Source organism: Cryptomeria japonica, chromosome 4 (assembly GCF_030272615.1).
Source record: "Cryptomeria japonica chromosome 4, Sugi_1.0, whole genome shotgun sequence".
Classification (NCBI taxonomy): Eukaryota; Viridiplantae; Streptophyta; class Pinopsida; order Cupressales; family Cupressaceae; genus Cryptomeria; species Cryptomeria japonica.
In genome coordinates, this window is record NC_081408.1 from 267,867,082 (window position 1) to 267,939,170 (window position 72,089).

General features: G+C 35.2%; 1 pseudogene; it reads left to right on the forward strand.

Annotated features, from left to right (window-relative positions):
- The first annotated feature begins 29,613 nt into the window (after positions 1-29,613).
- Positions 29,614-58,901, forward strand: LOC131074027 (enoyl-[acyl-carrier-protein] reductase [NADH], chloroplastic-like; annotated as a pseudogene).
- Positions 58,902-72,089: the final 13,188 nt, after the last annotated feature.

A 72,089-nucleotide genomic window follows, 5' to 3' on the forward strand; every position in this document is an offset into this window, starting at 1 on the left:
CTAAACTATTTTCAAAACCTTTATGTTTCACTTTTTAAAATTTCTTTTCATTATTTGATAAACTTGATCAATCTGTTCCAATGGTGCCAAATGATGACAGTAGATATTATTATTATTATTATTATTATTATTATTATTATTATTTACATTTTTATATGAAGTTTCCTCAAACTAGATATTATTGGTGTCATAGTTTAATCTACTAGATATTATTGGTGTCATAGTTTAATATAGAAGAATCATGCACTTCATTCCAAAGATTTTATGAAGCTACATCTATTATGAATTGACCAAACATGTTCTTTATATAGAAAATCAAGGTGTGGATAAGTAAATTCTTACACTAATCTTGAAGAGAGCCATGCATTAAAAAATTAACTTTTTATCCAAATTTATTATAAAATTAGAGAAACACATCTATATACAAGTAACATAAATATTTATGTGGGGATAGCTTTTTTTAGGAGAAAAAAATGCAAATATTAAAACCTACATAATGTATTATGAAATCATAAAGAAATTAAATAACACTTGCAATGTAACTCCTTATAGGAGTACTTCATGAGCATTTAAACTTCGAAGAATTTGATTAGCATTAGATTAACACCTTGTGTACCTGCAAACTGTCATATAAAATCTACTTCATCAACACCAATTATAAAATATTCAAATACATGAAACCCTCAAATGAAACCCAGAACCATGAGATAAAACCACTCTCAAATGTGACACATAACTATTAATGTAGAAACGCACTTGTATGGTAGTTATAATTACGTAAATTCCAACTCAACCAAAATATCTTCAAACTTAATAAAAATATATACATATAATAATATACAATTTTTCACTTTTATATTATCTCAATTATTTCAAATAATTTAAATTTGAATTCCTTATATAAACTAATTTAGTTTTGACCTAACCTTTCTTACATTTTTTTTATTATATTAAAAAATATAATAAAAATGCTTGCAATAACTCCTGAACTTGGACTAAAAACAAATATATTATTCACTAGCATCATTATAACTTAATATTAATCTAGGGTAGAATAGAGATATCCTCGTAAGAGACGGTAGAATTTAAAAAGTTGGAACATTAAAATTACACTTCTCTCTTATAAGAAAGCCCATTTTCTTGCAAGCCCGAAACATAGAAGCGTGATCGCAAATCTTAAACTAGGTTAAAGATGGAGATCTCAAGAGGAAGGAAAAATGGCGCTTTGTTAGGGGAGCTGCCAGAAAACTGTATTTCATCCGTCCTTTCCTTCACAACTGCGAAGGATGTGTAGGCTGGCCGCTGTCTGTCGGTGTTGGAGATCTGCTGCGGATGCAGATTTAGTTTGGGAGAAGATGATCATTCAACGCTTCGGCGAAAAGATTTCCAAGGGATTCTCTTCTCTTCTTTTCCTTCCAAGAAACACCTTTACATCTGTCTTGTCAAAGACAATGGGACCAAGGTAGGGAGAATCTGCCGCTTCTTCTTCTATTAACCAGGCTTTATTATTCAATTCTAAAAAATGTTGAATAGTTATAGGTATAGCTCAAAAAAAACGTTTTTTCTTTGTTTTAAGATTGGATGGCAGTTTAAGAAAAGTATTTTTTTATTTATCATGTAGTAATTGTTGCATAATGCAGACTATTTGGTTGGACGAATTTACTGGGAAGATTGGCTGTATGATACCTCCAAGAGATTTATGCATACATTGGGCTGATTGCTATTCATATTTTGAATGGGTGAGGCGGAATGATTCAAGGTTAGCATATAGTATATAAACAGTCATATAATAAATTGATTTTTTATATTTTGATGTTGATTCTGGGTTTCTAGAATTTGTACTCTTGAATAGAAAAAGGTTGACATACTATTTTCAAGTTCAAAGCATTTGCTCTGTGGTGGCATTTTGTGAGGATTCATAGCTTGCTTTGATTAGAGGGTTAACAGTTATTGGCTGTGATTATTGCAAGAGGCTTCATCACCATCTGCGAGTAGATCCTTTTATAACCCGTGTAAAGTCAATCGCCAAACAGCCATTTTAGGGTTCTCACCATTCGTTAGAAGAGTGCCACTGCTGAATTCACTGGTTGGGTCATTTCTTAGAGTGCCACTGCTTACATTAGATCTGTTGGTGGTTGGACGACATCTGCACAGAAGAAAGTTTTTTATTCTTATTTGTGCGATCTGGTTGAGGATCGTCATTTTGTGTGTGACAGTGCTTCCATTAATTTTCACTGTTGGCCTTTCACATCTGTGGTTTGTGGAAGGGCTATGTCGTTTCCCTGGCTGACGCATGGTCTTGAGTTTTCAAGTCTGTTGGCATTTTTAGCATAAGTGCAATTTGTTGTTACCATGGACGGATCGTGGCTTCCTTTATTCGATTGGACACCTTTGTTCTATAATAAGATTTTGTGACCTAAACCGTGGTAAGATTGTTCGTGGTCTTCCGATTGACGTCGGTGCGTTTTTCCGTCATGGGGGGGAGGGGCATTTTTTTTAATAAGAGCTTGACCTAATTGCTAATGGAGGGGTGGCCATTTTTTATCACCTTTGAATTCTAATCGGCATTTTTCTTCAAATGGTCCTAACATGGGCATCTGTCGTCTGTTTTTGGGAAATGAGATATTGTTGGAAATATAATTTTGGGCATTATTCATTGGTGAAGGTATTTTCTTTAGCTTTTTTGTCCTTTTGGAACAATTTTGAGAATCTTTTGTAAGCACTTTCTTTTGTAGACACATTGAGATCTCGTATCACATACATGTTTTTTTTATGATCACAGCTTTGTCAAGGTGAGCATCCCTCTACAAAAACTATAGAATCTTCGAGATTCTTGCCTCATGTGTGTTTAGTCTTGGTGCACACACTTTTTTCAATCATAGGTACTATCATTTGGTCACTTCAGATGTTGTATTTTCTCTTTCATGCATTGCTTGTTGACACACAATTTCAGTGATCTTGTCAATCTTCTCCCTAGTCAACATTATGGGGGTATTATACTATTCGTGCTGATGCTTCCTTGGTTTCGCTTTGAGTGAGTTGGGATACCCTTGCATTCCTATTTTGTTGTGGAGGCAAACTTCTAAGTTGGTCAAGGTTCTTTCGACCATTGCACCTATATTTTCAACATGAATTGGCTGAGTAGTGATGATGAGATCACTCATGTAACTTCATTTGTTGAGTAGTGCTTTTGGGATCACTCATGCAGATTCATGTGCCATATGTATTTTTGATTGACATATGTTATTGCAATTATATCCATCTGATCATTGTTTGAGTAGTGTCATATGGGGCACTTATGCAGATTGTTGTTTTCTTGATCCTAATCATCATCTTGTTTCACATGAGGTTCCTTGATTATAGAACCATATTAGTCTTCTTTCAATAGTGTCTACATCTTTGTGCTTCAATGATGTTCTTCAAGTTCTTGTTTTGGGACATCAAATTTTTGGAGGTTTCTTAATCCTTCAAGTTCTCTCTTTTGGAGAGGAGTTTTCTCTCATGGGGCTTTTCTCGTTCTATATTTCTGAGAGATTTACATTTTATTGCATTCTAGTTGTACATGTGTACCTAATATGGCAATGTGGTCAAAACCTATGTTGCATGTACTATCCCTTGAGTGCACATAAGAGGAGTGCCAGAGTAGATACATTTGCTTAAGCACAACTTAGGTAACCCACTATATTTATCATTTCCTAAGTGCATTGACATTTGTTATTAGGTAGTTGGGAGTGGTTATACTTACACTCATTTGTGGAACACATGTCCTTATCAAATTTTCACCTACCTATCAACTTTGCCTTTACAAGAAAGGCTTATGTACATTACTCCTAACCTCAATAAATTTTCTTCTTTGGTGAAATATTATTTTTTTGGATTGCTTCTCTCGTACGTGAAGTTGTGCTTGTAGATTGAGATATTGGGACACGGTGGAAACCCTAACATCTATAATACCTAACCCGGTTAGATAATAAATAGATATACAACAAGAGGAATGCCATTTCCTAAGTATAAACTTAAAATTGTGTACAGCATGAAATGCATGTACCAACAAGTCCCCTTAAGTGCAACTTAGGAAAAAATATGCAATACTTACAATTATTGAATGAAAATGCAATATGAGAAGCATTATGGGTCTTGAAAACAATGCCATTTTAGGTACCCATGTATAACTACAATGAAATGAAATACAAATGTCTCACAATTGAAGAAAATGAGTGAAACCCTTTGGAAGAAAACTCCCCTCCAAAAGAGAGAACAAACAAATGCTGATAAAGAAAAAAAGAAAGGATGTATGACTCCTTAAGAATCATTGATAAGAATGAGATAATTTGTTGTTTCTTCTCTTTATTTTTGGTGAATGTCAATGGTTTGGTTTCTATCATAGGCTCTTAGGTGCATCAACACCAACAAGTAGTATAAGTATGCCCTACTTTGCCACAAAATATAGAAAAGCATTGACGAATCTTCATAGATAGTTTTTTGTGCCCAAGATCTATATCTAGAGGATAAGGAAATTTGGGTCTGGAGCAATTGACTATTTTTTCACAAACAGACAAAATTTTTAGAATATTCTATTTATTTATTATAATCTATCTATATTAGGCATAAAAATATGCGAATGAGTTGGCTATAAAAATTAGGATCTTTACGCTTCAAAATTTAAAGGGTAGGCTAGACAGTTGAACCAAACTAGTAAGTTGGAGGGGACATCCTTCATAGGGTCAAAATTAGGAGTTCATCTAAAGTAGTTCTAGGGAAATCCTTTAGATTGTAAAAAGAAAAGAGGAAACGTTCATTCAACATTGATGTTACCTAAGCACTACTAGAGATATTCCAACTCCATAGCATGATCTTATAACCAAGTCTACATAGGGGTGATTATTACAAGAACTGCTAGACAGAGACTTAAAAAGTTGAGCTAAATGATATTCAAAAATAGAGTCAAGAATATTAACTTCGTTATGTTTTTCCAACACCTTCTCACTGGAGACTCTTGGAACACCCATATGATTAACATCAATTAGTAAAGGGGTACTGGAACCTCCTCCACCAAGTCAGACCCAAATATAGGACTGTCTAGCATGGCCTCAAGTGATTCTATACTAACATTCCTAGATTCATTTTCCAAAACATGGGGAGAATATATTGTCAAATGATAATTTTTAGCACTGTAACTCTTCACATCATTCTCTGAAATCATGGACATATGAAGAGGAAAAAATACACTATCATCAACAATATTAGAGATAGGTCATTGTCCTACCAAAGTAAAGAGATAGGGTTTTGTCAAATCTATAGAGATGAAGTCTACTTTAGAGGCCCTATCACCTAGAGAGAGTGAGAGAAAAACTTTTGTCAACCCAAAAAACTTGGCATCATTCAAGACCACCTCTTCAAAAAAATTATCTTTCTTAAGAGATTATTTTGAGCTTGCATTAAGATATATAAATGAAGCCTATAATATTCATCCAAAATATATCCAATGCCTTCACCACCTTCAAAATGAGAGAAACCAAAAGTAGACAAAGGAGAAGGAAGATCTTGTTTCTCATTCTAAAGAAATACAATATTCTCTTTCACACAAACTGGAGACCCAAGAACCAAATTTGGGTTAGCTTGAACCCATATCTCTAGTAGCTAATTTTCCTCCTCACACAAAGGATTTTCCTAGTGGATTATAAGTTCACCTTCATAGTCTCCACCCAAACCTTAGTAGAGCCCCCTCTGCAATCAAACTCTATAATAGGGAGAGACACAAATATATCTCCAATAGTAGAATATTTCAGAACCACCATATAGGAGTCTTAACCATTTATAAATGTAATAGGTGTTCCAAAACAGTCACCCACAATAGTGAGAAAGATTGGCATCACTGCATCTTTTTACATTACCCACATTGAAACACATACATCCAATCTTGTCAAACATAGAGGGACAAGGGGGCTCCCCTCTGGAAGTGAAATCTCATACCTAACAACTAGAGAACAAGAAGAGGAGCTCACATGTGCTTTAGTATGTAGAGAAGGCTACCAAAACTAGGACCACAATTGATGCCATTTGTATCACCATCACCTATGTTGTTCTTGTCACAATTGTATCTTAGGGTTTCAATTCCTTCCTTTACCTTTCATTGCTCCTACAAAATTTTCCTTGCCATTTTTTGAAGAAGTTGATATTAATGTTGATTTCATAATATTTTATATCATAAAATATACAAATTAATATCTTATAATAAAATATTATTCTTTATATCTTTCTATTTTTACGAATTAAGTATATTATATTACTCTCAAAGAAAGAGTATAATATACATATTCATAGAAGAAAGTGGGTCAAATAAATCACATTCAAAAGTGCAAATATGGTCAATTGTAAACTCACAAATCAGAAGAGGAAGAAGGAAGTTGCTAAGTAGAAAAAACTATACTAGTAGGTGGTGGATAGGGTCATATAAATGTAGGTTTTTACATACATTAGCAATGTCTATGCCATAAAGAATTGGATCTCAAACAATAATCACACATGTTTAATTTTATTCATTTGTAAGAAATTATCATAAATAAGAGAAATGCTAAGTACAACACAAGGGAACCTTCTATAATTAATCCATATAGAAGCCTTTTTATCAAGATTGTAAGAGGGGGTAAGAGGATTTATATTAGACATCAAAAAAGTAAACCTTGGATCCTCTAAAAGTGGTTTCAGAAGCATATGGTTCAGTGTTATTACTTGTAGATTTTGTTGGCAACCATGCAGCAAACTAAGAGGGGGGTGAATCAGTTTGTACCACAAATTCAAAACCTTACTGTAACTTAAGCCACAACTCAGTTCTGATAATGAATAGTTTAAGCATGAAACAAAACCACATCAATAAGACACATAACACTAATATTTTTGACAGGGAAAACCCAGTTAAGTGAAAAAACATGGAGGGAACCTACCCAAAATGAGATAACACCCTATTAGGAGTAAGCAAAATATTACAATGGGGAATGCACATGCACTCAGGTACACTGCCTAAAGCTCACTGCTCAAAATAAGTAACCTAGAATGAGTACAATCTTTAGGGAAGGTTCAGTACCTTACAAGAAGTCACACTGACTTATAGAAACATTTGGATTACATCCGAAGAATCATGAACTGATAAAGTAGCATCTCAACATGCTTGAGTATAATTTCGGTTAAGCATACTATCTGATCTTCTCTACAACATACTTCTCACAAACTCACACAGCTATCAAATGATTAGATCAATATTCAAACATACAAAAACCTTTCACAATGATCAAATCAAATACCTTTCACAATCATTACAATGCTTATTTATACACATAATCAACACATGAAACATAGGTCAGCTCAACACATGCTATATATTAAAAATATAATCACATACATAGTAATAATGCATGCGGACCAAAACAATATTGGCTAAGATATAGTCTGGACCTAAACAACCACCACAAATATGAAATACATCCAATAATCATACCTCGATCATCCGCAACTCACTTCAACACCGAAAAAAGCGCATAATATGAAGAACATCACTAGATTAAGAAAGTCTTCAATAACGTGCATAAGGATCAATGTGGACCACCAATATGCATAACATATGATCTAGAAGCATCCACAAGAAATGTGAATTGCACTGCAACAACTACAACATCTTGCATCATAAGAATGAACATCATCTCACAACTGGAGCTAAAGAACATACACAAAAGTAACTATCAAACTAAAAGATTTACTTGCGGACATCCAAATCTTGAACCAATCGAACTAAGGAAACATATAAATGTCTATAATACATCCCAGACATTTTCAACCAAAGATATTACAATTTTGAAGCATAGAATACGGATTTATCAAAACCACAACACTGAAACAACTAAATAACCAACAACAATACCAGATCAAACAACTCAATCAAATCGTCATGCGAACCCCTAAAACTTATGTTGAATCAACTAGAGATACTTATCTTAAAACCCATGAAACTACATTAGCTCATCTGCATTAAACAAGATCCACCAACTCAACCAATCTGACTACAATACAACATCACATATTGACTTCATTATATGTTGACATCAATGAAAATATATCAGCCAATATCCAACAATCTCCCCCTTTGGCATTGATGGCAACATACAAAATGTGAAAAACAATCAATGCAAAGAAAGAATCAACTCAATCAAAAAAATCCCCCTTTGACCAACAACTCAAATTTCAAATCTCAGATCAACTGCACCTCACCCCAAAATGCTTCAAGGTTTTTCACATGCTTCTTTCTCCCTCTTTGACATTAATGACAAAGGTAAAGAGATCATAATTCTCTCCCCTTCAATAATTACTCAAATCAGACTCACTCAGCCACAACTCATCAATCTAGATCACAAGATATCTCTATGAAGCTCACCAGACTGATGCCAATCCATGCATCTTAGTTCTCATAAGGAGGTGCAGTCACCCCGAGCTTCTCCTAGAGATACTTAAAAGTATCTTTAGGCAAAGCCTTCATGAAAATATATATAATATGTTCAATTGTAGATAGATACTCCAATTTGACTTCTTCCTCATTCACCTTCTCTCTCAAGAAATGATACTTGATAGATATATGCTTTGTTTTAGAATGCAGTACCAAATTATTGGAGATATTGATAGCACTTGAATTCTCATAGTATATAGAAATAGACTTATCATAAATAACTCCTGTATCCTTCAACATTTGTTTCATCCAAACTACCCGAGTACAATTGCTAGCAACAACAATGCATTCACCCTCTTCAGTAGATAAAGAAATTAAATTTTCCTTCTTACTTTCCCATGACACCAACTTCTTTCCCAAAAAGAATGCACCACCAGTAGTACTCTTTCTGTCATCAACATCACTTGTCCAAGCAACATTTTTAAAATCACTTAGAAAATTCATGATCCTTAAGATACCACAAATCAAAATCTATTGTTCCTTTCAAACATCTGAATATCCTTTTAACAACAATAACATGAGATTCCTTAGGATCACCTTAAAATCTAGCAAAAATATCTACAACATTCATAATATCAGGTCTAGTTTGTGTTAAATACAACAATCCACCAATCATAGATCTATATATGCTCTTATTATCTTTCGGTGAATCATCTTGTTTTGTGATGGGGTGGGGTTTGGGATAGACTAGCCTAGTCTATGCTCCTAGATCCTTTCCTTGGATCACCAGGTGTTCTAACCACACCCTAGGGTATCTAGGATCTCCCCTACTTGTGGAATCCCCTGACCTTGCCCAATCCACCCACCAACAACTTGAATTTCTCCTCCTAAGGTCTCACCTACTCATGAGATTCAAAGAACCCTTACTTATGCTAATAAGTGTTTGGCTTGTTCCACACCTTCTTAGGTCCTAGAAAGGATAGGATAGGTCCTAGACATGGTTATCCATGCATTCATGTTGCCCCAAGAGGTTTTGAAATTCCAACTCCTTATCGATTTCACTATTTTGTCTTTTACCTACAAAATAGGGCTACAAGGATTGTGCCCAATTAGGCCTCCTATCCGGACTTTTAGGGCTCCCTCTTGCAAATGATGCATATTCTTGCAAAACTCCCCAAAAGACCTATTGTTCATTTGGAAAAGGCTTAAGGATTTTTCTAGTTTTGGGCCTCCAAGGGTCCGTACACTGCCCTAGGTGAATTTTGGGGTTTTTAAGGGTTTTGAAGAGGGTTTTTAGGCCTGCCAAGGTCACAGTGTTGGTTTGTTGATTTCACCACCTTTTCTGGATTGGTGGAAGCTCCTCCTTCTCACCAATGGTGCTCCACTCAATCCTCTACAACTCCTCCAAAGGCTTCCTCTTCCTTTGACCTTCCTTGCTCTCCTGGATCTCTGCACTTTTACCCTTCCTAGCCGGACACTATCTAGTCTCGCCTAGGAATGGGTCTTTAGATGGCTTCCCTACATCTTCAAGGGCCCTTCTTGCTCTGAAATAATGTACAAGGTTTGTACTCCTATTCCCTATGGTTTCATGGTGATTCCACAATGGGGAAAGGAGTTAAGAACCCATTTTCTCAAAACAGTCCAAAACTGGACAGTGAGAAGGTAATTTACAAAATATTTTCAAACACACCACACTTGCAAAACCAAACCTAACCTAAATGCTCAAAATGGAAGTATATACACCATACAAGACTCACAACACAGTTTTGTTTGAAGATCAATCCATTAACAATCTCTTCTTACTCCATTTGTGCCGACTGGCAACAAAATTGCAGTCACAGTCAAGTCACTTTTCTTGGGCTGTACAACAACTGACATCCAACCCATTATCTTAGGGTTTGAAATTACATATAGTACCCTTTCCTCGGTCTATGTGCCTACATTAGGGTTTTCCACGCTAAACTAAAGATCTTGACCTACTAGGTGGAAAAGTTGCTTGACAACTTTGAAAAGTTGTCATGCAACTTTTGAGCAACTTTCTCAATGTTGCTTTTCTTGACTCCTAGGCCCACATTGGGATATCCTAAGGACACCACCATGCTAAGAAGGACCCTAAACACATCAAAGGCACACATACCCTCTACTTTCAAGAAAAACTCAACTTTGACTTATGACCCTAGGACCTAAACTAGGACCAATGAGCACATGGCTCTTATTTTATATACAATGGCTTCTTAAAGAAGCAAGAACACAAGAAAATAAAATGGTGGGAGCCCTTTGAAGGGTTCTCTTGCACCATACTCCCCCTCTGCAACAAACTAAGGAACTAGGGGAGTGAGAAGAGTCGGATCAATGCCAAGCTTTTTGAACTTGCTCTCTTCAACCCAAGTAGCTTCAGACACAGGTTGACCTGCCCACTTGACCAGGTGCTCCATGTAGACCTGGTGTCTAGTAGAATTCTTCACCCTTGACTCCAAGATCTCCTCTGCTATGGGCTGCTTTACTTTAGGTAAGGCATTCATATCCAACTCTTGCAGTACCTTGGCTTGATTCTCAGTCTGCCTTGCTATCTCACCCTTATACATTATCAGATTAGCAACATTGAAGACTGGTGAGATGGCTAAGTCTGAAGGAAGATCCACCTTGTAGGCATTCTCACCATATTTTGATAGAATTCTACAAGGTCCTGCCCTCTTCATTTGCAGTTTAGTGGGCTTGCCACTTTACATTCTAGCTTTGCTCAAATTGACCATCACATAGTCACCCTCTTTGAACTGAACCTCTCTCCTTCTTTCATCCACTTTGGCCTTCAGTTTTTGAGTAGATTCTAGGATGGCTTTCTTGACCTGCTCTTGGGTCTCCTTGATGGTTTGAGTGAAGTCCTCTGCTTGGCCACTCTTCATCTCCATGGAACCAAGTTCCCTGAGTTCACACACTCCCCTTGGATGTCTACCATAGACAACCTCAAAAGGACTCTTTCCAGTGGTCCTATTCATACTATCATTATAGGCATACTCTGCTTGAAGAATGATTAGATCCCATGTATGCCCATATTCCTTAGTTAGACACCTCAACAACTTGCCTAACACCCTATTAATGACTTTAGTTTGACCATCAGTTTGTGGATGGTAATCTGAACTAAATGAGAGATTAGTTCCTAGTCTCCTCCATAAAGTTTGCCAAAAATGGCCCATGAACTTTTTGTTCCTATCTGAAACAATTCTTAGTCAGAGACCATGAATTCTTACAATCTCCTTAAAGAAAAGCTGTACAATATAGCTAGCATCATGTGTAGTCCTACATGAGATGAAATGGCTCATCTTGGAAAATCTATCTACTACCACATAGATGCTATCCACACCTGTCTTAGTCTTGGGGAGTCCTACTACAAAGTCCATTCTTATACATTCCCAAGGCCTATTTGAGACTAGTAATGGTTGATAGAGGCCTGCATTACTTGATCCTCCTTTTGCTCTTTGACACACACCACATTGCTCCACATACCTCTTCACATCTCTTGGCAACTTGGGCCAATATTAGTACCTTTGTACTAGATCTGAAGTTTTGTTGACTCCAAAGTGTCCACTTAGACTACCATTGTGTTTCTCTTGGATGAGGTTTTCCCTCATGGATCCTCTAGTCACACATAAGTGATTACCTTTGAACAAGAGACCATTTTGGAGAGTGTAATCTACATACTCACCATGAAAATGGTTCTCAAACTCCTTGCAAACTTTGTAGGCTGATGAGAAGTCTTCATCTCCTTCATAGAGGTCCTTGAAACCTTCTATGCCTATGCTCTGCAATTGTAACTCTTGAACTGTCAACAACTTCCTGCTTAAAGCATCTGCCACCTTGTTGAGCTGCCCCTTTTTGTGCTTGATTGTGAAGGTGAAGGATTGGAGGTATTCCATCCATTTCAAATGTCTATTGCTAAGCTTCTCTTGAGTGTTAATGTAACTCAATGCCTGGTTATTTGTGAACACCACAAATTCCTTTAGGAGTAGATAATGTCTCCACTTTTTGAGAGACTGAACTAGTGCATACAACTCTAGGTCATAGGCTGAGTACTTGTTCTTGGCCTCATTAAGCTTCTCACTGAAGAATGCCACAGGTCTTCCCTCTTGACTTAATACACCCCCTACTACAATTCCACTTGCATCACACTCCAATGTGAATAGCTTGTCAAAAGTAGGTAAGAGTAGGATGGGTTTTGTGGCTACTTCTTACTTCAATAATTGAAATGCCTTATCAGCCTGTTCAGTCCATAGGAACTTGGTTTTAAGGCCTCCTTTTATGGTGTCAAGGATTGGTGCACATATTCCACTAAAGTTCCTCACAAACTTCCTATTGAATTGAGCTAAACCATGGAATCTCCTAACTTCAGTCCCTGTTCTAGGGGCAGGCCAATTCAATATTGCCTCCACTTTGCTTGGATCCATCTTCAAGGTTCCCTTAGACATCACAAATCCTAAGTAGACCAGCTCCTGCTTCAAGAAGTCACATTTCTCTAGGTTGATTGATAAATTCTCTTCATGCAACCTCTCTAATTCTAACCTCAAATGCTCAAGGTGCTCCTCTTTGGTCCTGCTATAGATGAGAATGTCATCTAGGTACACCACCACAAACCTACCTGTGAAGTCTTTCAACACCTCATTCATCAACCTCATGAAGGTTCTTGGGGCATTGGTGAGTCCAAATGGCATCACAAGCCATTCATACATCCCTTCTGTGGTCTTGAAAGCAGTCTTCCACTCATCTCCCTCCTTAATTCTAATATGGTGATAACCACTTTTAAGGTCCAATTTAGTGAAATACATAGCACCTCCTAAACATTCCATCAAATCCTCTATTCTAGGAATAGGAAACCTATACCTTATGGTGATCCTATTGATTTCCCTTGAGTTAGTGCAAAGTCTCCACTTACCTCCCTTCTTTGATGCTAGCACTATCGGGATTGCACATGGGCTGATGCTCTTCTTGATTAGTCCTTGTTCCAACAACTCCTGCATTTGCCTCGTGACCTCCTTATTTTGGTCAGGCGTGAGCTTGTATGCAACTTTACTAGGTAGGGATGCAGTGGGAACAAAATCTATTTGATGGCTTATAGACCTTCTTGGTGGGAGTGTTGCAGGTGCTCCAACACTCACTATGTCCTTATACTCTTTCAACATTTGCTTCACCTCCTTGAGTACCTCTGCCTGCAACTTGTCTCCCTCCTCCTTTGGCTTCACAAAGATGGCACACCTCACTGTCTCCTCCTCATGTAGCAAGTGTAAGAACTCTTTACCGGTAGCCAATAAGACACTAGGTGTTCTTGAGGTTCCCTCCTTATTCTCTGTCAAAGACTGAATCTTAAAGGTTTTGCTATCCTTCTTGAAGGAGATGGAGTTCTCCTCTCCATCATAGATCACCTTCCTCTCAAATTGCCAGGGTCTACCTAGTAATAGGTGACAAGAATCCATGGGTAACACATCACAAAGGATCTTATCCTTGTATCCTCCAATAGAGAACTCTACCCAAGTCTGTTCATTGACAAGCACACTCTGCTCTTGGTTCAACCAAGTCACCTTGTAAGGGTTAGTGTGGGGTATCCTTGTGAGTTTCAACTTCTTGGCTACCTCCTCTGATATTATGTTATTAGTTGACCCTGAATCAACTATCACGTTGCAAAATTTACCAAGGATCTTGCATCTCACCCTAAATAGTGCTCTCCTATGCTTAGGTTCATTCTTAACTGGCTGTCTTATCAAAACCCTATTGAACATTACATTCTCTCCAATCTCTGATTCAATATGGTCCACCTCAGGTGTCTTGTTGCTTGATGTGTCTTCATGGGCATAAGCAACCCTCTTTCCACTGTTTGATGATGTAGGCTTGTTCGGGCATTTATAGGTCGGGTGTCCCAATTGACCACAATTGTAACATTTCATGGTTGCAAAGTAAGAGTTACCTCTGCCCCTACTTGGACCACCTTGTGCACCTCTTCCTCTAGAATGGCCCCCTCTGAGATTGGTTTCACTGCTACGCTCAATCAACTTGGCTTGTCCTTGGTTCCTTTGCTCATTTGCCTTCCTTTGGTAACCACCTCGGTGATTCATTTGATCTCTACCTCTGCCTCTTCCCCTAGTATTAGAGTCTCCTTTCCTTTTGTTCCTCTCTTCCACCTTGGCAGTAAGCTGATGACATTTTTGGAGAGTGGTAGGAGTCCATAGGCTTATTTCCTCTTGAATGTTCCACTTTAGGCTGCTTAGATACCTAGCCACCTTGATAGATTCATCTTCTTGGACTTTGAATCTGAGACAAAGCTTTTGAAACTCTTCGGTGTAGGAGGCCACATCAAGGTCTTTTTGCTTCAATCCCTATCTCTTCTTATGAAGTTGGACTTCATAATCCTCTGGTAAGTAGTTCTCCTTGATCTTACTCACCATGGCCTTCCAATTGGCAATGGGTAGCTTCCCCATGCTAACTCTCTCTTCTTGCAGGTACTTGCACCATGTCAAGGCTGCTCCCCTTAGTCTTGATTTGGCAACCTTAACCTTATGAGCTTTTGTCACTCCCTCACACTCAAAGTGGTTCTCCATACCCTTAATCCATTCCATGACAGTGTCAATGTCCATCCTTCCACTGAAATTTGGCAATCCTTCAAAAGCTTAGGTATTCAAAGCCTTAATGGCCTTTAAAAAAGGTTCTTCATTGAACAAGGGGTCTGGTTCAGGTATAACGTTATCTATGTCTATAGTTTTCTTTCCTTTATCCTTGGTGTCCTCACTCTAAGGTCCATGTGTCCTCTGATCCACCACTTCTTGCAGCTTGTCCCTTATCTCACTCATAGCTTCTTCAAGGAGTCTGTTCTTCTCCTTCTGCTCTTCTACCTCCCTAGCCAGCTCTGCATTAGTGACCATTATGCTCTCCCCTACTAATTCACTAGAATACAGAGACATGCATGGTCCACCAAATCTTTAACTTGCTCTGATACCAATCTGATGGGGTGGGTTTTGGGATAAACTAGCCTAGTCTATGCTCCTAGATCCTTTCCTTGGATCAATAGGTGTTCTAACCACACCCTAGGGTCTCTAGGATCTCCCCTGCTTGTGGAATCCCCCGACCTTGTCCAATCCACCCACCAACAACTTGAATTTCTCCTCCTAAGGTCTCACCTACTCATGAGATTCAAAGAACCCTTACTTAGGCTAATAAAGGTTTGGCTTGTTCCAAGCCTTCTTAGGCCCTAGCAAGGATAGGATAGGTCCTAGACATGGTTATCCATGCATTCATGTGCCCCCAAGAGGTTTTCAACTTCCAACTCCTTACCGATTTCACTATTTTGTCTTTTACCTACAAAATAGGGCTACAAGGATTGAGCCCAATTAGGCCTCCTTTCCAGAATTTTAGGGCTCCCTCTTGCAAACGATGCATATGCTTGTGAAACTCCCCAAAAGACTTGCTATTCATTTTGCAAGGGCTCAAGGATTTTTCTAGTTTTGGGCCTCCAAGTGTCTGTACACTGCCCTAGGTGAATTTTGGGGTTTTGAAGTGTTTTGAAGAGGCTTTTTAGGCCTGCCAGGGTCACAATGTTAGTTTGTTGATTTCACCACCTTGTCTGGATTGGTGGAATCTCCTCCTTCTCACCAATGGTGCTCCACTCACCCCTCTACAACTCCTCCAAAGGGTGCCTCCTCCTCTGACCTTCCTTGCTCTCCTGGACTTCTACACTTTAACCCTTCCTAGTCGGGCACTATCTAGTCTCGCCTAGGAATGGGTCTTTAGTTGGCTTCCCTACATCTTCAAGGGCCCTACTTGCACTAAAATAATGTACAGGGTCTGTACTCCTATTTCCCATGGTTTCATGGTGATTCCACAATGGGGAAAGGAGTTAAGAACCCATTTTCTCAAAACAGTCCAAAACTGGACAGTGAGAAGGTAATTTACAAAATATTTTCAAACACACCACACTTGCAAAACAAAACCTAATATAAATGCTCAAAATGGAAGTATATATACCATACAAGACTCACAACATAGTTTTATTTGAAGATCAATCGATTAACAATCTCTTCTTACTCCATTTGTGCTGACTGGCAACAAAATTGTAGTCACAGTCAAGTCACTTTTCTTAGGTCGTACAACAACTGAAATCCAACCCATTATCTTAGGGTTTGCAACTACATATAGTACCCTTTCCTCAGTCTATGTGCCCACATTAGGGTTGTCCACACTAAACTAAAGATCTTGACCTACTAGGTGGAAAAGTTGCTTGACAACTTTGAAAAGTTGCTTGACAACTTTGAAAAGTTGTCATGCAACTTTTGCAACTTTTGAGCAACTTTCTCAATGTTGCTTTTCTTGAATCCTAGGCCCACATTGGGCTATCCTAAGGACACCACCATGCTAAGAAGGACCCTAAACACCTCAAAGGAACACATACCATCTACTTTCAAGAAAAACTCAACTTTGACTTATGACCCTAGGACCTAAACTAGGACCAATGAGCACATGGCTCTTATTTTATATACAATGGCTTCTTAAAGAAGCAAGAACACAAGAAAATAAAATGGTGGGAGCCCTTTGAAGGGTTCTCCTGCACCATTTTGTCAGCTTACATCCTATCAGCATAGGTGTATCAACAGGTTTTGAATCATCAAGACCAAATTTCTTTAGCCATTCCTTCACATACTTTCTCTGAGATATGAAAATACCTTTATCCCACAAAGTAATTCTCAATCTCTGAAATAATTTCATCTCACCAATCATAGACATCTTAAATTCATTCTGCATACCTTTACCAAATTTCTTACATAAACTATCATTTCCTCCAAAGATAATGTCATCAATAAATACTTCAACAATCAAAATGTTATCCTAATCAATCTTGAAATACAAATTACTGTCAGTAGTACCTCTATTGAATATAAGCTTCATCAAATACTTATCCAATCTAGAATACCAGGCTTTAGGGGCTTGTTTCAGTCCATAGAATGATTTCTTCAATTTGCAAACCATATCCTTTTCATCTGTCAACTGAAATCCATCTGGTTGTTCAATGTAGACTTCTTCTTCCAAAATTCTATTTAGAAAGGCACATTGGATATCCATCTGATAAACTTTAAAATATTTATGAGCCCGATATATGCAATAAATATTCTAATAGCTTCAATTCTAGCAACTAGACAAAAAGTCTCCTCATAATCAATTCCTTCTTCCTAAGAACATCCCTTACACACAAGTCTAGCTTTATTTTCTGACAACTTCACCTTGATCATTCATCTTTTTTCTGAAAAACCCATTTAGTGCCAATCACATTTCTACCCTTAGGTCTAGGAACAAGTTCCCATGTCTCATTATTTTCAATCTGATTAAGTTTTTGTTCCATAGCTTTAATCCAATTCTCATCTTTACATGCTTCATCGACATTTTTAGACTCAATCTTAGAAATGAAATAAATTTCTTCTGCAATTCTTTTCCTAGTCACATATCTCTATTCTTGTCACCTATAATCTAATTCTCTAAATGATTTAATCTCACATACTCTGGTGTCTTAGGATTAGCTTTATTTTTAGGTTCTTGAACATTTGCAACTTCTCCTTGATTATTAGTCTTTTTCGGATCAATCTGAATTTGATTCAGGTTTTGAATTTGCTTCCCTTTGTCTGCACTAACATCCTCATCATTTGAATTATATATACAAGGTCTCACCTATCTCATATCTCCTTCATCAACCTTCACATTAGCACTTTCAACAATTTTTTTCAATATTTTGTTAAAAGACTTGTAGGATTTACTTCTAGTGGAATAACTGAGACAAATATCTTCATCACATCTAGCATCATATTTTCCAAGCTCTTCATCTCTTTTAATGTAACGTTTACTTCTAAATTTTTTGAAATACCTAACATTAGGGGCATTACCAAACCATAACTCATAATGGGTCTTACTAGTATCATGTTTGATATTTACTCAGTTCAGAGTGTCTACTATAGTACTCAGAGCTTCTCTCCGATAAACTTGCGACACATTTCCTTAAATCATCATGGTTCTAGCAGCTTCTTGAATTGTTATATTCTTCCTCTCCACAACTCCATTCTATTGTGGCATTCTAGTAGTAGATAATTGTCTCATAACTCCATTCTCTTCATAGTATGCACTAAACTCACCGGAAGTGACTTATCCAACTCTGTTGGATCTCAAACGTTTTAGTTTCAGACTATAGCTTTGAAAATCTAAAACTTCTCCAACACTTTAGATTTCTCCCTTAGAAAGGTAACCCACACCATTCCTGAATAGTCATCAATCAACAATGTGAAATACCTATCACCCTACAAGATTCTTACTCTAGAAGGACCACACAAATCAGTATGCACAAGATCCCATAATCCATTAGAATATACTATTTTATTTTATATGTAACTCTTATTTGCTTCCCTAATTGACATTACTTACATACCAGATTAGAGGGCTTTTTCAACTTAGGTAGATCTCTCACTGCTTGAGTGGAACAAATATTAACCATACAGTCAAAATTCACATGACACATCCTTCTATGCCATAGCCAACTTCCATCAATATGAGAAATAAAACAACTTTTACAACCATCATTCAAGTGAAAGATATTACCTTTAGTCTTAGTACCTGATGCAGACTTAGTTTTGGATTTACTCAAGATACTACACTTCCCATTCTTGATTTGCAAATGATATCCCTTATCAACCATCTGACCAACACTCAAAATATTATTCTTTCAACCTTCAATATATAGAGCATCATCAATGTTATGCTTACCATCAAGAGAAATAGAACCTCTAACATGGATCACACAAGCTTTGTTAACTCCAAATCTTACCACACCACCATCATATTTTTACATACTCACAAACTTACTCTTATAATTTTTCATATGATGAAAGAAACCATTATCAATAACCCATTCATCTTTCTCTTCAACTTTCACAGCTAGGTCTTTCTCCTCATTAGTGCAGCCTATAAAATCTGTACTAACTGGATCATCTTCCTTGATAGGAATAACCACAAATTCATCTCTAGAATTTCCTTTGTTAGATTCATCATCTGTAACACCTTCATCAACAACATAATAACACTTCTTCAAATAGTTAGACTTATAAGGATTAAGTGGCTTCTTAGGATTCCTTTCTCTTTCTAGACACCTTGATGAAAAATGTCCTATCTTATTACATGAAAAGAATTTAAGAGGTAACTTTCCTTCATACTTACCGACACCTTTAGGAAATATACTAGCAATAAGTGCTTTAATCTCTTCAAGCTCCTTCTCTTCATTTTCTATTTCTCTCATCTCTTTCTCATATATGGATACCCTTTTAGAAGTTTCTCCCCGATCATATCTCTGCTTCCCAAATACAGTAGCTTTAAATGCAGACTCGATCTTAGGAAGAGAGCCACCAAACTCACTCAACTCAAAAGCAGCAAGTTTACCAACCAACATGTCTCTTGTAACATTAGTCACAATCTAGATCTCATCTATAGTAGTAGCTTTATGTTTGTAAGCAAGCGGCAAGGATCTCAACACTTTAGAAACAATATCAAATTCTTCAAGGACTCCACTGGCACATCTGATTCCGCACATAAGCTCATTAAGTTTCTGCATAAAAGTAGTAATATTCTCATCTTCACTCATCTTCAGGTTCTCATACTTTCCTTTCATGCTCTATAACTTAGCAACTTTCACATGACTATCTCCTTCATGCAAGGTCTCCAATTTTACCCAAATCTCGAGACCGTTCTCAAGATCCATCACATTAGTCATTTCAGAATTTGTCAAGGCACTCAACAATGCTTCCTTAATCTCATCCGGAGTAGTGGGACCATTCTAAGGAACATTTTAAACATTCTTAGTGATCTTCCAATACTCTTCTCCAATGCATATCAAATGAACTTGCATCTGGCTTTTCAAGAGAGTGTAGTTCATCCCATCAAATCTTAGTCTATCCTTCTTAAAAGTAATAGTTGTCATCCTAGATCTCCTCAAGCGGTCAAGATTCTTTTGGACGATCGAGCTCTGATACCAATTGTTGGCAACAATGCAGCAAACTAAGAGGGGGTGAATTAGTTTGCACTAGAAATTCAAAACCTTACTGCAACTTAAACCACAAATTAGATATGATACTGAAACAACACCACATCAATAACACACATAACACAAATATTTTAGATGTGAAAAACTCGGTTAAGGGAGAAACCATGGTGGGAACCTACCAACAATGAGATAATACCCTATTAGGAGTAAGTGAAATATTACAATGGGGAATGCAAATGCATTCACGCACATTGACTAGAGATCAGTGCTACAAATAAGTAACCTAGAAAGACTACAACCTTTAGGGAAGGTTCACTACCTTACAAGAAGTCAGACTGACTTATAGAAACATTCAGATTACATTCGGAGAATCCTGAACTTATAAACTACCATCTCAACATGCTTGAGTATAGTTCTATTTAAGTGTACTATATGATCTACTATACAACATAGTTCTCACAAACTCGCACAAATCTTGAATGATTAGATCAATATTCGCACACACAAAAACCTTTCACAATGGTCAAATCAGATACTCTCACAATGATTACAATGCTTATTTATACACATGAAACATACATCAGTTCACCACATGCTACATATTAAGAATATAATCACATACACCATAATAATGAATTCAGACTAAAACAATGTCAGCTAAGACATACTCTAGAACAAAAAAACCATAACAAATATGAAATGCATCCAATAATCATGCCTAGATCATCCACAACATGCTATAATACCGAAAAACATTGCATAACATGAAGAATAACACCAGATTAAGAAAGTCTTCAATAACGCACACAAGGATCAATGCAGACCATCAATATGCATAGCACATGATCTAGAAACACCCACAGGAAACATGAATTGCACCACAAGAACTGCAACATGTCGCATCACAAGAATCAAATCATCTCACAATCGAAGCTTAAGAAAATACACAGAACTAACTATCAAACTGAAAGATTCACTTGTGAACTTCTAAATCATGAACTATTCAAACTGAGGACACATTAACATCCAGAATACATCCCACACATTTGCAACCAAAGATATTACAATTCTAGAGCATAGCATATAGATTTATCAAAATTGCAACACTGAAACAAATGAATAACCAACCACAATACCTAATCACACAACTCGATCAAAGCATCAGGCAGACCTCTGAAACTTATACTTAATCAACTAGAGATACTTATCTTTGAAACCATTAAACCTCATCGGCTCGTCTGCAATAAACAAGATCAACCAACTCAACCAATCTGACTGCAATACAACATCACATATGGACTTCATATATGTTGACATCAATGACAACATATCAACCAATATCCAATAGATGTGTCACCTCAAGTGTAGCTATATTTTCTTGTGTAGAAATTTGCATAAGAATTTTGCAACAAGTCATAACGTTATTAAAAGCAAAGTGAATGTAAATAAAAAAATGTAACATATATGAAAATTTCTCTTTTTAAATGCTAAAAATAATTTTCATCCAAAAAGAATGCCAAATTTGAGAGAATTTAGTAGGGTTTCTACACCTATTGCCTAATAATATCATATGCTAAGAAAAAGGCTCAAGCCTAAAATGCCTAACAAAGTCTTGAATCTCATTCCAAACTTCCTAAGCTTTAGGACAAAACTATGAAAGGTGATTAAGACTCTATTGTTTCCAATATAGTGGGAAATGGGGTCCGAAATATTCAAGATGAATTAATCTTATTCTAATGGGAAGGTTCTATTACGGAATACATTGGGTATAATGGGTAAGCCTATGTTCAAAATAGCCAACCAAAAGTTTTGAAAATTGCATTGTCGAGAACCCAGATAAAATTGGAGAAGCAATCTATGGTTAATTTTAGACATAATGTGTAGATGAAACTAAATCCAAGTAAACCACTCTACCTACCATTTCCATTCTTTCATCCATGATTTGAGATTTATAACCCTATTTGTATGAAATATATCTAGGGGAACTAAAATAATAATTATCTACTGTGTTAAAGAATCTTAATTGGAGATAATATATTTCATTTTTGCCTCAACTAAAAATTAAAATTCTTGGTAGCCCTAAAAAGGATATTAGGTAGGGTCTTGATTCCCATATCATAAAATTTCAAATTATGAACCCATACTGTCCTAGCAAGTACGTAATATTGGTAAGAAATAATAAGAAACCATCAAATAGGTTGTTGGTTGATATACAATCCCTTGTGAAACTCATTTCTATCCCATATGAGTCATGATTTGATGGCTTCCTTGGATTTCTAGATATTTTTAATAGAAAAAATGCCATGCATCTAAATAAATTACTTCATAATAAGAAGAGTATGAAAAGTGAGACCCTTCCAAGCTATTTTCCCATTAGGAACTATGGTAGAGATGTAATGGTGAATCAAGACATTACAAGATTCATCTTCTTCAAGATTTTTTATGCTTCACCTGGCTCACATTACTAAACCTTGGCAATAGATTGAAATTGATACATGCCCTGTAAAATAATGAGGGAGTTAGCATAACTTCAAAATCAAATGATGAGATTTAATTTTATTAAGAGAAACAAGATAACAAACATCTATAGCAAATAAAAGTTTCTAAGACACCTAAAATTCATTTTCCACAAGAAAGATGCTTAGTAATCTACTACACTGATTTCTTCTCAATTTTTGAGGTACCAACTTGCCACAAGTAGGAAGGAAAGACACAAAATACAAAAGGAGTGACAATGAAATTAAGAAATTTTCCATGATTAATCAATTTTTAATCATAAGAAATTAGCTACTTAGACATAATCAATAAAAATATTCTATCATAATGAATAAAAATATTCTATAACATTGCTTTTTTTTCCATTGAATTCCAGACCCCCGCATCTTGCTATATATGAAATTAGGGAAAAAAGATGTCTTCAACTGAACTTAATGATTTCATAAACTAGTCAAAACCTTCAATAAGAAGAAAATAAGAGACAAGAGTGAAAAAAACTTTTGTGGACTGACAAAAACATAAATTTACTATTTTATAGAGATTTACTAGTTAAAAATCCATAACCATGCCATCACTTGGAAGACGTTCATATTCAAAAATCTAAGTTCATTTAAACAATTTATCTAGAAGCTATATATTGCTGTAACTTTATATGATAGATCCTAAGACACATTATTAGAAGGTTAAAATATCAAGAGTGTATGTTGTTTGCTTAAAAGTTTAAACCAAATCCATTTTTTGCATATTCTACAATCATTGCATTCCATGAGATGACTTCCTATTCCAACTCACATACAGGTATAAGTTTGACTTTTTGTTAAGTAAGAGAATTATTAACACCATTTTTTTTTGTATGAAAGAAAATAGAGGGCTATAAATTTACAAAAGATATTATGTATTGATAGAAAAGTTAATTAATTTTAAAAGTATGTTTCAAGAACAAATGAATACTAGCGTTCTCTTAAATCAAACATTTTTACTTATGTAAAAGAAATTAAAAGTCACATGTAAGTTTACTCATGTAGAAAATTAGAAAAAATAGAGTAATATTTTTTATTTCAATAAATAGATCTAATTATCCTTAAATAGGGACAGATAAAGTGTCTCTTACAAGAGACATGCTTGTACATGACAACTATGATAAACATAACAACCTCCCATACCTTCTATTTTATCATATAATATAGTATGGGGCCACCTATAACAAATAGGTTCCTTAGCAACCCATTCAAAAATGGAGAATACCTCATGTTATTTCCTTCAAAAAGTATATAAATTTATCCTTCTCTCAAACTCATTTGATTACTATTGTCCATTGATATTTATAATAAAATGTATATCCATAAGAAAGGTGAAGCATTTTCCAAGGTCTTTGTAATAAAATACTTAACAAATATCACTAAAGAAATAAAAGCTTTTGTAAATATATTTGCAATAAAAACCTTCACAGTTATCATTAAACAGTGAAGTATTTTGAAAGATCTTTGCCATCAAAACTTTCATATATATCAAAAATAAATTTAAAAAAATGAAACAATAAATTTAAAAAAATGAAACATTTTCAAATATCTTTACAATCAGAACATTTGCATTGGGCGGCTCAAGACAATGTTTTGGTGAACTGGTGAGGGCATGGTCTATGCCGACACTTGATCAGCTACAATTAATTTACCTTCTAACACTAAGTAGTTAATGTGCAGTCCATTCGAATCTATGCAGAGATTTGATTTTATTGCATATATTTAATGTTGTAGATTGAGTGCTGAGGCAGAGGATTCGGAAGTGATAGGTTCAGATGTGGTAGTTGGGATTACAGTCTCCAACAAAACTCAGATGAATTTAAAATAACTTCATAGTTGATAGTAGTGAAAGATAATCTCCTAACAAATTTCAAACCTCAACCACAACTTCGATTTTTTTCCAGGTAGGCAATTCTATACGGTAATAGTTGTGTAAATTCTGAACACATGAAAAGGTGTTGATTCGATCCAGAAAGCTATGACTGCATTGGATAGACGTCGAGTGCATGTCCATCGTTCCATAAAATGTCTCCCAAGGAAATTCGCGTAAATCTAGAATTTCTCTAATGCTAACAGCCAGTTGATTTGGAAAAATTGATTTCAAACATGGTCAATAGAGAGTATGTTCAGGCACAGGAATGTATAGTGCTCTGGTACCATGTAGAAAACTAGAAAGAATAGAACAATCTTTTCCATTTCAAAAAATAGATACATTGATAATTATGCAGAGGTTTCCCTTACAAAAGACATGCCTGTACATGATAATTATGATTAAGATATAGTTCATATTTTTAACAATTCAAATATACAAGCATATTTCTTTGAGGCGTTGCCAAATAATTCATGTCATGAAAAAGAAGAGAAATGGAACAGAGGATTAACGACAAAACCAAATACGCCAATGCCATAAACAAAAAGCACATACCACTAAATATTGGGTTTCAAGAAAACGCAAGTTATTTCTTCTGAATCCGGAAAACATTTCTTGTAAGTTGCATTATATAAGAATCAAAGTCTGCAATATCAAAAATTCAATTTGAATAGACAGAGCGGATAGAGGCTATAGATGGGCGTTCAGATAAAATGAGTCAAAGGACAACATGCCAAGGGAAGCACATTATCATTGAATAAAAGTACGTATTCTTGTAAGGTTTAGCTTTGAATTAAAATATAATCAAGAGTTTGTTTATCTCTCATTACAGAAAATTATGTATTACCTAACCATAATGATACTCAACGGGAAGTGTTTCTAGACAAGAGAAATCTTTCGTTTGAGAACAACTCCAATATAGGGCCATTTAATATAAGAATAATCACTGTTATAGTTGGCCACATCTGGTTTGAGGGATATTGTATTTAAAGAATTAAAAGCACGATTCCTTTCAATGATTGACACTAAGCTCGATCAACCTAGCCTCCTTATAACAATTTTGCTTTCCAACTCAGATGGTTACTTTCACTTTGAAAATAAGAGCAAATGCTTTCTACTTTTAATAGTTGCGTGTTGAAATTACTGGTATACTTAGGTAGAGCTAGGGAGACTATATAAATAAAAGATGACGATTTATAAAAACTAAGTAACACAGGCACAAGAGAAAAAGGTAAGCTATTTTGCAGATAAAAGGCTACTTTGAAAGCAAGATAAGAACATCTTAGCCAACACATGAAGGTTTCTGATCAGAAGAAAATTTGAAAATATTATTATATATTTTCTTAGTTTTTTTATATGATAGTAAATGGCATTTTTAGTCCTTAAAAGTGGGGAAAGAACATGACAAGACATGACATGTTCTTTCAAAATTTCACCTACAACTCTTGAAGACCTTTCCAATGAGTTAAACGGCTCGTAAATGAGTTAAACGGCTCGTAATTTCCAGTCCTATGCAGAAAGTTATGCCTAGTTAAAGTTAGGACAAATTTTATATAGTTTTTTATGAAAAATTACATAGTTTTAGATTTTATTATGTAAATAAACCTGATATGACTGTTGGTTTTTCCATTTTCAAGGAGTTTTCACTTAGGTGTTGTCGTTGGAATTCATAATTCGGATCAATTTCAGCTTTAAAAATTAAATCCTTTTTGAAAAACTAGAAATGAAGCTACTGCAAGTATGCACTGTATGATGTTCATAAAGACATCATCATTATGAACATCATCATGTTTTTAAAGACTATGCAATTGCATGTCTAGTGTTTGAACAGTGGTAAAAAACAAAACACAAAACCAACCCAACCTCCTTGTATGTTTTGGTAGCTCTACCCTGCACAGAAGGCAACAACGCCTTTCTTCCAGGCTTTGAAATGCAGAACAAAGTATCAGAGCAATGTACCAATCTAATCTACAAATGAAAGGCCCAAATCAAATGTCATTAATCTATTGTAAATCTGACTAATTGCAGTGTATGTCAATTAAGGAGCAAGATATAAACTGCCATTGTAACAAGATTTTTTCTTAATGAATTCAGAATATTATATAGAAATTGCCAAAAATGTGGAAAAATGGGTGTCCATGGAAAATTGAAAAAAAGCATGTAAATGAGTAATATCACCAAACAACAAAATGCTAAAATAAAATTAGACGATGCTAAGAACTAGAATGAATAGTACAACATTCTTTACTATTTAAAATGTAAATCAAAAGTGAAGGTGGAAAAGATTTTGCATAGCTCGATGGAACAAGTACCTTCGAAGTATTGTGAATCTTGTAATCTCTACGACAGACTAGAAGTGATTGAAAATCTTAACAAAACACACATTGAAGCCAGTTCAAAAGTGAAACATATTAATATCAACTAGTAACTGAAACGTTAAATAGGACAATAGCCAAGTCTCAAAGGAAGGGGAAAATCAAGCGTAACTGACTAAAAGACAAATCAATGTTATAATATACATGAATTTATTAATGTCCACACAGTTTCAATTTTATTTTCAAATTCGGAATTGAATAGATTAAGTATAATAGAGTAAAAATATTTATTTCGATTCAACACTTACAACCCATTTCATGTCTAAGGTTGTTGATGAGGAAATGGTTGAACATGTCTAGAGAATCCCCCTCAAGATGTTCTGGAGCCCCAATGTCATCCTGAAAGCGGGCATCTTCGCATGGCTGGCAATTCAAAAAAAATTCTAATGGCAAATAGGTTCACAAGAATGGGATATGAAGGACCATCAAGGTGTATACTTTGCAAAGCCCTATTGGAGACAATGGACCACCTCCTCTTGACTTGTCCCTTTGCCTCTAAATGTTGGAGATGGCTCTGTGCAAAATTGGACCTGATCTTAGTTTTGCCAAACGATATTAAGCTTCTATTCCAGAGCTAGCCTCTACACTCAAAAGAGAGCTTGCTGAGCCAAATTATGGAAATTGCTCCCTCATGCTTAATTTGGGAAATCTGGAAAGAAAGGAACCGCAGGCTTTTTGAAGGTAAAGCTAGAAATGAAAAATCAATACTAAATTCAATAGAATCGGCAATAGTGGTTTTAATTAATAGCAGAACATCCTTTGCACTGAATCAGTCCAAAGTTTTCTCCTCATGGGATAGGAAAATTAGTCAAAATTGGCAAGGAATCATTATTCCCTCACCCTCTCACCATAACCGAATTTTGATGGGGCCTCCAAAGGCAACCCAGGCCCCTCCGGAATAGGCTATGTCATCAGAGACCAGTCAGGAGAAACCATCAGGAAAATGGCAAAACCAATCCCTCCGGACACTAATAACATAGCAGAGTTCACCGCTCTACTATTAGGCCTGAAAGACTGCATCAATCATGGAATCAAAAATATTATAGTGGAAGGAGACTCAGAGATAGCAATTAATGCTATCAGGAAGAAGGCAACCCCTAATTGGAGGCTTCAAGCTCTTTTGGAGAGCATTCTAGAAATCTTAAACAGCCTGGATCTCTTTGAGGCAAAACATATTTATAGAGAAGCAAACACAGAGGCGGACGCTCTATCAAAAGTTGCAGCTCTAGGAACCTCTATCCACTGGTGGTCATAGGGATCTTAGTCTTCTGCTATGTTAGATCACCCTAGCTAATATGACTGAACAGATAAGGTTTGAGTCTCAGCGTGCTAGTAGAATGGAGGAATGCATAAATCAAATTCAAAAATTCAAAATCTTACCCTCCTTTTGGTAGTGAACACCAACGGTCATTTTTTATTTCCAAACTAACCACTCTTCTAATTTGGGTTGCAAGGTGGATCTAGGAAAGCCGACTAGACTAATCGACAACATTAATACCGGACCAACGAAAGCCCAACTGGTGAGCACCGCCTCTCTGTCCTTGCATGAGTTGTCCGCAGGCTAATCTTTCCCTCCGCTTTCCTAGGGATTTGGTTTGATATGAGCATTTATTCTCCGCCACCTTCGAGTGAGGTTTAATTGCTCTCATTTTCCCATCTTTGCTCGTTGAGTTGTGCGCCTGCCTTTCTGTAGAAGACCATTTTTGCTTCTCTTTTTCTTTGGCTCAACTGGTTGCAGTTTGGCTCTCCTCTTGCTAGTCCTTGCCTTCGGTCACCATGTCTTCTGAACCCCCTTTCGGCTTTATCATGAGCATCTATCCCAGGCCCGTGTCTTGTTTTGGTGCGGACACCCCCATCTCTCTTGGAGCCTCGACTAAGAAAGTCTCCTTTAGAAAGATCACGGATCTGAGACTCAAGTGTCTGCTTATTCACTCGGACCCTCTAGTTCTTTTAGCAGTCAAATTGATTCTGGGGAGTGCGCACTTGAGTAGAGATGAATACCCAAGAGACAACACCTCCATTTCATCCAGATTTGTGGTGTCACTGCTAGACCAGAAGCTTTCTAAGCAACTAATCTGGAATCTCACTAGGGAACTCTTCCCAGCTGAAACCCTTCTAGAGCTCCAGGAAGTTCTGAATAAGGCCAATCGTGACTCTGGTGCACCCAGACCTAGTGACAGAATCCTTTTTTAACGCTCATGGAACTCTCATCAATGATTAACCATTCGTTCTTGACCTGAAGGATAAAGAATTGAATAGGCATAGGAAGTTTGCTAGTGCAGGGCTGAGCTACCTCAAATGGCGTTTTCTAGGGGAAAATCTGGAGGCTAAAGGGAAAGAGGAAATTCTGTTCCTCTTTGCAAGAATGAATGGCTTCCTACCTATGCTTGTGGAAGAAAGAGAACCTAAGCCTGAATAGAGGTGCAAAGGTAGCTCCGGCAGTGGTTGCAGGGGCAAGGGTCATGGTTGGGGCTCTCCAGCAAGCAAGGGACGAGGCCGCCCAAGAAAGCAACATCCTCAACTGGACATTCCGTCCACAAGCTAGGCTCTCTATAGATACCCTTTTGCTTATCGAATATATAGTTATCCTTGTAAATTTTTATTAGCCTTTATTTTCAATGTAAAAACTCTAAATTCAGGTTGATGAACCTGGATATAATTAGTACTTATGCATACGTTTTTGTTTCTAGACTTAAACCTTAAATGGTTCAAGAAAATGGCTGAACCCTAAGCTTCAAGGCTCTATTTTTGAAGGGCCCTCTGTGATCCTAAGAGCAGAGGTTTTTTGAATTTTTTAAAATACAATGATAATCATATGTATTTACTCAAAATTAATATAAAATGTGACTCTGCCTTTACCGACCAAAAAAAAAAATAATTTTGCTGATACAACTGCCCATAGAAATGATTGCCCATCTGATTACATGATAAAAGCATTAATCTGCATAGAATGGGTGGCTAGTTTTGATACACATCATTTTTCCCAGAATAGGATCAAGTAACTATGCAAAGGAAGCCTGGAAAATCATCCAAATAAATTGCAAATGCACTTGTAAAGATAGATTAGTGAAGCTTCAGATGTGCACTGGTAAAGCTAGATTAGTGAAGCTTCAGATGCTTTGAAGAGATTTTGAGACTCTCGAGAGGAAGGATAGTGAGTTCATTATTTTTTTTCATACAAGTCTTTGATTTGATAAACTAGTTGAGGAAAAATGGTGAAACCATGGAAGAGGTGAGGATTGTAGATAAATTCCTTAGAAGTCTGCAATCAAAGTTTTATGCAATTATTCATTACCATTCGAAGAAAATTTGATTTTAAGTTAAAAATTCCAACACTCTCCCTTTGTCCTCAGTCAACAAACACGATCATTCTTGATTCAAGTGTCCTGAGTCAACAAACACGATCATTCTTGATTCAAATCAACTATGCAAAATGTTTTTCATAGGCACTCAACACTATACCTGCTCAATAGCCTGGTGAAAATCTCTACTAGTTGATCCTCATAGCTGCAATTTTCTTTTTATTTTACTATTTTCTACTAACTCTCCAATAAAATAATACCTAATTTCAATGTGCTTTCTTCTTCCATTTCCATCAAAACTATTGAAAAAAGAATGTCACAATCAATTATGGTTTCATCCTCTTGTTATTCTTTAAAATCTACTATTCTGAAAAAAAAAATGGCCTCTATCAAGGCCGCTTCAATCAAACTCAATGCTTTAGCACCTTTCCTCATTCTCTCCCTTGTCTAGGTCTTATGACAGTTTGTGACGGGCTGTAAACTGAGGTGATGAACCCACTGACCACAAGCTGCCACAAATTGTGACAGTTTTGTGTGTGGTTTTTTTAGCTGAAAGTGATGTGGGGTTTAGATATATGTTTATTTCGAATGTTGAAGTCCCTTATATAAAAAGTGGTGTTGCAGACATCTATACATTCGAATTTGTTTCTATAAAAGAAAATTACAACAATTAAAATTTAAATTGGAATGGTAACAAATTAAGGTTATATGAATCTTTATTGCAGAAATCACATTTGATCTTTAATTTGATTACATGGCATTTATTATTAAAAACAATAAATAAAGATTTATCTATACTTCTATTGATAAATACCATTTGAAATTCTTTATATAAGAACTTTTGTCTTAAAGAACTTTTATGGATCGTTATGTGTGTTCTTGCATGAGCTTCACAAAGTTCGAGTTGAGTTTTGATATTCTCCCGTACTTAAGGGTGGTAGCTTCAATATGCATTCTTTCTCGATATTAATTTAAATAAAGAGATTAAATTACAAGGTTAAAATTAATAAATTAAAAAAATTGATTATGTTTTTTTTCTTAATGGGTAATACAAAATTAGAATACTAAGGAGTTGGATCAAAGTAACAAAAAGTCTATTTTTAATTAAAAAATGATATTTGGGATATTTGAGTTGTAAATGCTTATAGTCTACAAGTGTTATTTTATTAATGAAAATCACCTTCAATATTAATTTACATGAATTCAAAAATTTATTTTGGTCTTAAAATAGATTATAAATTTCCTAGTGTTAATTTAGATCCCTTCATAGATTTCTCTATGTTTTTATGTAAAAATGGTGATATTTTTATTGGGTTGCTATATTGTTTTCATGCTTAAAAATATTAGTATCTTTGATGTGTACTCTTTTTCTATATTTTCTAGGAAGATAGTGTTAAAATTATAGTGTTAAAATTACAACTAGTTTCACCTATTGCAATGACACATCTAGCTAACCAAAAACATTAAAAGGGTTCATTTATAAAAGACACCATTTCATATAAGTTCTCTTAGATGTAAGTACATGATGTAAATATGGAATAAAATGGAAATCTAGTGGAAAGAGGTCTTAGATATAATAAATATTGTATAAGAGATGTACATAACATAATATATGTTTAGTATAACATATTATAAGTTGATTTGAGTCATGTGTAATATATATTTTGATACAATGAACATGTGAATAGTTATAAGTTATTTATATACTTATTTTTCCTTATTTTGATCTTCTATAACTCACCAGATAAGCTCTAACCTTCGTCTTATTGCTAATTTAGATAGAAATATAATTTTTTAATAGATTCAAGTCCAAATCCTATGTTTGTGTCCATTATTGTAAATGCTAACTTTAAGAAATTCACACCCATTAAAAAATATGAAATATTAGCAATTTTTTCTTTTCTTTTTTTAAGAAAGAAGCTCTATTGGTGAGTCTTTCTCATTGTTTCACAAGAATTATTAATTTTATTAAATTTTTTCTTTTACATCAGAAATTTTTTCTAAAAAACTTAGCAAATGTTGGTATGGAAAAGTAGGGACTCAAGGGTGGAAATCTTTAATGGATGTAAGGGATAGGCTATGTAATATTTAGTTCATACCATTAGTTAAAAATTATAATCTAATGACCCTCTTTTTATTCTATGAGGTAAAATGTACCCACATTTTGTAATGTTCATGGTCCCTGAAAGTGCTTTTAAATTGTTGATCTCCACTAAGATAAATTATCTATAAATAATTTTGAGCTCCATGAACACTAGAAATAATGGGTAAATTTTACATCACATTATACAATGCCATCTATTATATTATATTTTATATCAATGTTGAAAATTAAAGTTTGGTGACATGGCCCTAAAAAAGTTAATTATCACAAGATATAATTGGGATATAAATGTTAAAAATGTTAAGAAAGATGTTACAAAAGGATATAAATGGTTAGAGAACTCAATTTAGAATATGCTATCTAAGAATTGGTGTTATAGAACATGATGATCATTTAAATGAATAAGAAGAGTTAAATTGCACTAAATTGGTTGAAACTAAGACTATTGAAGAGAAATATGGCCGAACATTAGAAGAGATGAGCATTAATCAATGTCCCAAGGGGCTTGCAATGGAACCTAAAACTTCTAAGGAACCTATTACATATTTTAGTATCATAAATTCTATTTGCATACAATTTCATAGTCATTTGGGCCTCCCATTAGTGTTTTTGCCTTGTATGCCTTAATTATGCTTGATTTTGCTTAAACTGTTGGCAATATGGATGAATTGATTATGTGTTACGTTGATGTTTTTTCATTGATGTCAACACTATCTGTTTTGGTTACCGGTAGAAGATCTTATGTTACTGGTAAGGGTTTAAGGTTTTACCAGCAGAGCTTTTACTGACAATCTTTGACAAAATGCATAAGTGGTGTCGCTGCGGCTTCTAGATGGAATTCAGGATGCAGAAGGTGATCCTTAATCATGCCTCAACTGATTGGAGACATCACTTTCCCGTGGTGGATCCAGATTAGGTTCGGTACCTATCTAGGTTATGGACCGGTATCATGTTAACCTATTCTCTACACGTTACCGGGATGATTTATGGATTTCTTATTGTTGTTTTGATCTAAAACCGCCATGCAATATCATTGTAATATGGATGTATGTAATGATCTTATTGTAATATCTTTTAGTTGGGTGACCTAATTGGTTTAGGCCTTAGGGTTTGTATAAATTGATGTAATATCTCATTGTAGATCATGTGTCATGGTTGTGGAATGAAATATCATTTGTGAAGGAGATTTGGTCGATCATTGGTGATTGAATTGGGTTTAAGTAAGAGGTCAAAGACCAATAGTATTGAGCTTAACCAAGATTGTAATCAAGCATGGTAGATGCTATCTCTGGCAGTTCATTCTTTTGGATTATTGTCCAATTATCTTGAGGTGGTTATAACCTCTCTATAGTCAGTGAAACTCTTTCGTAATGAGAAGTATGCTCTAGGCAGTGTGCCTTCCTACATGTGTAGACCCCTCATTGTATCACATGCTTTCTATAGAAGTATCATCTGACTGTGGATAGGCTTCCCATTGTGGTTTTTACCTTTATCGGGTTTTCCACGTACAAATCATGGTGTTATGTGTTGTCCACCGATTATCCTAACAATTGGTATCAGAGCTTTAGTCCTCTTTTGCACAAGCTTAATCGCTTGAGGTAGATCGTATGGTAGCTAATATTTCAAAGCCACTGGCAACTATTTTCAGAAGAGAAATCCCTAAGCTTGATGGAACAAATTATGGGACATGGAAAATCTGAATGGAGAATCATCTTATATGTCTTGGCAAGGATATTTAGGAGATCATTGAGAAAGGATATACACCTTATAATCCAGCATCTGGCAATCCTGCTCCTACAGACCTGGACAAGAATATTGAAAATGATTGTAGAACTAGAGAAGCCCTCTTGTGTGCACTTCCTTATCAGCAAATCATGGGATTGACTGATAAATCATCGGCAAAGGTTATGTGGGATAAATTAAAAACTTTGAATGAAGGTGATCCTACTATCAAAATTGCTAAACTTGATGGTTAGCGAGTAAGGTATGAGAACTTGAAGATGGAAGATAATGAAAGAATTACTACATTTATGGAAAGAGTAAATGAGATTGTCATGGGAATTCAATGTTGTGGAGGATTGCTAAGTGAAGATGAAATAGTTTCCAAAGTCTTGAGAGCCCTTCCACCATCTTACAAGATGAAGGCAATTGCAATTAATGAACTGAAAACAATGACAAACACACAGAGACATTTTGATTGGGAAATTATCTGCTTTTGAGCTTGAAGAATTTGGACCTTTTGGAGTTAGAAAGTTTGAACTTTCTTTTCATGCATCATCATCTACTGGAAAAAGTGATTGGAAAGCCTTATATGCAAAAGAATTGGAAGATATAAGGAAAGATGATGAAGAATTTGAGCAACTTGAAGCCTCATTTGCTAGAAGAGTACCTAAAGGACCGACAGGAAGTAAGTTTGAAGGAAAAGTACCTTTTAAATGTTTTGCATGTAATATGATTGGTCATTTTGCATCTAGATGTTCTGAAGGGAATGCAAGATTTGAAGAAAGAGTTAATAAATCATTTAAGTCTAATTAGAACAGATATAGGTTCCAAAAAAGTAAACAATGCTACATAACATATGAGGAAGAAGTGATGACTCTAAGGATGAACCAACAACAAACTCTTCTAGTGGATCCAACAATGGAAAGGAATGGGTGATCTATGCTTTAAAAGAAGATGAATTGGAACTGGATATCATGAATGAAGAAAAGGCCCTGGAAGCAGACAAGGATGAATAGGTAGTTGATAGTGGATGCTCACATCATATGACTGGAGATAAAAGAAAGTTTATGTCCCTGCAAGAATACAATGGCAGTCAAGTCAAATTTGGAGATGACAAAGCATGTATGATCAAAGGTAGAGGTATTATTTCTTTGGATGGTAAGCATAATACTAATAATGTTTATAATGTAGAAGGTTTAAAGCATAGTCTTTTAAGTGTTGGTCAATTTAAAGATAGAAAATGCAAAATCATTAACAAAACTGGTTTGGAAATTACAACTGGTACTCAAACTGGAGGTAATATCTTTAATCACTTGAACACTGGTAATAAGACACATTTGATTGCCCAGATTGATGAGAGTTGGTTATGGCATACGAGGTTGTGTCAAGTTAATTTTGATTGTATTGTTAAGATCAATTCAACAAAGGTAGTTAGACATATACCTAAGATTATAAAGCCTCATATTCTGGCATGTAAGGAATGTCAATTGGGAAAGCAAGTTAGAAATTTATTTAAGAGAATACATGATAAATCTAATGATGTGCTTGATTTGATTCACATTGACTTATGTGGTCCAACAAGGAGTAGAAGCTTTCAAGGTGATAGGTATTTCATGTTGATAATTGATGATTATTCTAGAATATATGGGTGAATTTTCTTAGGGAGAAGTTTGAAGCTTTTGAGAAATTCAAGATCTTTTAAAAAAAGGTGGAAATAGAAACTGGATTGAAAATCAAATGTCTGAGATCAGATCAAGGTAGTGAGTTTACTTCTCATGAATTTAATAGTTGTTGTGAGACAAATGGAATTAGGAGACAACTATCTATACCCCGGACTCCTCAGTAGAATAGAGTAGTGGAAAGGAAGAATAGAACGATTTTGGATGCAGAAAGAACCATGATGATGCAAGTCAAATTGCCTCACATTTACTGGAGAGAAGAAGTGAGTACAACAGTCTACACATTCAATGAAGTTCACATCAAAGCTGAAACCGGTAAGACCCCTTATGAATTATGGTTTGGATATACACCTACTGTTAAATTATTCAGAATTTTTGGAAGCAAATGTTATATCAAAAGGGATGATTCAATTAGGAAGTTTGATCCTATATGTGATGAAGGGATATTTCTTGGATATTCAATTCAAAGTAAAGCATATAGATTTTATAAAAAAAAGATTGCAAAAAATTGTGGAGAGCACTAATGTGAAAGTGGATGAGCAATACATAAATCAATCTATATCAGATGACAGGGAACCAGTAGTGGAAATGATCATAATGGAACTGACAATGCCTCAACTGGTACAAGACATTGAAACAATGACACCAGTACAATTAGAAAATTCAACTTTGACTGATGATCAGAATAGTGAACCTAAAGTTCAGAAGACACCAAGGTATGTAAGGTTAAATCATTTTGAAGATCAAATCACTCAAGATAGGAACAAGGGAGTTATGACAAGAAGAAGACTGAAATATGAAGAGGTATGTCTTATTTCTCAAATTGAACCAACATCTGTTATTGAAGCTTGTAAAGATAAACATTGGTTAAAGGCTATGGAAGATGAATTAGATCAAATAGAGAAGAATAAGAATTGGACTTTAGTTCCTTGATGTAAAAATAGGAATGTTATTGGAAATAAATGGGTTTTCAGAAATAAACTAAATGAGGATGGTCAAGTTGTAAGAAACAAAGATAGACTAGTTTGTAAATGATATTCTCAAATGGAAGGAATTGATTATGTTGAGATATTTGCACCTATAGCTAGAATTGTAGTTGTTAGACTATTTCTTGCCTCTGTAGATTATAAGAACTATAAGGCCTATCAAATGGATGTTAAATGTGCATTCTTGAATGGCGAACTTAAGGAAGAGGTATACATTAAGCATCCTGATGGATTTTTAGTAATAGATGATAAATATATAGTTTACAGGTTAAGGAAAGCATTATATGGATTGAAACAAGCTCGTAGAGCCTGGTATGCAAGGTTGGATAAATATTTTTTGAAGCTTGGTTTTACTAAAGGCAGTGCAGACAATAATTTATATTATAAGATCACTTATGATTATATTCTCATTATTGAAGTATTTGTTGATGATATCATTTTTGGAGGTGAAGACAAATTGTGCATGAAATTCTCTAATAATATGAAGAATGAATTTGAAATGTCCATGATTGGTGAGATGAGATTATTCTTAGGTTTACAGATCGCTCAAACTGACAAAGACATATTTATCTATCAAACTAAGTATCTAAGGAAATTGTTGAAGAAGTTTAGTATGGATAATTCCAAACTGGTAAGTACTCCTATGGTGACAAGTGAGAAATTATCTATCAAAGACACATCTGCACTGGTAATTTCAACAAGGTATAAGTCTATGATTGGTATCTTGTTATATCTAACTCAGACTAGACCAGATATTATGAATACAACTCAAATTGGGCAGGAGATACTTATGATAGGAAGAGCACTTTTGGTGGAGATTTCTTTCTTGGAAAGAAATTAGTTTCATGGATTAGAAAAACATAGTCATGCATTTCTTTATCTATTGTAGAAGCTGAATATGTTGCACCAACAACTAATTACACTCAAGTATTATAGATGAAGCAAATGTTGAAGGATATCAAGGTAAATTGTAGTGAACTGTTAGTTATCTACTGTGATAACTCTGCAACTATTAGCATGTCTATGAATCTGGTATTTCAAATGAATAACTTAACAATCAACCCATAACATGAACAAAAGGATTTTTCATGGGAAAACCCAAATGGGAAAAACTAAAGTGGGAATTGGTACCCACAAAATATTGCAATCTTTCGAAATGTAGCCCAATAGGAGCCTAGCCCGTTTAGGAGCTTTACAACAATGCTCGGTTAAGAGAAGACCTTGTTAGGAGTCACTCGGTCAAGGGATTGTACACCTTGTTAGGAGTAACCTCGCTGGAAGATTTAAACTCAAGTTCTTGAGCTACCCAGTTAAGGGGTTTATACAATCAGGCCTGTCAAGACCTACCCAGTTAAGACATTTTAATGTTGTTGTAACTGTTAGGAAACAACAGATAAAATGATTAGGACTTGGCACTTCATAGCTTGCTATAACAGATCCTTGTTAGCTCCAATCTGCTTCTCTCATCTAGACATCTCAATCTATTTTGACACACACATACTTCTTTGATTATCGACACACTCAACCTTCTCAAAGTCAACCTAAATACATTTTACAATTAGGTCAGTTACAAAACCCTAACCTACAATGAATCTAACTCATAGATCATATCAGATCATTATAAATTATTACAGATCATTACAACAAATTACAATACAACTACAATCGTTGAAGGATCATAACTAATCACTGCACATCAATCTGATAAGATGTCAAACCTTCATCACATTCTACTAAGCACTTCACTGCTTCCCAATTTTCATCCTTGAATGCACCAAAAAAGCATCTTATATTTTCACACAGATAGTGACACATCATCATCAACATATGAACATGAAAAGAATAATCACCAAACCATAAATCATCAGCGGTCAATGATCTTGAAATTGGTTCTCAAACCCTAGTTGATTGTACAATAGTCAATTAGAAACTTGACTTCTAGTTCTCCAAACATGATGCGGTTCAAGTCATAGACTCATTATGATGTCATAAAAACACATTCCAAACTACAACACTTGGCTCAACATGGATCACTACCACAACCATCTCCTTCTTTGATCCTGCTTACCAGTTCACTGATACTTAGATGTTTTTCACATCTAGTGTCACCATCAATGCCAAAGGGGGAGATTGTTGGCAATATAGATGAATTGATTATGTGTTGCATTGATTTTTGGTCATTTATATCAACACTATCTATTTTGGTTACTGGTAGGAGATCTTGTGTTACCAGTAAGGATTTAAGGTTTTACCGACAGACCTTTTACCAGAGAATATTTGACAAAATGAATAAGTGGCATTGGTGTGGCTTCTAGATGGAATTCAGGATACAGAAGGTGATTCTTGATCGTTCCTTAATTGATTGGAAACATTGCTTTGGCCTGGTGGACCCAGATTACATCTGGTACCTATCTAGGTTATGGCATATCATTGTAATATGGATGTATGTAATGATCTTATTGTAATATCTTTTAAGTGGGTGATCTAATTGGTTTAGGGCTTATGGTTTGTATAAATTGATGTTAAATCTCATTCTAGATCATGCGTCATGGTTGTGGAATGAAATATCATATGCAAAGGAGATTTGGTTGATCATAGGTGATCGAATTGGGTTTAAGTAAGAGGTCAAAGGCCTCTGGTATTGAGCTTAACTAGGATTGTAATCAGGCTTGGTAGATGCTATCTCTGGCAGTTCATTCTTCTAGATTGTTGTCCAATTATCTTCAGGTGGTTATAACCTCTTTATAGTCAGTGAGACTCTATTGTAATGAGATGTACGCTTTAGACAGTGTGCAGACCCCTCATTGTATCAAATAATTTTTGTAGAAGTATCCTTTGACTATGGGTAGGCTTCCCACCATGTTTTTTCCCTTTACCAGGTTTTCCATGTACAAATCATGGTGTTATGTGTTGTCCACTATTTATCCTAACATACACCTATGCCAAATATATGATCCTCATTCTATTTGTACATTTATGAACCTATGTTTAACCCAAATAGAATAGAATTGGGTTCCTAATTCCCTTCTTGTCTTGGACTAGGGCATCTAACATCATTTTATAGATCAAAAGGGTGACCCCTTTAATGGTAATGTTTTTGAGAAATAATTATTTTCTAAAGTTAGATCTTTTTATAATTTTAAACATGTTTCATGAAGATATATGTAAAAGGAAGTCTTATCTACTAATTTGAGACACCTCTCCATAGGTTTCCAATTACAATTCTTTAAGAGAAATTCAAATTCAAGTATGTAATCAATAAAGTTGTTAATGTGAGGATCCTATTAAGACTAAGAGGGTGGGGGAGGGGGTCAATCAGTGATAACAACAAACTGAAACTTTTCACCAATCTTTAAAATACTTCACAAAATAGTTCATAACCAGTACCGATAGCTGATCTAACAATCACTTAATGCAAATTTACCAAACTAATACCAGTAGTAACTTAAGTGTTCATCACTAAGAAAATAGACTAAAAGCATCAAATGCATAACTTAACAATCAATCCATAACATGACCAGAAGGATTTTTCATGTGAAAAACCAAATGGGAAAAACCACAGTGGGAGTTGGTACCCACAAAATATTGCATTCTTTCAGAATGTGCCCCGTTAGGAGCCGTGCCCAGTTAGGAGCTTTACAACAATGTCTGATTAAGAGAAGACCATGTTAGGAGTCACCTGGTCAAGGGATTTTACACCTTAACTTTGTTAGAATCTTTACTCTGTTAGGAGTAACCTCACTGGAGGATTTAAACTCAAGTTGTTGAGCTACCCGGTTAAGGGATTTATACAATCAGGCCTGTCGGGACCTACTCGATTAAGAGATTTTAATGCTGTTGCAAATGTTAGGAAATAATAGATAAAATGATTTGGACTCGGCACTTCATAGCTTTCTATAATAGATCCTTGTCAGCTCCAATCTGCTTCTCTCATGCATACATCTCAATCTTGTTTGACACACACATACTTCTCTAATTAGCGACACACTCAGCCTTCTCAAAGTTGACCTAAATACATTTTACAATTAGGTTGGTTAGGAAACCCTAACCTACAATGAATCTACCTCATAGATTATATCAGATCATTACAAATTATTACTGATCATTACAACAAACTACAATACAATTACAGTCGTTGAAGGATCATAACTCATCACCGCACATCGATCTGATACGATGTCAAACCCTCATCACATTCTGCTAAGAACTTCACTGCTTCCCAAGAAATTTGATCCTTGAACGCACCAAAAAAGCATCTTATCTTTTCACATGGATACTGACACGTCATCATCAACTTATGAACATGAAAAGAATTACCACCAAACCATAAATCATCATCGGTCAATGATCCTGATACTGGCTCTCAAACCTTAACTGATTTTACAACAGTCAATTAGAAACTTCACTTCCAGTTCTCCAAACATGATGCAGTTCAAGTCATAGACTCATTATGTTGTCATAAGAACACATTCCAAACCACAACACCTCACTCAACATGGATCACTACCACAACCATCTCCTTCTCTGTTCTTGCTTACCGGTTTACTGCTACTTAGCATTTTTGCTATCCAAATTAATCCAATTTAATCCATTACTGGTTAGACTTAACCAGTAGACATAGATGAAATACCAAGCATAAAAAAACATGGATAAATATGGTTTCCACCAATGACAACACAAATAACTTATCATCACCAAAAATCCATTAATATATCATCACCAATAGTCCATGAATATATCATCATCAACATTCCTTTATTGGTACACCATCATCTCCATCAGTTATGCTGACATGCCAACAATCTCCCTCTTTGGCATTGATGGAAACACCAAAAAATACAACACCAAAATCTCATCATGAAACCTGTTATATCATTGTTCGGTCATTAGCCATCAATCATTTTCTCTTTATGCTTCTCCCCATGACTGTTACATTTCTTCTCCAACTCAGCTGCTCCCCCTAAGGAGTAGCACACTTCTCATCAATGCACAGTGAAAGATGCTTCAATAGCATCCTAGTTGATCTTGGGTAGGGGTATAACACCTAAATTACGTCTGAGATATTCAAAGGTAGCCTTATGCAATGGCTTAGTGAATATATCATCCAACTGCTCTTTTCTAGATACATGCTCCACTCTCACTTTCTTTTCCTATACTCTTTCTCTCAGAAAGTTATACTTCAATTCAATATGTTTAGTCCTTGCATGTAGTACTAGGTTCTTAGAAATGTTTATAGCACTCTAGTGTTATCACAATATATAATCATCAGTTCTGTTATATCATTCTTGAAACCTTCCAAGACATGTCTCATCCATATGGCCTATGTACAATTCATTGATGCAGCTACATATTATGCTTTAGCTGAGGACTAAGATATACAATTTTATTTCTTACTAGTCCAAGATACTATTCTGCCACCTAGAAAGAATGCACCACTAGTTGTGTTCTTTCACTCATCTACGTTCTCTACCCAATCAACATTAGTGAATACCTGCAAATAAAAATTGCCTTTGTATGGATACCATAATCCATAATCAACTGTCCCTCTAAGATATCTAAATATCCTCTTTAGAGCTATCATATGTGTATCCTTAGGGCTCTTCTGAAATCTTGATACTAAACCAATTGCATGGGCAATATCCGATCTACTATGAACAACATAGTGCAATTTTCCAATCACGGACCTCTATTCTTTTTTATCCACAGAGGGTGAATCATCGTCTTTTGACAATCTGCGGCTGGTAACCATAGTTGTTATAACTAGTTTACACTCTTCCATTCCAAAGGTCTTTAACACTTCCTTTAGATACTTGGACTGACAGATAAAAATAACACCTTTTAGCTCTTGGACCTACAATCCAATGAGGATTTGTATCTCACCTATAAGAGACATCTGAAATTCTTCTTCATCTCATCTACAAAAGTCATACTCATATCATCATTTCCACCAAATATAATGTCATCAACAAATACTTCTGCAATCAACCTCTTGTCTCCTTCAGTATTCAAATAAATATTGCTATCCTCACCGGTTCTCTAGAATCCTATCTTTATTAGATGTGCATGAAGTCTTTCAAACAATGCCCTTGGTTCTTGCTTCAATCCATATAATGCCTTATATAGTTTACATACCATATCCTTATCTTCGGTCAATGCAAACCCATCTGGTTGTTCAATATACACCTCTTCTTCAAGAATACCATTTAGAAATTCTAACTTAACATCCATTTGAGACTTTAAAGCCTTTAAAAGCTGCAAATGCAAGTAGCATCCAAACTCCTTCAAGCCTATCAACCAGTGCAAAGGTCTCTCCATAATCTTCACCTTCTTCTTGTGCATACCCTTTGCATACTAGTCTTTCTTTGTTTCTAACAACTTCTCCATCTCCATTCAACTTGTTTCTAAATACCCATTTTGTACCAATCACATTTTTATCATTAGGTCTAGGAACAAGTAAACATGTATTTTTTTTCCCAATCTGATCAAGTTCTTAATTCATTGCATTTAACCAGTCATCATCCTTAAGAGTTTCTCTAACTGTCTTCAGTTCAACTGTAGAAATCATACGAGATTTATCTAATTTTCCTTCTAGTTTGTACTCCAGCATTGTTGTCACCTATGATCTGGTCTTCAAAATGATTTAGCCTTACATATCAAGGAATTACCTATCCCAGTTCAACAACCTCTTCTTGTTCTTCATCTTCTTCATCTACTGGTTGAGCATCTTCCACTGCACTGTTTAGCTCAACATCTTTCTATACATCTAGTTCAATAAACACAAGTTTTTGTTCATCATCAGACTTATCAGGAATTTCATCAACCTTTACATTCACACTCTCCATAATCTTCTTTGTCCTTTTGGTGTAACACTTGAAAGCTTTTCTCTTAATGGAGTAGCCGTGAAATGTTTCTTCATCACTCTTAGCATCAAATTTACCAGTATAATCATCTCTTTTTATAAAACATCTACTACCAAAAACTTTGAAGTAACTAACACTAGGAGCTCTACTATACCGTAACTCATAAGGTGTCTTATCATTACCTTTCTTAACTAGTACCCTGTTCAATTCATAAAATAAAGTACTAACTACTTCTCTCCAAAACATCTTAGGTAGATCTCCCTATATGAGCATAGTCCTTGCAGCTTCAACAATGGTCTGGTTTCTCCTTTCCACAGTTCCATTATGTTGTGGTGTCCTTGGAGAAGAGAACTGCCTCTTAATTCCATTTTCATCACAATATCTCACAAAATCATTAGATGTAAACTCTCCACCCCGGTCAGATCTCAGGAACTTAAGATTGCTACCAGTTTCCTTTTCTTCTAAGGCCTTGAATGCCTTGAACTTGCTGAAAGTATCAGAGTTTTCATTCAAAAAAGTAACCCACATCATTCTAGAAAAATGATCAATAAATATCATGAAATACTTGTCACCATAAAAATTTCTAGTCCTCATAGGACCACATAAGTCAGTGTGCACCGAATCTAGAATATGCTGAGAAGAAAAATATTTGCTCTTAAAAAAAGGTGTAGTCATCTTACCCAACTGACATTCTTTACACAACACATTGTCTGTTTTAACAAGTTGTGGCATACCTCTCACCATACTAGATTTATTGTCCTTAATCACATTATCAAAGTTCACATGAAAAAACCTTCTATGCCATAACCAACTATCTTCAACCTTAGCAACCAAACAACTATTCACATTAGCATTTAGATGCAATAAGTTACCTTTAGTTTTCTTACCAGTAGCAATCAGTTTTCCTTTGCATCCTAAGATCCTGCAAACTCCATTATTAAACTTAAGATGATAACCTTTGTCATTCAACTGACCAACACTCAACAAGTTATGGTTTAATCCTTCAACCCAAAATACATCATCAACATTACTTGTACCATTCAAAGATGTAGAACATTTACCTTTAACCATACAAGGTGAATTGTTTCCAAATCTTACTACACCACCATCAAATTCTTTAAGAGAAATAAACTTGTTCTTATCACTGGTCATGTGGTGTGAGCAACCACTATCAATAATCCATTCATCATTATTGTCAATGCGAGATACTAAAGCCTTCTTATCAGATAGATCTTCCATATTAACAATAAAGACAATCTCCTCATTTTCTTCATCCCCATATTCCTCATCAGTGGAACCTTCATCAACTACAACATAACATTGTTTCTTTCCTTTTCCCTTATATTTTATAAACTTTTCCTTTTAATCATTATTAGGATAGTGTCCAACAATGTGTCTTATCTGTTTACAAGAAAAACATTTAAGAGGCAACTTACCTTTGTACTTACCAGTGCCTCTAGGAAGTCTTTTAGCCAATAGAGCTTCAAACTCCATCAGATTACCTTCATCATCCAAATCAGCTTTACTACCGCCAAGATGACTTGACCTGTATTCATGACTTTGACAAACAACTTTTCCTTTCCTTACCAGTACACTAGATACATCTACCTTAAAAGAAGATTTTTTCTTAGGTACACTATTATCAAAACTATTTAACTCAAAGGCAATGAGCTTACCAATCAAAGAATCAACAATAACCTTATCCTTAGTAACTGACCTCAACTCTTGAATAGCAGACACTCTGATGGCATAGGTAGGCACTAGGGTTCTAAGTATCTTACTCATAACAATGTCTTCTTCTATAGTACCACTGACACTTGATTCCACCGACAACTTCTTTAATCCTCTGTCCATACTAAGTAAAATTTTCACCTTAAATCATTCTCATATCATCAAACTTTCCTCTAAGACTCTCTTCTTTAGCCTTTTGAACATTCTTATCACCACCATAAATTAATTCTAACTTCTCCCAAAATTAAAAAAGCAATCTCTAAACCATGGACATCAATATATTTAGTATCAGCTAGTGTACTTGCTATAGCTTCCAATGCTTGAATGTTTTCTTGCTGCTCCTTGAATTGATCTGTAGTTAGAGGACCTGCAAGAGCTACATACTGAGTAATAGCATGCTGCGAAAATTGAGCACCCATACCTTTGATATATATCTTCATTCTATCACTCCATATCTGGTAGTTTTTATTAGTGAATTTGGGACCCTCCTTCATCATCTTTCTTGGATTTTTTCCTCAAGCGGTTAATCTTCTACACAAAGAGGACCTAACGCTCTGATACTGATTATTAATGTGAGGATATAGATAACACTGAGAGGGGGGTGAATTGTGATAATAGTAAACTAAAAATTTTCACCAATCTGAAGAATACTTCACAAAACAATTCATAACCAATATCAGTAGTTGATCTAACAATCACCTACTGTAGAACTACCAAACTAATATCGGTAGCAACTTGAGTGTTCATCACTAAGAAGATATAGTAAAGACATCAAATGCATAACTTGACAATCAATCCAATAAATGAACACAAGGATTTTTCATGTGGAAACCCAAATGGGAAAAACCACGGTGGGAATTGATTTTGCACTCTTTTTGGAATGCGCCCTGTTAGGAACCTAGCCTGGTTAGGAGCTTTACAACAATGCCTAGTTAGGAGAAGACCCTATTAGGAGTCACCTGGTCAAGGTATTTTACACCTTAGCTCTGTTAGAAGCTTTACCCTATTAGGAGTAACCTCGCTGGAGGATTTAAACTCAAGTTGTTGAGCTTCTTGGTTAACGGATTTATACTATCAAGACCTACCCGGTTAAGGGATTTTAATGCTACTGCAACTGTTAGGAAACAACACATAAATTGATCTGGACTCAACACTTCATAGCTTGCTATAACAGATCCTTGTCACCTACAATCTTCTTCTCTCATGCAAACATCTCAATCTGTTTCGACACATACATACACACTTCTCTGATTACCAACACACTCAACCTTCTCAAAGTTGACCTAGATACATTTTACAATTAGGTCAATTACAAAACCCTAACCTACAATGAATGTACATCATAGATCATATCAGATCATTATAAATCATTACAAATCATCATACACATCATTACAATAAACTAAAATACAATTATAGTTGTTGAATGATCATAACTCATTACCACACATTGATTTGATAAGCTCTCAAACCCTCATCACATTCTGCTAAGCACTTTGTTGCTTCCCAAGAAATTTAATTCTTGAACATTCCAAAACAACATCTTTTCTTTTCACACAAATTCTGACACATCATCATCAACTTATGAACATGAAAATAATCACTGCCAAACCATAAATCATCACCAATCAATGATCTTGATATCGATTGTCAAACCATAGATAATTGTACAATAGTGCATTAGAAACTTGACTTCCGGTTCTCCAAACATGGTGTGGTTAAGGTCATAGACTCATTATGATGTCATAAGCACACATTCCAAACCACAACACTTGACTCAACACGGATCACTACCGCAACCATCTCCTTCTTTGTTCTGTTTTATCGGTTTACTACTACTTAGCAGTTTTTCTATCCAACTCAGTCCAATTCAATCTATTATCGGTTAGAATTAATTAGTAGACTTAGATGACATAGAAAGCATAAAAAAACATGGACAAATATGGTTGCCATCAATGACAACACAAATAACTAATCATCATATCATAGTTATATCATCACGAGCAGTCCATTAATATATCATCACCAATAGTCCATCAATATATCATCATCAACACTCCTTTATCGATACAGCATCATCTCCATCAATTATGTCGACATTCCAAGAAAAGAATCATTAGAGTAGTGAAGGAGAGGTCAAGTATTTATTTTTTGTTGAGTCATTCAAGGTGGCATCAATGCTCAAGTTCTTATGAAAACATCCATGAATCTCAACATGACTTCATCAACCTTTGGAAAATGTTTCTTAGCCATAGTGTCTATCATTTATGAGTGCATATTTTAGACAAAAATTCCTCTCTTCTTCACATTTATAGTTCTATACTTAATGTTTGCATATATGTATTTTATTGACTGGAATAAAATACATGTGTCTCACACAACAAGCCATGAGACTGAAGAAAAAAATGGACTTGCTCATGATGGAGAGTTTGAAACGGCCCGTGCTTGGTTCTCCCGCATATTCCTTTGCATGCCCCCTTGTGGTGATTATTCTGTTGGATTTGTTAGGGAAGATGGTCCCTCATGGGCATTAGTGGCCACTAGGGGCGCTCACCAAGACATTAAATGTTGTTCTGCTAGGGTTCCTTCTTCATGCAAAGGGGTTGGGAGAGGGTTTATCTTTGTCTCCTGTGTCATTTTTTTTAACGTGCATAAGGATTCTAAATAGGAAATTGTGAATAATGTGAAGGTCTTCATGGAGCATAGTGCTATCTATAGATTCAAGGGTATTTGGCCAAGCCTCTTGGAGCTACACAAATGGATTTCCTAGCACTGGGATCCCTTCATTTATCATACAGTTCACATATTCCCTATGGCTAAAGGTTTCTTTGTTGCTAAATTTGAGGATGCTAATGACAAAAGAAAAATCCCTGTAAAAGTTTTTTCTATGAGAAAGATAATATGCCGGTGTTGGGCAACCTTGGCACTCTGATTTTAATCCCTTTCAGAGATGTTCAACAAAATTCTAATATGGGTTAGGCTTCCTTACCTTCCTCTACACTTGTGGATTGATTCTCTCTTTGAGGAAATTGGTGATGCTATTGGTGGCTTCATTATGGTGGATAATGACTTCTATGGGCTTTATCATACTATGTTTGATCACACTCTGGTTGAGCTAGATGTTTCTAGGGGTCTACCAGCAAAGATTGTCATTAACTCCTCTTCTTGAAGTTGGGTCCAAACCTTGGATTATGAGGGTATTTCTTTCCGGTGTTGTAGATTTTTTAAAACTATTCATGCGGTAGGGAATTCTGGGATTGAGAAGAAAAATTCTTTGGCTTCATGGTGGTCAAGGGCCTCTCACCAGCATTATACGGTTATGACATCTCCTAATGAAGTTGGGGTTTCTACTTTGGCTAGATTAGATTCCTTAGGGACAATGAAAGATTCTTTGATTGCCACTAAGGATTCCTCTATGATTCATGATGATGTGATACTGAATGTTGTTGTCCCCTCTACTAAAAATGGATTGTTTCCTCTTACCTCATCGGTTTCTTCATGTGTTGATACAACTTTTTCCCCTCCTGTTAGTTGTGATCTTATGTCCATGATTGTGGTATCTCTTACCTCGCCGACTTCTTTTGAGGGTGCTGGCACAACTTCTGCTGGTTGTGTCTCTGTGCCTGCAATAGTTGTTTCTCCCTCTTCTGGCACCCTTTTTTCCACTCCAGAAAGATTGGTGATGGGCCTTTTGGATTGGTCTATTGCGACAGCTAAAGTTGAAGATGGTTGGATTATTGTTAATGGAAAGCATTCAAAGACGTCCAAGCCCTCTTTTATATGACTCTTCGTTCCTACAAGGCCAAATTTTGAGGGCCCTTGTAGTTGGTTGTTTGGGTTGGTTTTATTGGCCCTCTCTTTGTCTGGTTTGCCTGTTGTCTTTTGGGGCATTCCTTATCTTTGTTTTTTGTTGTTCTAGCTAGTCGGGCTTTCAATGATTTATCTTTCTTTTAATCTAATGTAAAGGGTTTCAGGGGCCCTTCAAAACCTATTTTCACTTAATCAAAAATAAGCCATGAGACTGACTTTGCTTAGTTTGATACAAATAGGAACTAAAATATGCATGAGAGATTAAATTGAGAAGGAAAAAAATAAACATCTAGAGAAGGTAACCACCCATTGCCTGAATGATCGGTACTATCGATTTGATCTACTCCCAATTTCTTTGCCTTACTCCTCGTATATCCTTGGTCTTTAGATGTCTTGTCTCCTACATTTAGTGAAAGCAATGAATTAGATCAAAATTTCTAATGAATGAAAGGCTACAACCTGTACATGCACACTTTCTCATGCATACATTTGTTAATCCCTATATGTATCAGGTATAATCATGTTCATTTTTAGCATGTGGGGTAAAATGTGGCTCCCACAAGGGTTGAGCCCAACATGCTAGCATATTAAAACCAAGCAGTGCAATAACAAACTGAAAGTAGGAGTTACAAAGTACATGATATATTTCAAAGGTCAAGTGCAGATTCAATATTCTATTTATTTTTGGACATGACCTCCTTTTTCTTTGCCTAAAAGTTCATATTAAGGAGAAAAATATGGTCAATATCCAAACAAGGTAGAACATTGCTAAAAGGCATTGACATTGTTCCATTCTGGAAAAGAATATGAGACGAACAATCAAAATGTAGCTAGCTCAGAATAGTTTAACAAGGGTTGAGTATTAAAAGAGCAGTGAGTGATCAGAGATCAGAGACCATTCTTTATTAACAACCCTATATCTTGAAGCAATGAAATATCTTTAAGAGCATTGACAATGTTAAAATAATTAAAGCTTTCAAATCAATGACAAATATCAACATATAAATGAGAACAAAATATGATAAAGGGCAGTAATATGAGACCTTGGAGCAGCATGCTAGATACAAAATAACATACTTGTGCAAGACTCAAAGAATCTCTTTGTCACAAAGTGCCAAAGGATATTATATGAGGTGGATACCAAGATGTAGAGATCACATCCATGTTTCAAATCAATAAATTATTGTTAGTATTTTAGCTAAATAGAAATATCATTCATGATAGACAAATAGAAGATATACAATAGTGATTCGCAATAAGAAGTAGAAGATGATTTTCCAGCTTCATATTACAGCAAGATATCAAAATATAAAAGGAAGTAATTGAGTATCTTTGCCAAACTTCAAGAGCAACTTCAAGAAAATAAAATAGTTGCCACAACTACAGAAATATGTGCAAATTCATTTCAAATATATCACGAGTTTTAATAAGAGTATTTATTTTAAGTTCATTATGAATCATGCACAAAGACAATATAAAGTAATATGATAAGTGGCATGCATTTGTTCAAGCTAGCACACAAAATCATAAACCAAAGCAGATCATCAACTATGGAATAAAAGATCAAATCACAGAGATTATGAGTTGTCTTAAGAAAGCATGAAAATAGCAACATTTCTAGTAAGTGGAAAGATACAATATCAATAAGAATCAAAGAAGCATCATGGAATGCCAAAGAACAATCAAAAACATAAATAGATATATTTTTCCTGGAAGAATCTACATATAAGAACAAGAAAACAATAGACAATACAGGTGCCTTGTATAATAAGAATAACCTTTTCCAGATTTGGGCACTGAATTACCAAAGAAAATCATATCAAAGATAGGAGGTTCAAAAACTATGATGGTCTGTCAAGTGTTTATTCTCAAAACTGGCATGGTATCAAAACTCAGAACTCGAATCTAAGATAAGATCAAGAGTGCAAAATTCAAATATGACAAAATGGTTTCAAAACAACAACGGAGTCCACACATGAAATTGCAAACAACAATGATGTTGATACTGATTTTAGCAACGATTGTTATGAAAAGAGAATGCTGAGTAGATTGACCAACAATAGATGAATGAAGAGTAATAAAAACAACAAAGAGATGCTTTGCATATATTGTAGGTTATAGGACAAATGACTGTGGTTCCAAAATATAAACAGATAGAACCCGCATGATGGAGCTAGCTGAACCTACAAAAAACTCTGTTTTTGAAGGTGCATCAAAAGCATGGCCGTATTCTTGTCTTTCTATTTCAAAAGAAAATGAATAGATTTTAATAAAGCCTTAGCTAAGCCAAGAAGATAGTGGAGTATTAAAGGAAATTTTTTTTTCTTCTAAGACAAAGATATTCCCTTTTTTCAAAAATATTAGGGTTTCAAACAAAATATGCCTGCGAATTTATAAACAGAGAACCCATTTCTTTTCTGTAGAAGTAGAAGATTTACAAGAAAATGATGAAACACATCATGGAAAACTCCAAGAAATGATGACATTATTTTAAGTAAACTTAGATTTTGGAGTTTTAACTTATTAAATAGTTACGAAAATGCAAGGAAAGTCCATCTAAAGCTTACCTTGAGCCAAATGGCAGTAAGAAAGAGTCACTGTGGAAGTTAGGCCACAATCAGAGCACATCAAACTCTAGTTTCTCAGTGTCCTTTAGAAGTTTTCAGGAGGTAGAAAGATTCAAATGATAGAGAAATGAGGAATATTTTGGTGATTCCTCGATTTAGGGTTTTGTTGATTAGCTAAGAATGTTGACCATTTTTGGTGGCATTTTATTTAAAATGCAGTGTAAAACTAATACCCCTGTCACCTTTGTAATGACATGTGTAGCCTAGACATTTTATGCCTGAGGATTTTATTTTGCAAACCTCATAGTATATACAACTTAGCATTCCCCATGGTCTTGATGACCCTTATTTTACCTCCCATATCACTTGAATGTGAGTGGTCTTATTTATTTTGCATAAGTATATTTTGTAAAACATATGAGTTACTTGGCATTTTTATAAGCCTTTAACTCATTTTGTTATTTTTAATGCAAAAGAGAGGGCATATAGGGTTTTTAAGGATTAGTTGACACCATGTGGAGGGTATCTAGGAAGTTCTTGTTTGTCTTTGAGATATTTTAGAGGGTAGTTTGGGATGCCTTTATGTTTGAGAAAGTCAGGCTTGATTTTTTGACCCATTTGGAGACCTTTTGGCAGGAGTATAGGTCCTATTTTTTGGGCTTTATGAGGACATTCGAGTTGAGACAGTTGAAGTTCCTATCTTCTTAGATTTTAGTATGGAGTTTGTGGTGACTCCATATAGTCAATTTTTGACTTATTCTATTCAATTATTGATTATTCAAATTTGGAGACTTAGTGACTTTTGTGAGTCCTTGGTTCATCTTGGCATACTTTTGTAACTCTGAATTTATGATATATATAGAAGCTACCTTGGAGGCATATAGCAGAGTAGTTTTATCTTCTTATTACTTGAAGAGTTATGTTTCATGTGATTGATCAAATTATTTAGTAAATTTTATGTGCCTTCCTAATAATTTTGTCTCTCTTTTGTACCTTATCAGTGAAACTGTCATGTGCAGGTTACAAGTTGTGTGTATGTTAGTGATATGAGCTTATTTTTGTGAAGTCTCCTTCCATTGTTGAGAAACAATCATTTAGACCTTCTTTTGAAATACTTATGCATGTGCATGTTAGATAACTTGTGTGAGGTTGATACTTTTTTTCCAAGTTTTCCAAGAGTTTCAGTTTTCTAAGTATGATAAGTTTAACAGTTTGTTGTATCACTTTGTCATTTTTATCAGTTAACAGTAGTAGGCATTACATTTTTTTTCAAGTTATCTTTTTACCTTATCCTCATAAGATCAGTAGTTTTAGAGTGATAACCAGCTAGGAACCGGCCTTATCTAGAGATTCACTCCAACTTCTAGGTTACCCACAACCTAGGAGTTATTTCATGTTTCTCTGAAGTATTAAGTTTTGCAACTTGGCGAGGGTGCAATTTTAAGAGAATAGTTTTTGGCACTCTCGCTAAGACTATTGGACTGTTTATAGTGCATAGAACGTCACTTTGGCTATTGTTTTGGTATGAATAGTAGTCAATATAACTCTTTTAGAATTTTTCCTTAGAATACCTAGCGACTCTAGGTTTTGGTGAAGAGATTTAGTGCATTTATAGCTTATGAGAAGATGAGAGGGTTTTGAATTTTTTCATAGTCAGAAGGATCAAGATATCATTAACAATAGGGTTGTTATAATTATTGTAATGTTCCTCAATACTAGATTACAAGAACGATGAGAGGAATAATAGAAAAGAAACCAAAAGATTGTGTCTAAATTGATAAGTAGGGAAAATTGATAACCATTTTTAGTGCTAAACTACCCATCCGAAGTAAAATATTGCATAACTTAACTACACCCACCCAAATGGGTTTAAGGGAGTCTTATTGGAAACAATGCAAGAAACTAAGAGAGGAAGTATGAATCAGTTTTCTCACAAAAATTTACTAATCTCAATAACAACTTAACTCAAATTTAGATCTAATTAATAATAGTGAATGCAAAGATCAACACCACATCAATAACACACATAACACCAAGATTTTTGACGCGGAAAACCCAGTTAAGGGAAGAACCACAGTGGGATTGAGACCCACAATATAATTATATCATGTTAAAAGTATAAGAATATTACAATGGGGAATGCACATGCATTCAAGAACAATGCCTAGAGCTCTGCTCAAAACAACAAAGGGCTACAACCCCAGGAAGGCTCATTGCCTTAAAAATAGAATCTGATTACATCTGAAAGGTTGTGAATCGATAAAATAACATCTCCAATAACTGGTTACAGTTCTAATTATGCACATAACACAAAATCTTCTCTTTCACACTTCTTCACAATTATTTGTCCTTGTTCTCTGCTACTGAAGGATTAAAACATTATTTGCACATGAAGATGATACTTCTGAGATGATCATTATATATATTTATACAAATCATCAACCTATATTTCAAGGTGGGCTCGACACTCAACATACATTACAAAATATGATCACACACACTACAACATTCTGAGTGGATCAATACAATGTCCGCTAGGGCATAGCATGGACCTAAATCACTGTCTCAAACATGCGACACCTCTAATAATCATCCTACAATCATCTGCAACATGCTACAAGCATTCGATCGGCCAAGAAAGTCGTATAATACAAATAACATCACCAGATCAAGAAAATGATTAATAATGCGCATGACGATCAATGTGGACCATCAACACAAATAGGGCATGATCTAGGAACATCTACAAGCAACATTAATTACACTAGAAACAACAACACCAACTCAAATTACTAGAATCATCATCACCATTATACTGAACCCCAAGGACACAACCATACTGACTTTCAAACTAAAAGATTCACTTGAGAACCTCCAAATCATGAACCATCTAAATTGAGGAAACACTTGAACATCCCAAACACCCTGCCAAATCTGCACAACAAGATATTGCAATTCCGAAGCAATATGGAGTAGAATCTAGAACACCGAGCAACACTGAATAGAAAAAATAACCACAATACCAAATCTCATAACTCAATCTACTCATCATGTGAACCATTAAAACCTTAGCTAAATCAACTGGACATAAGAATCTCACAACCCTTTAATCCACAGTAACTCATCTACAACACACTGGCCAAAACAACTCATTTAATCTGACTACAACACTTGGAATATATAGAAGAATATGCTAACATCAATGACAACACATCATTCTATAAAAATTCTCAACAATATCCAACAATCTCCCCCTTTGGCATTGATGGCAACATATGAATGTGAAAAACAATCAATGCAAAGATACAAAATAATAAGCTCCAACAATCTCCCCTTGAGATCATGCACACAAATCAACACATAGCTTTCTCTCCCCCTTACGTAGATATGGAATTTTTTCACATGCTTCTGTCCCCCTTTGACATCAACGCAAATGGCTCACAAAAATGAACAAAACTCCCCCTTCAGCCAAAATCTCTCTTGTTGGTACATGATAGCCTCGATAAGATAAATGATTGAATGAGAGATAAATGAAGTCTCTCATTCAATCATCTATCTCATCGATAGACTAGATAAGGCTTTAGTTGTCATTCCTTGTCCGATGATTATTATAATTACTCTTCGATATGTTAAGTTTGGGTTTTATCTTATACTAATACTTATATGCATGATAACTCAAGTCTATGTAGATATTCACTTGTATACAATCTTGTTGTGATCGTATTCTTCAATCTATACATATATAACCCGCCAATAAATCCCGATTAACATCGGGTTCGTAACCAATGCCCAAACTACCGATTAACATTGGTTGTTAATCATAATGCATAAAATACCGATTGGTATCGGTTTTGTTTGTTAATTACATACACACCAATTGGTATCAGTTAAACGCACTTATGGTTTGAAGGGGCGCGATCAAGTAATATCTTGATTGGTCATTCTAATAGACATGACAGGTCAAGGTATTGCTTGATCTCCTTGATTATATATATATATCGATTAGTGATTGTGAGAAGAACATCAAAATTTATAAATGCTCTTTCTCATCTGCAACATACTAGATAATAATCAGATTTATTATACTAAGAAATAACATATACTTGAAAGGAAAAATAAACCTTGAATATAACTTGCATCTTGAATAGAAAATTGAATAACATTTACATGGTATCAGAGCTATAGTTAAATAGAACCTGAGGCTATTCAATTTTGTGGAAAATTCAAGACAAGCATATATTCAACATCACATTTCTCCAAATGGCTAGCACTATCAGATTCGAAGATAGACTCGGGGGAGGTGATAACTTCTCAGCATGGAAGTTCAGAATTAAGATGATTCTAAGAGAAAATAAAGTTGAATCATTTGTAAAAACAAAAACTATAGAGCCTGAGACTGAACCTGACAAAGCAACTTGGATATAGGGAAATAAAAAATCCATCAAAATCATAGTTGATGGGGCAAGGAATAATATTATGCCCAACATAAAGAAACATGAAACGACCTACAACATGTTCAAAGCACTTGAAGATGCATTTGAGATATCCAATGCTAGTAGAACCTTGGCCTTAAAGAGAGAAATAAATCATATAGCTATGATAAAAGGGGAGTAAGTCAATGCCTACTTCATATGGATATCAACCCTAAGGGATAAGCTAGCAACCCTTGGATATGAGATCCAAAGAAAAGAATTAACACTCATTGCTCTAGATGGGTTGCCTAGTATATGGGAAATATTTATCCAAGGCATCAGTGCAAGGGATAAATTTTCAAACATTGAAAGGCTAAAGGCAGATTGTCTATAAGAAGAATCAAGGTTAAATAAGAAAATGATCAAACAAAAGAATATAGCTGAAGATCTTCACGTCCTAAATACAAACTCCAATAAGAAAAGCAAGCAGAAACAATTTAGGAAGAAGAAAGGTCATCATGGCAAGAACACCTTCAAGAAGGATCTTTCACAGATTCAATGTTATAGATGTGACAAATTCAGGCACTATGTTACCAAATGTCTGGAAAGAGCCAAACAATAAGCCACATTTGCTAAAGCAGGAAAATCTAAAGGGGAAGATGACTCCGAGAAGTATGTACTCTACTTAGCACTTACAAACTAAGCATCAAACAAGGTTAACTCCTGGGTGATCGACAGTGGCTCATCCAGACACATTAAAGGGTTTAGAGAAGTGCTAGACTCCATGATAGAGGAGAATGATGAGGAAGTGACTATCGAAGATCTCTACACATCTAGTCAGAGGAGTTGGAACCTGCACCATAAAACTGAAGTCAGGCATATCATTGCAACTTAAAGGAGTACTTTATGTCTCAGGCATCAAGAGAAATCTAGTCTCCATATCAGCACTAGAGGATAATGGCTACAGAGTGACTTTCATGGACAACAAAGTGTTGGATTGGCCAAAGAAATCATCTATCAAGAAAGCTAAAAACATTGGTCAAAAACAAGGCTACTTGGATGAGTTGTGCACAGAGCCCAACCTAGCCCTAATCCCTGAAGCTATAGATGCTAATGAAGTTTGACATAGAAGACTAGGTCACCTGAATTTTTTGAGCTTTATCATCAATGGGAAACCTTGTCACAGGTCTAGCTAAGTTAAAGCAATATCATTCAGGGGCATGCAAGGGATGTGCCCTAGGTAAAAATACTAAGGGTGTTTTTCAAAATAGTACTAGGAAAACAAGCAAAGTTCTAGAGTTAGTTTATTCTAATGTATGTGGACCTATGTCCATACCTTCTTTAGGGGGATTTTTGTATTATGTAATATTTTTTGGTGACTACTCTAGGAAAAATTGGATCTACTTTCTGGAATGTAAAGAATCAGAAGAGATCCTTAATAGGTTTAAGGAATTTAAATTACTAACATAAAACTACTCTGGAAATAAAATTAAAACGTTAAGAACTGACAATGGTGGGGAATACACCTCAGATTTGTTTAAAGATTTTTGTAAAAATGCTGGGATTAAGAGGGAGCTTACTATACCTTATAATTCTCAACAAAAAGGGGTAGCTGAGAGGAAAAATAGGACAATTGTAGAAGCTGCCAAAGCCATGATTCTTGATCAGAATCTAAATACCAATCTTTGGGCAGAAGCAACCAGCACTGCTGTATATATACAAAATAGATGTCCTCACTCCCATCTTGAAGATAAAACTCCTGAGGAAGTCTTTACTAAAACAACGCCAGATATCAGCCACCTTGAGATATTTGGGTGCCATGTCTACATTCATGTATCTAAGGAGAAAATATTAAAATTAGAGCCTATTATCTAATAATATTTAGACGGAAGCAGTTAAGTTTAGCAGAAAGCCCACTGTGATTCATGCTTCTGCCACTGAAAATGGAGCTGCCCTTGTATTGTCAATTGATTTAGGAGGTAAAAGAGAATTTATCGCTGGAATAGTTGATGACAATGGTTGGGGTTGGGCCCTAGCAAAGTCCGTAGCTGCTACTGGTGCAAAAAATCTTGTTGGGACTTGGGTACTAGCCATGAACGTATTTGAAATTAGCTAGAAGCGTGGCAAGTTTGATGAATCATACATACTGCCAAACAGGTCACTGATGGAGATCTCTAAGATTTATCCTGTAGATGCAGTTTATTATGCCCCCGAGGATGTTCTTGAAGATGTACAATCAAATAAAAGATACGGTGCAGCTTCCAATTTGACTGTGCAGGAACTTGCAGAGTGCGTTAAACAAGATTTTGGAAGTATTGAATTTCTTTTGCATTCACTTGCAAATTGTCCAGAGAAAGAATCATTCCAGGATATGGCGATGGAATGAGCTCTACGAAATCTGCTCTTGAAACTGACACTAGGGTTTTTGCATTTGAAGCAGGAAGGCACTACGATATAAGAGTAAACACAATTTTTGCAGCTTAATGTTTGTTATAGATTAATCAGTCTCGACGAATCAAGGGATTTGTTTGCTATCGGTTGACATCTAGAAGCAATCATTTTTCCCTTGGTAAAGAATGAGTAACCTGTTACATTATTGTTCACATATTTTAGTTGGTTGCCAACATAAAGTATCTCTTTATCAGCACAAGACCTCATAAATCATAAATAGGAGGCCTTTCTTCTCCAAAGTCATTTTGCAGGTTTGATATGTCACACGGCTCAACTTAGTGGGTGATTTTTGTTCTTCGTCCGCAAGCTAACCTCAGGGGTTTTTGCTCTATTTTTGTTGTCAAATGTTTGTTCATAGGGTTTTCTGAAGATCAGGACATGCCAAGTCCTCCATCACAGAATGATAATGTTAAAAAGGTTAAAGGGGATGTTATTTTGTGAATTTGTATATGTCCTTATACATAATCGATATTCGGTTCGGCACCATTGTTATAAGTTTCGGTATGGGCATGGTTTACGGGATTTTGTTAGATGTTGTATCATGCTCATTAGCCTGGTCTGGGTCATTATGTAAATTAGGGTTGTGATCAGTTGTGATATCTTCTGTTTATGGGGATATTCTGAGACTCTACTGTATTTTAATTACTCCTAATCTTAATATATGAGGCTTGCCTTTTTACTTTTTAGCATTATAATGAATCTAGACCATAGGCTGATATGTCTAGAAAAGTATGAAAGGAATGACTCTAGATAATCATGGGAATCCTCTAGGTGAACAAGGGTTGAACATTTGGCAAGTGATAATATAAGAACATATATTCCAAAGTAGGTTTAAAAATAAGGGAAATTAAAAATACATTTGATATGAATAAAGATATATACTTGAATAAAATAAAAAATATAAGGTGTATGCTATTTAGAAAATGGGGTAAATAGCATTTCACAATGGGAAATATATGGGAATTAATTTTTCTAGTGTTTTTGAAAATGAATCAAATATAAAATAATTCATTCATTCATTCATTTAATTGAAATGGTCTGATTTCTAATTATTAAAATAGATGAAATTTTCGTGTGAAAAAAATTCATATCAATAAAGATTAAATTAGTTGAACATTATTTCAAGTTAAGTGTGGAGGATCTAATTCAATTTTGAAGATGTTATATGAAAGATGTTCTTTCATTAACCTATAGGAAAGTGATGTATATGAAGACATGTATAAAGACATGTAGGGTACCTATATAGACATAGAGTTAGGATCATCTATACAATTGTATTTCCCCTAGCTTTTTAATCCTCGTGGAGTATACTGAATTGTGGATTTGAAGTTAGTAATTGAAGAATCTAGGTGTTTAAAAGGAGTATTTCACCAAGAATTTTGGTTCAATGGATGAGTGTGAGAGGATGCCAAATGACAATCTATTGTATTGCATGAGATATATTGTACAAGATCATTTTTAGGGTAATTGTAAATTCTATAATAAAGCATTTTCTTAATTTTATTTGTTTCTAGATCAAGGAGTCTTGTGGAAAATAAATGTATATCATTTTTAACCTTATTTTGTATTCCTCTTAGCTCTCTAAAGTCTAATGATGTTAAAATTAGAGATGTTTTCAACTAAAACCTATCTTGGAGAATTGTCCTCTACGTAGGACTTATCATGGGGAAATTATTATGGAACCCTTATTAACTATCTAGATTGTTATAACAACTCAGTTTGAATGGAAAAGTATGTATGTACATTTTGCATTTTTAAGTGTGCCTATAAGCCTATGAAGGAAAACTTAAATAAATTTTTAATGAATATTTTTATTTTTTTTTTTGCTTCTATAAGTTGTGTATTCCTTGCTACATTTAGGTAGTTATTTAATTGGCTCCCATTATTAGACTATGAGAAATAATATTAGAGAAATGATTGTTCTCATTTAGGTAGTTATTTAATTGGTTCCCATTAGTAGACTACTACAAATAATATTAGATAAAGGATTGTTCTTATTGAGAATATGCAAACATATTCTTTAGTTTTAAATACATAGCTGTTGATTGGTCTTTAATATATTGAGTGGTTTCCTCTTATTTTTCTATTTTTTTTCTTGTTTGGCTTTTAATCACTTAGAATATTTTTATTTTTTATTTTCTTTATTGTAGACTATATATTTTGAAAAATGTAATTTAAAAAATATCTATTTAAGTACATATAACTTTTATATGCAATAGGGTAAATATATATTTTATTTTAATTATTTTCATGATTCAAAATAATTATTCACGAACTTAGGTCTCATTTTTCTAAAATAAACCAATTTGAGTTTTACATTTTCAAGCCATCTAAGTAGTTTAAAATTGCAATAGGGTCAGTTGAGTCATTTGGGTTTTGTTGGACTTAAATTGAGTTGTATCCTTGGTGACAAGGGAGAACAAGAAGTTGTCAAATCAGAACATTTGAAGGCTTGCATAACTTATAATGAATGGAAGTTTTTAGATAAATCATCTGAAACATCAACCTTGAGTGTTGAAAAGAGTAAACCCCTTCGTACAAAACATAAATCAAATTTGAATATTTGAAGGCCAAAGATAAATTTATCAAGAGATTTAGATTGGATAAATATTTTGATGATATACAAAAGTTTGAAACACGTTAGACAAAATATAATATCATGGATTTCATGCTAATGAATATCTATTTTGTTGTTTGTGTCTATATATCAAAAAAGGGTAGTGTGCACATGTTCTGTTTGGTACTCTATTCTCAAGCCCTTATGGGTTTAGATTATATTCATGTTCAATTAAGAATCCTATATTAACTTTTTTTTTTAGATTCCCTAGTGCCAAAATATAGTCTTCTTAGCAAGTAACTTTTTTTTTGTAGAAAGAGAACACTTAGGTATTCAAAATCCACAACCATCTTCTAGAGGTGAAACACTCACCTCTTCCAATTAAGTATCCAAATTTTTTCCTTTATAGAAGTACTATTACATTGTACCAGGTATGCATCCATCTTATACAATATGCCAAATATAGCACCTTTAGCAATCACCATAGACCTCTTACCATTTTTAATCTTCCATCAAAAACTACTACCTACATACTCACATCTATTAGTTTACACACAAATAATTAATTTAATTCATCTAGGGATATGCAACACACTATGAAGTATTTTTGTTATACCATTAGGAAATCAAATTCTAAATTTACCATGATCGACATTATCTAATTAAGAATCATCACCCAAGTACACCATACCTCCACCATATTCTTCGTGTTCAAAGAAATAATCTCTATTGGAGGTCATATGAAAAATTCAACTTCAATCAATTAACCATGCATCATTACCTAAATGAGTGGCCAATTTAAAACGAACACACCACCCTCTTCCTTCTAAAATTGAGATGTAGAATCAAATTTATCTTTTTTCATTCTTCTTTTCTTCTTTACAATCCTTAAAGAAGTTTCTAGATTTACTACAATTCTTGTAAAATCATGTCACTATTCCATATTTCATGTTTGGAGTACTTTGATTGAATTCTCTTTACTTTGAATTCGTCAAAAGACTTTTCTAATTCAACGGTATCCTTTTATATGACATTCCTAATATCTTCAATTATGGTATTAATATATACTTGTAAGTATGCCAAAGGGAAAATAATAATATCAATTTATGTAATTATTAGTTTTTGAATCTAGCTCCTAAAATATATTTAGTGTATATTTTATATATGTTAAATTCCTTGAATTCTTCTTCATATACTATCCTATCATTAATTAAAAATTATGATTAGTCCCTACTATATGAGTGTAACATTGTGTCTCCTCATTCATCGCAAAATCAACTTTAATGTAGCTAGTCAAGGCTTACACTTCTCGCTAGATTTTTCCTTCCTTAATATCTCATTTAATCTTATGGTTGTATCCCTCCTATTTTAACTTAAATTCTAATTATTTTTTAAATTTTTATGCTTTATAGATTATTTATGAAATGTTGAGCCTATGTAATATTCAAAGGGAGATAGACGTTATGAATTCCTCTATTTTTGTTTTGAATTTTACACCAAAATTTATGTGGAAGCTATGATTTCTAAAGAATAATTATGTTTCAAATTTTATCTATAATTAATAAATCAATTTCTATTTAGATAAGAATATTATCTTGGATATCTCATTTAAAATTAATAATATAAACAACTTTTATATCACTCGGTTATTTAGATCATCCTTTCCTACTTCATCTCTTTTTCCTTCCAAATCTTTTAGAAATAAAATTATAGGGTGAGCTTTCCATTCTCAAGTTTTGTTTTCATTTTTTCATTTTTCCTGTCTTTCCTCTCATAATAGGTTAGATGTAACTTAATAATCTAGATATTTGTTAATTTATGTATCTCTTAATCGCATTCCTTTACTTGATCTTGGAGTAGGTTCAAGGTATTCTTTGTATTAACTAGCTAGGTCTCTCTTTTCCCCAATTTCTTCAATACCTTGATGAAATATAAAGTTATTTATTTATTATTATTTTTTTTATTTGTCAATTCTACTTATTCCTCTAGTGCAGCCTACATGAGATTTATACTAATTGCATGTGCTCAATAATCCTTTACCCTCATCGACCCTTGTGACTTGTTTGTAATTGGAGTCATTTCTACAATCATTACATATCATTGAATAGCATCAAATAGTAAGTTCATGTGACTTTATAATAGTGCTCTATCTACCTTCTATGTTTTTGTTGTAGGAGCACCTCATCAACAAGCTATTCATGACCCTGAGGATGAGGACTAGGATCATTAGGATGTGTTAGAGTGTCTTGTATTTTATGAATGTAAATAAACCCCACCATGTAAGCCCATGTCACAAATTAGGTAATTTGAGAAGCCAATTGGGACAATGTGGTAAAAAGAGGTAGTAGATGGTTTAGATTTATGTTTAATAGGTTTTAGAATTTTTTTGTGTGTGTTTGGTTGGTCCATGTGTGTGGATCCCAACCTTAGGAAGTATGACAACTTTGTGAGCAAAATTGCAAAAATGCAACTTTTGAATGCAAAAGTCCAACTTTTGTAAATCAGTTGGGGAAGCCTTTCAACAGCTCCAACCTAATCCAAATTTGGCGGGAAACCAATGGAGAGTTATATAAGCCTTTTGGGATTGATTCCAAAGGTTGTTGTTGCTGGAGTTGGAGTTTGGAGAATCAATAATACACAAAACAATTCAATTTTCTTAGAAATCTTGAGTTTGCAGGTGTTGTGCATGACTATACGCACTGATTCGAACCCCAAAATTCATGGAGTAGATAGGATGATGGATTATTTTTCTTTTGGTGGTGGTCTAAGTTCTTAATTATTTGGGAGTAGAGAGAACCCCCCATTTTACAAACTATGACCCAGAAATTGAGGGTTTGGAGAGGGTTTTAAACAAAAATGGCTTTATCTTGCACTCTTGTCCATTAGAAGACTCTTTCTTTGGAGGGATGTAGGATAAGACTTTTTATTTTAGTGTTTTCATGTTTTGTTGCAGGGGAGACCTTGTTGTGTGGAGAAATGAATAGATTTAGGTAGGCATCTCTATGTGACTACCTAAGACAAGTTTTAGGATAGTCATCATAATTTGTCTTAGCGATGAATTCTAGGTGTGCAACCCTAGAATTAGAAGTTTCTCTCTACCCCTCACATTCCTATTAAGTTTATTTTTCATTTGGTATACCATTAAAGGTAGTTGCTTTGGAAAATAGGGCTAATTTCCCCTATTAGGTCTCCTAGCCTCTAAAGGGAGCAGACCTTATATTTGCATATCTGATCAAAAAACTTTGTGGATCAATATAACATCCAAAAGGGTGTCTAAAATGATAAGTTGTTTGTATGGGTGTATGGAATATTTTTGAGTTAAGCCCTAAACACCGGTATCGAAAGCCTATTAGCAGAAGGGGTAGGTTTGCAAAGGAGGTATAAGGATTTGATGCCCACAATCAAAAAAAGTGTTTGAAAGAGTCTTTAGATGACATGTGTTGACCAACTACAAAGTCCCAAGGAGTAGGGATCATCGATAAGGTACTTTTGAAGAGTTGGAGCCTTTTACTCATCTTGAGTAGGCCCATGACTAGTGAGTGTGTGAGTAGTTTCATCCAAGGTATAGAGTCCTTCCCTGTAGGACCCTTATGAGTAGTTGTAGAGTCATTAGCCTAACCTTATTTGGTCTTGTTATTGGGAGTTTGGGTAGGCCTTTGCATCAAGTGGTATCAGAGAAAAGGAGTGTCCTTTGGAAGAGAAGGAGAAGACAAGATGTTAGAAGAAGAAGGATCCCATGAGGCACCTTCAACAATGACCAATGCAGAATTGAATGTCCTAGAGAAGAATAAGATGGCTGAGAGAAGAGAAGTCAGGGCTAAGAATCATGCCTTGAGAAATGAGATGGAACGATTGAAGCACAAAGTGGAGAGGGGGGAGAAAGACTCTCGAGAAGAAGGGGATGAAGAGGAGATCCCTATGCAGGAAGAAAAAGAGGTACCTGTAGACCAGAGACCCCTGATGAGTGTCCTCAAGTCGATGGAAAGACGAACAATGGATGTGAAGATGGATCTGCCAGTATTTGTAGGCAAGATGGACCCTGACACCATGATGGAGTGGATAGACTCCTTGGACATTTTTTTTGAAAGTGAAGACATACCAGACCACTAGAGGGTGAAGATGGCCCAATCCAAAATGAAAGTGGCTGCACTAACTTGGTGGAATTTCATCCAAGATGAGAGGGTGAAAGAGGGAAAGAGAAGAATAGCTACATGGAAGAAGATGATAGCTTTGGTGAAAGAAGCCTATGTCCCAATGGATTACAATATCCAATTTCATAAGAGGAGACAAAATTTGAAGCAAAATGAGATTGATGTGAGTTCCTATACTGAGGAGTTCATGAAGTTGTGTGTGAGGAATAAGGTGAAAGAGAGTGAAGATGAGAAAGTGGCAAGGTATCTCAATGGGTTGAGGTTTACAATCCAAGAAGACTTCAATCTCCACACTCCAAAGACAGTCGAAAAGTTCTTTCAATTGGCACTCAAGGTGGAGGAAAAGTTGAAGAGAAGGTAGGATCAAAATGGCAGAGGTAAAGGGAAACATTAGAGAGGAGGAAGAGGCCCTTTCCGAGGTATAGGAAATGGATTTGGTTATCAGGGAGACTCTACTCAAGAAGGCAATAAAGGAGAGAACAGTTACAATCAAGGAGGAGGTTACAATCCAAGAGGAAGCTTTAGGGGGAGAAGACCACCCTCTAGAGGGAGATCCCAAGGTAGAGGACCTCCTAGGTGCTACAATTGTAATCAAGAGGGACATATGGCCAATAGGTGTCTAGAGAAGGCTTCTATCTCCATGGGAGAAAGGAGAAGCAATTTGGTGCAGGAATCTGATTGTCAAAGTGTAGCAAGTGCAAGCACTTATCAAAGTGTAAATGCTCCTGATAGTTATGGATATCCTAAAAGAGGAGAGGCTCTAATGATGAGGAGAGTAGTAACCAACATGAAGGTACCTAGCAAGGAGCCTACACAAAGGAAATCTTTTTTAAAAACCACTTACAAGGCAGGAGGAAAGGTATGCAAGATTCTGATAGACTCTGGTTCCATTGAAAATTTTGTGTCACTTGAAATGGTAGAGAAGCTAAAACTTAGGAAGGTACCTCACCCTTATCCCTATAAGGTTTCATGGCTCACCCAAGGTCAACAAGCAGTGGTGAAAGAGCAGGCTTGGGTGGAGTTTCAGATTGTATCTTACAAGGATAGATTGCGTTTTGACATAGCCAAGATGGATGCATGCCATCTCTTGTTTGGGAGACCATGGCAGTATGACTTTAAAGCTCATCATGATGGGTTAAGGAACACCTACTCAATCACCAAGGATGGTAAGGTGATAGAACTCTTGCTTCTGATAGAGGAAGAGGTGGATTCAAAAGGGAAGGATACAAGAGTGCTGATGATAGAAGGTAAATAGTTCATGAAGGAGATTGCTGAGAAAGGTGCAGTTTGCTATGCCCTCATGCCTAGCCCAAAGGTGACAAGGAAAGAGAAGTATGCAAAAGAGAAAGAAGGAGGACCAAAACACATAGAACCAATAGTCAATCAGTTGCTTGATAAGCATCAAGGTATCATCTCAGATGGAATGCCAAGATCCCTACCACCAGTAAGGGACATCAGTCCTTGTATAGATCTGATCCCTAGATTTACATTGCCAAACAAGGTAGCCTGTAAGCTCACCCCAGACCAGAATGCAGAAATGGCAAGACAAATTGAAGAGTTTCTTAAATCGGGACTGATTGGCAAAAGTCTAAGCCCATGTGTAGTATTGGTATTCCTTGCACCAAAGAAAGAAGGCACTTGGAGGCTTTGTACAGACTCAAGAGCCATCAACAAGATAACCATAAGGTATAGGTTCCCAATCCCTAGAATACAGGATTTGCTTGATTGCTTAGGGAGTGCTAAGTATTTTATAAAAATGGATCTAAAAGATGGATACCATCAGATTAGAATAAGGCCAGGGGATGAATGGAAAATAGCCTTTAAAAATAATGAGGGGTTATATGAATGGAAATTCATGCCATTTGGGTTGTCCATTGCCCCTAGTACCTTTATGAGGTTAATGAACGAATTTTTGGTGGAATTCATAGGAAAGTTTGTCATAGTTTACTTAGATGATATCTTAATCTTTAGTCATACAAGGGAAGAGCACCTCAATCACATAGATATGGTTCTCAAGAGGTTGCATAAAGAGAAACTAATGATCAATTTGGAGAAGTGTTTGTTCATGCAGGAAGAGATCATCTACTTGGGTTTTGTAATCTCACAAGGTGAGTTGAAAATGGATCAAGAGAAGGTGAGTGCTATATTGTCTTGGACTACACCTAGAACTGTGAATGATGTCCAAAGTTTCCATGGGTTAGCAAATTTTTATAGGAAGTTTATAAGAGGATTTAGTCATATTTGTGCACCCATGCTTGACACCATAAAGGGAGGACAAAAGTGCAGGTTCAATTGGACTAAAGAGGCAGATGATTCATTTGAGACATTGAAGAAGAAGGTTGCAGAACAACCAGCCCTTGCCTTACCAGACTTTAATAAGATATTTCAGGTGGAATGTAATGCAAGTCACATGGCAATTGGAGCAGTACTCAATCATGAAGGAAGGCCTATTGCTTTTTTTAGTGAAAAGCTAAATGATGATAAGAAGAGATACTCATCTTATGAATTGGAGATGTACGCTCTAGTACAGTCCTTGAAGAAGTGGAGGCACTATTTATTACCTAAGGAGTTCATAGTGTCTACTGATAATCAGGCACTTGGTTTCATAAATAGTCAAGAGAAGCTTAATCACCAGCATATGAAGTGGGTAGAGACCCTACAAGCTTTTAGATTTACCCTCAAACACAAAAAGGGAGTCAACAAAAAAGTTGTAGATGATTTGAGTAGAAGGATTTTTACTATAAACCAAATCAAGATGAAAAGTATTGGTATCGATTCCTTGAAGAGTATGTATGTTGTTGATGAAGATTTTGGAGAAATATACAAGGTATCTAAAACTTTGAGTGACCGGTATCATATTGAGTTTTCTGAGTTTCTGATACAAGATAGATTTTTGTTCAAGGGAGTGCAGTTGTGTATTCCTAAATGTTCCATGAGGTTGAATATTATTAGGGAGAAGCATTGTTGAGCTATGGCATGTCATTTTGGCCTTGACAAGACCCTAGACCTTATGAAGAGACATTACTTCTAGCCTAAATTGTAGGCAGATATGAGAAAGTTTGTGGAAACATGTGTCATATATCAGAAAGCCAAAGGGAAGTCTACAAATGCAGGTTTATATCAGCCTTTACCCATTCCTTCTAGGCCATGCGAGTGCATAAGTAGTTTGCCTGGAACGAGGAGAGGATTTGACAGTGTCTTTTTAGTAGTGGACAGGTTTAGTAAAATGGCCCATTTCTTGCCATGTAAGACTTCTTGTGATGCATCATATGTTGTAGACCTATTCTTCAAAGAGATAGTCTGGATACATGGATTGCCCATAAACATTGTTTTAGACAGAGATGTGAAGTTCATAGGTCACTTTTGGAGGACTCTTTGGAAGAAGTTCGGGACTAACCTATCTTTCTCATCAGCCTACCATCCTCAAACTAATCGGCAAACTGAGGTTGTCAATAGGTCATTAGAAAACCTATTAAGATGTTTAACAAGGCAATATGGAGAGAAGTGGGATAAGATTTTGTCACAAGAAAAATTCTCATAGAATGACACCATAAATATCCTTTTCAGATTGTTTATGGCATACAACCAAGGGGAGTATTGGAGTTAAGATATTTACCTAAAGAAGAAGCCATTAGTGCAGATGGTGAAGCCTTTGCATCGGCCATTAAACAGGTGCATGACCAGGTTAAGTCTCATCTCCAACAATCTACAGTGAAGTATAAGGCTCATGCTGATAAGAAAAAGAGAGATGTACAGTTTAGTGTTAGGGATTTGGTATGGGTACATTTGAAGAAGGAGAGGATGCCAAAAGGAAAATACACCAAACTCATGTAGAGGAAGATTGGACCATGTCAGATATTGAAGAAGTGTGGACAAAATGCCTATGAGATCCAACTTCCTCTTGATCTTGGATTATCACCTATTTTTAATGTGTGTGATCTTACACTTTCCAAAGGTTGTGGCAATGAAGAAGAAGAACCAATGCAGGTTGCAGCAGATGATGACATTCCAAGGCAAGAATCACCTAAGTTGAGCAAAGTGATTGACACTAAAGTCAAAAAGAAGACAAGAAACAAGGAGTACATTGAGTACTTGGTGGCATGACAGGATAAACCAGACTCTGAGGTGGTTTGGATGACAAGTGAGCAGATATCCAATCATGGTGCAAATTTACAAACTCTGATCTCAAGTGGGCTTGAGATCTCTTCTCCCAGGGAGTATGGTGCAGGTTCACCTTATCAACAAGCTATTAATGACCCTGAGGATGAATACTAGGATAATTAGGATGTGTTAGAGTGTCTTGTGTTTCATGAATACAAATAAACCCCACCATGTAAGCCCATGTCACCAATTAGGCAATTTGAGAAGCCAATTGGGACAATGTGGTAAAAAGGGGTAGTAGATGGTTTAGATTTATGTTTAATAGGTTTTAGACATGTTTTGTGTGTGTTTGGTTGGTCCATGTGTGTGGATCCCAACCATCCATGGAGTAGATAGGGTGATGAATTAGTTTTCTTTTTTTGGTGGTCTGAGTCCTTAATTATTCGGGAATAAAGAGAACCCTCCATTTTACTTACTATGACCTGAAAATTGAGGGTTTGGAGAGTGTTTTAAACCAAAATGGCTTTATCTTGCACTCCAGTACATTAGAAGATTCTTTCTTTGGAAGGATGGAGGATAATCCTTTTTATTCTAGTGTTTTCATATTTTCTTGCAAGGGAGACCTTTTTGTGTGGAGAAATGAAAATATTTAGGTAGGCATCTCTATGTGACTACCTAGGACAAGTTTTAGGATAGTCATCATAATTTGTCTTAGCGATGGATTCCAGGAATGCAACCATGGAATTAGACGTTTCTCTCTACCCCCCACATACCTATTAATTTTATTTTTGATTTGGTCTACTGGTAAAGGTAGTTGCTTTGGAAAATAGGGCTAATTGCCCCTATTAGGTGTCTTAGCCTCTAAAGGGAGCAGACCTTATATTTGTAGATCTGATCAAACTATTTTGGAGATTAGTATAACATCAAAAAGGGTGTCTGAAATGATAATTTTTTTGCATGGGTGTGTGGAATATTTTTGAGTTAAGGGCTAAACACCGGTATAGAAGAGCTACTAGCTGAAGGGGTAGGTTTACAAATGAGGTATAAGGATTTGATGCCCAAGATAAAAAACAATGTTTGAAAGAGTCTTTATATGACATGTGTTCACCAACTAAAACATACCAAGGAGTAGGGATCACCAGTAAGGTACTTTTGAAGAGTTGGAGCCTTTTACTCATCTCGAGTAGGCCCATGACTAGTGAGTGTGTGAGTAGTTTCATTTATGGTGTAGAGTCTTTCCCTATAGGACCCTTGTGCGTAGCTGTAGGGTCATTATCCTAACCTTATTTGGGCTTGTTATTAGGATTTTGGGTAGACCTCTACATCAGTTTTTGTCCCCATTTTAGCTTCATATGAAAATTTAGTAATTGCCATTCTCTTTAGGAAATCTCACATTTGATAAATGAATGAAAGATCCTATAAATAGGGTACCAAAAGTGTTGCATTTTCAAGAAATTTTATATTTGTTGAGTAGGATTAATATAAAAATTATCCTAAAAAAATATAGACGATAACTTTGTTGTAGAGAGTAATGGAATCACTCTAAAAAAATATACCCTTATCATTGTAGACTATTGGTAGGATATTTTTCTTAACATTTAGGTGATAAGAAATCCTAGTATCAACTTCATTTGAGAAGAGGATAATGATGTTACATGGACAATTGGCAAAGTGTGTAGGGAGATATGTACTAATTTTTTGAGATGAGTATTTGGATAAAAAAGGTAATTGGGTGTGAAGTACTTGTATAAAAAGGACTTGTTTAAGGAAACTATCTATGAACTCGATAGAAACTAAACAAAAGGCATTTAGGAGGAGAGATAAAATTACCAACCTACTTCATAGGGGAGTTCATAATAATATTCCTTTGTATCGTTTAGATTATTTTTCGTCTATCAATATAGAATTAGAGAAATTTTTCTAACTTGTACAATTAACATTCCTCTTCCTTTTATGGATCTTGGTTTTTTCAAGCCTTAGATTGAAGTGCACCTACATAGTTAATATAATTACTTCACTAGTGTAGTTTATTTTGGTCTATTAATAACTTTCTTTAAAATTAATGAGACTATCTAAACTATTTTCAAAACCTTTATGTTTCACTTTTTAAAATTTCTTTTCATTATTTGATATACTTGATCAATTTGTTCCAATGGTGCCAAATGATGAGAGTAGATATTATTAAATTATTATTATTTTTATTTACTTTTTAATATGAAGTTTCCTCAAACTAGATATTATTGGTGTCATAGTTTAATATAGAAGAATCATGCACTTCATTCCAAAGATTTTATGAAGCTACATCTATTATGAATTGACCAAACATGTTCTTTATATAGAAAATCAAGGTGTGCATAAGTAAATTCTTACACTAATCTTGAAGCAAGCCATGCATTAAAAAATTTAATTTTT